Source organism: Ceratotherium simum, chromosome 9 (assembly GCF_057802395.1).
Source record: "Ceratotherium simum simum isolate JZ-2026a chromosome 9, ASM5780239v1, whole genome shotgun sequence".
Taxonomy (NCBI): domain Eukaryota; kingdom Metazoa; phylum Chordata; class Mammalia; order Perissodactyla; family Rhinocerotidae; genus Ceratotherium; species Ceratotherium simum.
Window position 1 is genome coordinate 44282849 of NC_141908.1, and position 72089 is coordinate 44354937.

The following is a 72089-nucleotide window of genomic DNA, read 5'->3' on the forward strand; positions in this document are numbered from 1 at the left end:
TGAAAAGAAGCAATCTGATTAATTCACACATAAATACCAGTGATTCAATGTGTTAATCTTTCCAAGGCTGCTAAGAAGGTAAAAGAAGATTGCTTTATGAAAGGTAATACTCAAAGCAAGAATTAAAAAATATCATTCACTTATTTACTAATTTCTTGAGTGTCAGGAATGCTCCAGGCTCTTGGGATATAAAGATGATTATGACTCAGTCCACACCAGATATTTTGCATGTGGGACAGACATGAATCTTTGGGAGCCAGAGTGTGGACTGTTGTAGGCGGAATAATACTGCCTCTCTCCCACAGATGTCCATGCCTGAATCTCTGTGAGCTGTAAATGTGTTATGTCACATAGCAAAAGGAACTTTGCAGATGGAATTGAGGTTATGGACCTTAAAATAAGGAAATTATCCTGGATTATCTGGATGGATCCAGTGTAATAACATGGGCCTTAAAAGTGGAAGAAGAAGACAGAAGTCAGTGAGAAAGTTTGAACAGAAGAAAAGGCAGGAGAGATCTGAGGCATGAGCAGAACTCAACTCATGTTGCTGGCTTTGCATATGGAAGAAGATGGCCACATGCCAAGGAATATGTGGGCTCTAAAAGCTAGGAACTATCCTTAGCTGAGAGCTGAGGAAATGGGATATCAGTCCTACAACTGCAAGGAACTGATTTCTGCCCACAACATGAATGAGCAAGGAAACAGATTCTCCCCTAGACAATCTGACCTACAAATTGTAAGAGGATAAACTTTTATTGTTTTAAGTGGCGAAGTTTGTGGTAATTTGTTACTACAGTTATAGAAAACTAATACAAATGGAAGTAAAATTAATGCTTACCTTAAAAAGATATAGAGTATTAACTATAATAATGCATTATTGCATCTGATGCATAGAAAACACTAAAAGCAATTAGCTATGACTTTTGTCATTATAGGACTAATTCTAAGTTTAGCCCTTGGCCCACAGAGGGTTTTTCCATTTTACTGAGTGCCCTGGAGCATTCCAGCCCTCCTCTGAGTCCAGGGCCTACTGCCATCAGTTTCAGAAAGAAGACTCTTGAGCCCTAGCCTAATTTAAAGGCAGACTTTCAAGTCCTCATGTTCTTTTTGGGACCCAGCTCCCCATGACTGATAATGGGAATGCAATGAAATCTAACTCCTTAGAGAAAAGATGCAAGTTCTGCTGCATATCACACTTTCCCCCAATAAAATGCAATAGTCTTCAGAGACAGCTCAAACACAATTTACATTGCTAAAGAGAACACTTCACTCTTTAGTCAAAGAACATCTGCACTCAGTTCAATGATTATGTCATGGTTTCCCCCAAGGAACAATGGGATCTGATACCAAATGTCGAATTCAGGTGTGGAGCGTAGAGAGGCAATGCGATTTCTCACTTGTTTTGCTGCCCAGGCTCCGTTCTTCTTACTGAGGCAATTACAGCCCATTTTTGCTTTGAGGGGGCCACCTATAGTAGACGCTATTGGTGCCCAGCACATGTCTCCTTGTCTTTTACCATCTCAGTGCGGGGTGACCCAAGTTCCAAGTGCCAGCATTTACCTCCTTGCCTGAGGGGCTTCCTCTGGTCTCCAGAGTTTCTTCTGTCTGTGTGTTTGGCAGGACAGAGTGCTGGGGAATTAACTCCTTCAAGAGTGTTTCTCAGTCAATGACTGTTGGGAGTCGGGGTATAAGCTTCCCATCTCTCTCTGATGGGGTAACCAGAGTTTCCCACTAGGATTAGGCTCCAGTTACCAATAGTGGTGACTTGCTTAATTAGTTACCACTTATTGGCTGCCTTCCCCTCCTGTCTAACCTCATCACTTCCCCATCACTAACCTCATCACTTCCCCATCAGTGTTTCTTGAGATTGCCTTCCAAATAAACTATTTGCATTTGAAACTTTGTCTCAAGGTTGGCTTCTAGAGGAAACCCAAACAAAATACTAACCTTTCCCTGCTCCCAGTAGATGTGCTTTGGTTGAAGATGATTGACCTAATGGTTCCAAGGATGGAACGTGTGACATAGGTACCTAAACCTGTCAGTACATTCCGTCTTCCATCTCCATCTTGCTCCTGTTCATGACTGGTTTAGAGATAAGAACATGGTGCCATCAGAGCCAGTGATTACAGTCATTATTAATCTATAACCAAGTGAATAAATATTTTGAACACATGCTATGTTCCAGGTATATTCTGGGCATTATTGGAGTAAACACCCCCCCCCCCAAATTTATGTAGCATGCCTTCTGTAATCTTACTGTCTAGGAGAGAGATAATTATTAGACAAATAGTTAATCAAATAAAATATATAATTACAATTGTGATAAGTACTATCTCAGAAGAGTAGAGTGTATTGTTATTTTTAAATGCAAGTGTCTTTCAGCTTTTAGCAGTCCATTAAGGTTTAAAAAAACTCAGAAGTTTCAGGTATGGTAACCTATCTGATTAATATACTATTGCTATAATAATAAAAATAGCATCATTTTACCAACACAACTTTTCACCATAGTTCTTATTTCTAATTGCTTAGACTAAAAAGCGTGGATCATCAAATGAAATGACTATTTCAATATAGTAGTGAGGATGACTTTCAGTTATATGAATATCCATCTGCCTAAGTGCTAAGCATGTGTTATATCTGTCAGGAAACATAGGAAGTGATGGGGAAAAGAATTTTGTTGAATATACTTATCTTAGTTTTTTCTGGCTTCTGTAACAAAATATCATAGACTGGGTGTCTTATAAACAACAGAAATTTATTTCTCACAGTTATGGAGGCTGGAAGTCTGAGATCAGGGTGCCAGCATGATCGGTGAGGGCCCTCTTCCAGATTACAGACTCCTTGCTGTCTCCTCACATGGTGGACGGGGCTAGGGAGCACTGTGGGATCTCTTTTGTAAGAACACTAATCCCATTCATGAGGGCTCCACCCTCATGACCTAATCACCTCTCAAAGGCCCACCTCCTAACACCTCTACATTGGGCATTAGGACGCCAACAGGTGAATTTTGGAAGGGCACACACAGACCATAGCAGTACTTTTGACCAACAGTGAAGAATTGATTAGATAAGTGAAAATTATAAAAACTGAAGGGAAAAGTGACCATGTCATCTGGAAGTCCCTGATTTTCTAAAAGAAAGAAGATGTATACATTGTCAGGTCGGTTAGGCTCTGATAATACCCCCAGCAGGTTAGGCTCTGTTTAACTAGCTTCTTCTGAAGGCAGGTCTTGTTAAGAAGAACAGAGTGCTGTGGCATATTTCAAAATGGTTCCTATTCCTCTCCCGCTGCTCAAAGCATGAGACGGTTTTTCTCCAACATATGCTGTGCGCCCCTGATCTAGTTCCTAGAAGTAAAACTCACAGAAGTGTGAGGTCCCTCCTATGACTGGGTTCCCCTGCAGTTTTTCACTCCCAGACTTGTCTACCTTGAGCCTCCCGTTCAGGTTTTCCTACCTAGGCACTGATTCCCAGGGCAATTTCTGCTCATGAGGGAGTCTCTGTTCAGGTAAGCTGTGATTCCCCGTATTCGCTTATCTGTGTCTCCAGTCTTGGGGGAAGTGGTTTGCCCTGTGTCCTCGCCTCTTATATGGATCCAAGAAGAGTTGTTAGTTTTCCAGGCTGCTCCGCTTTTTACTTGTTAGGACAGAGTGATGACTTCCAAGTCCCTTACTTGAGGAACCAGAAACCAGAAGTAGTTTCCTTAAATTTTGACATTATTTCCTGAACTTTCTTTTCCTTTTAGTGTATTTTCTAATCAGTTCATATTCTATCATTTCATAGAACTAATTCCTTTAGAATGAGAGTAGTTTCTGCCTATAATTGTAAGTTTCACATGATAACACTAAAAATTACCTCAAATTATACTTTTCTATATTTATATTGTTTCAATAAAAAACTTAAAAATAACTTTTATACCTATATTAAAATAGGATATTTTAGCATATTATATTATTATATTATTCTATTTAGCATATTGTATTATTCTATTTACTTGTAGATTTTTTATAAGCCTCAAATTGTTTTCTTTTTTCAATTTTTCTCTATTCCCCTCATTGAATACACATGTATCAATGTAGAATAATTATTTACTAAACAATTTAGAGAGACAATCTTGTGTCCCCTCTGTCTTTAATTAATAGTTTAAAACTCCTTCTCCTTCACCATTCTTGTATTTTAGGTCAAGGACTTATTTATTAATTCAGTAGACTGAGGAAATTTCAAGAATGCTGGGGAAACAAAGTCTGTGAACTTTATTTACTTAGATTATTCATTTAGACAATATATAGTAGGATCTTGATTTCCTTTAAAACCCAATCAGACAATCTATACCTTTTAATTTGAGTGGTTAGACCATTTACAATTAATGTAATTATTGTTATGATTTGGTTTAAATTTATCCTCTAACCATTTGTTTTCCACTTTTCCCATCTGTTTTTTACTCCTTTGTTCTTGCTTTCCTGACTTCTTTTGGATTGAGTACTTTTTATGATTCCCCTTTTTATCTCTAGTATTGGCTTGTTAGCCATTCCAGTTGGATTTTTTTTTTTTTTGTGGTTTCTCTGGAGTTTAACTTATCACAATCTACATTCAAATAATATTATACTACTTTGCATATAGTGTAAGAACCTTACGATGCTGTTATTCAATTTCTGCCTCCCATCTTTTGTCCTATTGTCCTTCATTTTATTCTTCAAACACTATCAACTCAAAGATACGTTGTTATTATCATTGCCTTAAACATCAGGTAACTTTTGAAGAAATTAAAAATTGAGAAAAATTCTTCTATATTTATCTACATATTTATCATTTCCAAGTTTTTGCCTGGTATTATATTTCTGCCTGGAGAATTTCTTTTCACATTTCTTGAAGGACAGTTCTTCTGTCAATGAATCTGTTTGCCTAAAAAAAAAAATCCCAATTTTTCATTCATTTTTGAGATGTATTTTCACTGAACATAGAATTCTAGTTAATAGTTCTTTTTTTCCTTCCAACACTTTAATCATTCTATCAATCATTCTATTCTATCTAGAATTTTATATTTTTCTGTTGTCTTCTTGCTTGTATGTTTTCCATCAAGAAGTATGCTGTAATTTTAATTTTTGTTCTTTGTATAATGTGCATTTTCCTGTGGCTCCTTAAGATTTTCTCTTTATGACTGTTTTTTGTAAATTTGATTATAATGTGCACTGGTGTGGGTCTATCTATCTATCTATCTATCTATCTATCTATCTATCTATCATCTGTTTACTTATTTTGCTTGGGATTGATTGAGAATCTTGGATCTGTAGGCTTATAGTAGTCAACAAATTTGAAAAAAGTTTTACCCATTACATCTTCAAATTTTTTGAGCTCCATCCCTGTGCTCTTTTTTTTTCTACTCCAATTGCACATATGTTATACTAATTGATATTGTCACAAAGCTTACTGACACTTTGTTTATTTTTTTATTCTACTTTTTCTTTGAGCTTCTTTTTGGCTAGTTCTATTTCTATGTCTTCGATTCACTGGCCTTTTCTTCTCCAGTGTCTAAATTACTTTTATTTCCATCCAGTGTATTTGACACTTTAGATATTAAATTTTTTTACATCTAGATGTTCCATATATTTTTCATTCCTCATTTCAGTATGTGTATGTTGTTCTTCACATCCTTGAGAAGATTTATAAAAGCTTTTTTTAAGGTCATGGTCTATTAATCCCATCATGTCTGTTATTTTTTGGTCTGTTTATTATTTTTTCTCTTAGTCATATTTTCCTGCTTCTTTGCATACCTGGTAATTTTGGTTTCCATGCTGGAAATAATGGATTTTACATTGTTGAGTACTGGATTGTGTTGTAGTCTTTTAAAGAGTGTTGGATTTTGTTCTGGCATGCAGGTAAGTACTCCTGGATAAGTATGATCCCTTTGAGACTTACTTTTAAGTTTTGTTATGGCAGGTCCAGAGCAGCTTTTTCTGTGGAGCTAATTTAGCTCTACTATTTAATGTGACCTTTCTAAGAACTCTACCCTTTGTCTTGTGTATTTCAAGGTCTTTCCACTCTGGTTGGTGGAAATAAAACTATTCCTACCTATGTTCGAACTCTGTGAATTGTTCGATCTACTGCTTTCTCATTATTTTCCAGTGGTTATTTTCTCAAACTCAGGGACATTTTTTCCTCACAAATGAACAGATCAACCAAAGCCTTAATGAGATCCTTCTACAGACCCCCAAGCTTTTTTCAGTTTCCACCACTTCACTACTCTCTCTGTACAATCTCACATCCTTGACCTCCTTGAGCTCAGATTACTGTCTTCTCAACTCATTGCTTCCACTGCAGGCTTTGCTTTAGTTTCCTGTACTGTGCCTGAAACCTGGCTCCAAGTAGTAAGCTGGGGCAATCATAAAGCTTACCCTATTTGTTTACCTTCTTTCAGGAATCCAAATCCTGTGCTGTATATCTTCTCCTGTCTGAAAGTTGTTAATATATATATTCTTTAAATTCTAGTTTTCTAGTCATTTATAGTGGGATGGGGAAAGTGGAAATGTGTGCTTATTCTCTATGTTTATTACAACCTCTGTTCTAGTATCCAGCTACTTGTGACAGATTTTCTGTGTATTTTAATCATGTTCCTGATGTGTCACATGCCTCTAACCAATTTCTTTTGTGAAATGTTTGCCCTTTTCTTTTTTCATGGCGTGCTCTGCCCACTGCAAGGAAGTCCCTTCATTTCTAGATGACACTTCTATTTTGGAGTAAACTAGGAAGAGGTACCATTAGAGGGAGGAAAAAGCAAATAAAATTGAAGTTCATAGACATCTGTTTGATGAGACATGATGATAAGACACACATTTTGCTTCATTCTAACTTCCTACAATACACATATACATAGTCACCTTACACACAAACACATACTTGATTCACACATGTGCCACACAGCTAAAGGTCCACAGCTGCAAAAGTAGCTTCCAGAAATGTATCTCTTTCCCACATGTACCCTTACCTCTAAATTCATCCCTCTGAACTCTCATCTGGTCAAAGGAAAAGATCTCTTCCAGTCTACTATTAAACCTATGAATTGCTGTGGCTTTGCAAGTGTCACAGTCCTTGTTTCTCCCAGCAGTAGCCTGTGCCTCCATCCTTCTTCCTGCCAAGAAAACACAGTTGAAGTAACATGCAGAATTTGCCAGAATCTCCTTTAGTAACTTGCATTTAAAGTGCATAACTCTTTTGTGGAACCAAGGTTATGTCTGCTTCTAGTATATTTCTGCAGTTTTGATACAACAGTATTCTTTCTGCCAAAATTTTATGTATTCTTTAAAATGAGTTGGCCCTCTTTACTTATTTCTGGACTCAAAATTAACTCAAATTTTTACTTTTATTTCTGAAAATTTGTTCACTTCCTGGAAGAAATGTTATAGAGTTTCTCTCCAAGATATTGAAACGACTTGCAGACAAGCTTGCTAAACACATACTGCTTAATATTGGTGGAAACTGAAAGATGCCAGAAAATTAGATAAGAGTAAATGTTATTTAAAAAAAATCCTGACAAAATGTTAGGTAAAGAAAAAAAGCACACTGACATTCCTGAGAATACTTCTGCTACAGTTGATCAAATGTATGCTTTATAAATTTTTAGACAGACATAGTAATTATTAGAACAGAGAATGGCTTTCAGAATGTAATTTAAGCTATCTCAAATCACTTTTCTTTTAAAAAAAGTTTATTAAACTGGCAAGCCAAGGAAATATTACAAATGTAACATATCTAGATTTAAATTAGCAAGTGACAAAGTCTTAGGATATTCCTGTGGAAAATAAGAAAAATATGAATTTTAAAATAACATATAAAGACTCATAATGGTTTAAGTGACTGCACTCAGAATTTAATGATTAATGAGTGAGTATCAACATAGATGAAGGTGGAAAATGGCATACTATAGCTTTCTGTACTGGGCTTTGATTTATCAATGAATTAGATAAGAACGTAAGTTGCATACTTGCTAAGTTTTTAGACAAAAACTTGAAGATGGTGGCGAATATTTTTCACGTCAGAATCATGGTTTATGAAGATCTTGGCAAACTGGAACAACTGACTGTGAAATACAACATTTAACAATGAAAGTGGCAGATATAACTACATAGCAATACACCTAGTCAAAAATCTTTTGACTTTGGAGTTTTAGGTGACTGTTAGTTCAATATTAGACAATAATGTATGGAGCATCCAGAAAATTTATTGTATTCATACTCTGCTTTGATAGATGTATTGCACTAACAATGAGCAGTCTTTAAGAGCATGTGAGATGATAGTCCTGCTCCATTTTATGAAGGCATGAAAAGTCTGGAAGTACACTACACACTTGAGGGATTTAGCAACTATATCATGGGCAAGATAGAGTGGCCAAGAAGGTGAGTGGCATGGAAACCATACAAACAACAGATAGAAAAAAAAAGAAACTGACTATTATAAACCTGGTGAAGAGAAAACCTGCATATCTTCAAATTCTCAAAGGACTATTGTGTGAAAGACTGGTACTCTGTGAGGTCAAGAGAATATAACTAGTAACATCAGAGAGAAGTTAGATACCAATTCTTGAGAACTCTTGGGAGCAAATCTACCAACTGAGATGCTCAATAGGAGTGAATCCTGGTTCTCTCTTGTTTATCCTAGTAACCAGCTGAGTACAGTGTAATGGTAAGCTTCTGAAGTGTCACTGTCACTGCAGGTAGATGAAGAATTTCAAAGTTTTATTAGATTAACTGCAAAGTTCTTTCAACCAAGATATTCTTTGACTCAATCTGACACAAAACATTTCTTCCAGCTAGACTCATCTCCTCACAATGGCCTTTACACACTGTGCTCATACTTAAAGTCACAATACTATAGTGTTACCCTTTGAAATCCCTTACATGACTTGTTGCCCCTAGCTCTATTTTGCCCATCTTTCGAATCCAAACTCTAAGTACCCCTTCTTCATGAAGCATTCCTTTAGTATTCAAGCCTATATTGAATTCTCTTCATTTGCAACTTTTATTCCTACTGTCACTCATAATTTCTATTTCCTGTCCCTCTTTTCTGCTATATTTATCTCCATAGCACTTATCACCATTTAACACACTATATTTTACTTCTTTCATTTGTTGTCTGTTTCTCCACGTTAGAATTTAAGCTCTACAAAGGCAGATGAATTAGTTTCCTGGAACTGCTGTAACAAATCACCACAAACTGGGCGGCTTAAACAACAGAATTTACTCTCTCACGATTTTGGAGGTCGGAAGTCCCAAATCAAGGTGTCGGCAGAGGTGGTTCCCACTGGAGGCTCTGAGGAATAATGGGTTCCATGTCTCTCTTGCAGCTTCTGGTGGCTGCCAACAACCTTTGGCATTCCTTGGATTGGGGCTTCATAACTCCAATCTTTGCCTTTGTCTTCACATGGCCTTCTTCTATCTGTGTCGCTGTGTCTTCTCCTTTTCTGTCTCATAAATTATTCAAGTTAGAGCTCACCCTAATCTCATTTTAAGATCCTTACCTTAACTACATCTGCAAAGACCCTTATTCTAAATAAGTCTACATTCTGAGATTCAGAGCGAGTTTATCTTTTGGGGGCCACAGTTCAACTCACTACAGCAGGTACAATTTTCTTGTTGTGTTCAGTGCTGTATCCCCATCACCTGGACCAGAGCCTAGAATGTCATAAGTGCTCAATAAATATTTGTTGGATGAATGCATTGAGGACCTACAACATACCAGACACTGGATTTTTAAAACCAATGCTGCATATGTAGCTGGTGTTGCACAAATAATAGATATGTGAATGGGTAAGAGAGCACTTGAGATCACTGTTGATTTGTTTTGTCTTGCCATGCAAGCATCCTGTTCTTCCTTCCCTGCTTGGTAATATATCCTTTTGGAAGAAGCACTCTTGCCAAAAAAAAGATGGCATTTTTATGTCCAAGAGAACTATTCTTTGCTCAAGAGTGTATAAATGTATGAGAGAAGTACATAAATAAAATCCTATTTGTAAATTCTACTGTCAAGATTTAGTGACAAGATTTGTCATTAAGATAAACCATAAGATATTATACTTGCTTAAACGGCGTACTGTATTTGTGTTTCCTACTTTATATATGCTAAAAACTTACGGTGATTTGAATTTGTAAAATCAAAAATGAGAAAAAAAGAAGAAAATTCAGAGCTTATCACCAATAATTTATCCTTTTCCCCATAAATGTTTGCTAAAAATGCCAAAGACTCTAATTAGTCTATTTTAAATTTAAGTTAAAAAAAAAGCAGTCCCCAACTTGCCTCTTTCCTCTGTAATCTCTATAAATCAGGAAAGCTATCAAGACCTATCATGAATTGATAGAACAACTTCTTTTTTGTTATGTCATATTCATCCACCATTTACTTAATTAGACAGTAAATTTAGAGTCTGAAAATACGGTTAGGACAACAATTCACTCATATATTTTCAGAACAAAATTTAGCATTTCATACTCTCCTGAACAAAATCTCACTAGAAAAAAAAAGTAGGAAATACTTGAGAGCATTTGAAGTCTGCTGCCTGATGTCCTTTATCTGCTTTCTAATTTATTCTATGCCTTAAATATGCAATTAATTATTACTCTCCTTAACCTTTATATACTTTATAAATATAAAATAGATATGTGAAAATGTTATACATCTTATATTCCTTTTCTCTACATCACCAGCAACTGCTCCCACTTAAATATTCACATTAGAAGGAAAGAGCCTTGAATATCATACAGAGCATTTTCAGATGAGAAACTTAGGTCCAGAAGAGTTAACTCTTTTTCCAGTGACTACACATATTCACACATACAGACTGACATACACATGTTAAGTTACTGATTTAATAGCAGGAAAAAAAATGCATGTTTATATAGAAGTAAAATTATGTAAAAAATGTCTATCCAATTCTATAATAGAAAACATTACATATGCAATAGCTCCTTCATATACCAACATTCAGTATTCAAAAGTAAAACTACAAGTAAGAAAAGTACTTCCCCAACAAAAAAATCTGTGGAGAAAAAAAATGAACCTTGTTGTGAACTGACTGACTGGTTACCAAGGTCACAGGCCTGATTTTTAGCAAAGTCTTATAGTTCTGAGAATGGCGTCCAGATGCTTTCTTAGGTATGGGTGTCATTATTTTTAGCAAAAGAAACCTTTCACCCTTAGTCACGTCAAAGCACAAAGAATTCCATAAATCAGTGCCAGGCTTGTTTTTATTCCTAAATACCTGACCACATATATATTTATGTCATGTAAATTTTATTGTCTTGTTTTCAATAAGGATTTAGGGGATTAAAATGGACTTTTAAAATACAAATGTATTTTTTTAACACCCTTTTCTGCTTTTCTCTATATCCCCAAATTTCTTTTAGTTTGGGCAATGAAATTGGACTAGTCAGTTTAATTTTTATTGCTAGTCTGTTTCACCTCTTAGATTCCAGAGAACAAAACCAAGCTACAACATTTCTACTGAAAACGTTGTAGGAAATTCTCAAAACCAGACTTTAAACAAGCACATACAAGAAATATTTTTTTATTTATCACAAGCTTTATACATTAAAAAAAAGACTATTTTTGCCTTAACTCTGAAAGCATGCCCCTGTTGTCATTGAGAAATACAGAAATATTTGAAATTCCCCAGTAATCTTGGGCTCACAAATGGAAACATTTGGTTGTATTTGGTTCACAAGCACACAGGGGCCTGTCTGCTTTTGGTTCTGTGTAATTAGAATGTACAGATTTGACATCAAATGTGCTATAGTGTAGTTACAATGTAAAAAACTCAGAACAAATGTGCAAAAGGTTGAATGCAATTTAGAGTATAAAGTTCTAGAATTGGACAGAGGAAGAATGAATAAGCCAAGTGAAATCCCTTATGTCTATACAACAGATCAACACACCAAACAACGTTTAAGACTTGGTGGTTATCTGACTCTGACCAATATGGAAGGCCTGGCTACGTAAATCAGATCAGAAACTCCACACTAATGGTAGTGGTTTACTCTGTTCCCCGATCAAATTAGCTGGATGACATCCAATTTTGCATTTGACTATGTCCTGTCTATTCATACAAACCCACTATTCAGATTAAATTGACTGGCTATGAATTAATTGGTCAATAGAACTGACTGACCTGACCAGACCATTTAGATACGTATTAGGAGAATTTAAAGAACAAATAAACAAAAATATGAGGAGAAAAGGCTGAAAGCTTTCTAAATAGTTAGCTCATGTTCCAACTCATCTATGACCTCAGAGTTCTTCATTACGTGTACAAATTATAGCTTTCTATATTAGGCTTTAGATTTACAAGACCCAACCTAAAATTCTGTTTAGAAACAGATGAGATAGTGATTAAGAAAGGAAAGGTAGAAAGGAAAAATTATAGTTTAAAAATATTTCTGACCTATAAAATAGCTTAATATCTCACATTGCAGTAAATGCTACCATGTTTGAGACTGTTTTCCAAATCAAGTTTATTAAGCCACATCCTCTTTTCCTACAGGTTTGAGAGTTTAGCTCTGGAATTGGAAGGACATGAAAGACAAATGTTTTCTGGCGATATTTCAGGAGATGATAAGAGTCAGAAAAATGTAGGAACTGATATTAAGAATGAAAATTACGACCTCTTCCAACCAAGCACCACGTGATAGATTATTTATTTTTCTATAATACCCATTTTGTTCCTTAGACAACTTACCATTACATGATCCAAAGTAAGAGTCTTGTTTACATATCAATTTTTTATTCCTGCCCTTATATATCAAATGTATATGCATCTCCTCCTTGGTGTGCCACTGTCATAGTACTTTCTGACTGCCTGTGATAATTCTGAGAATGTCATTCTTATGGAAGCCGCATTGTGGCTATTGATCACTTTCCTGATACAGATGAGCCACACAAGAACAGGAGGGCATCTTCTGAAAATTTTCAATATTAGGTGTTTGTAGACCGAGCAACATAAAGGTAAAGCAAACAAAGTAGATTCTTTTTAGATTCAGGCTGAGGAAGATTGGCCTGAACTAACATCCGTTGCCAATCCCCCTCTATTTTCGCTTGAGGAAGATTAGCCCTGAGCTAACATCTATGCCAATCTTCCCCTGTTTTTTTGTATGTGGGACACCGCTACAGCATGGCTGGTGAGTGGAGTAGGTCCATGCCTGGGATCCGAACCTGGGCTGCTGAAGCAGATCGCATGGAACTTTAACCAATTGGCCATGGGGCCGGGACCTAGATTCTTAATTTTAACTTTAAAACTTAAATATAGTAGGATAGTTATCTTTAGATAACTATATGTACATGGACAGAGAAAGGATTTCAAAAGGGAAAATTGTTGAAAAGTAAATCAATGTGAAATTGCAAACATGGAGGAAGAAAGTCTTGTGGAGAATCAAAGCAATCGTGGGAAGCCACGTGGGCACACACAAAGAGGAATTATGTTTGATACAGTATAAGAAGCTAGACTAAGGTGAAAGTACAAATTTAAACACCATTAACTCAACTGGGATCTTGTCCTCTTTCTGACTTTTCCTTCTCATTTATTGTCTATTTTAGAGAATTTCTTTTTCGAGCTGAGCTGACTCTATACTGTCATCCACAACAAATGTGGTCATGACAAGGTTCTGGGGTCCAGTAATAACATCTAAGGGGTATCAAATAGGAAAATGTCCCAAGCTCTTGAAGCTATCATTCTAGCTGGGGAGGTTTACCTCAAATCCTGCCTGAGATGTATTGAAAACTAATTTCATCGGTAGGAAGCACAAAACTTCATCTGTGTTGGTTAGACCAGGTTGATCTGTGCAAGGTCTTATCAGTCCAGAAGGATCTAAAAATTTTAAACATTAAGGTAGAATCACTTCAGATGTGGGGGAAAAGCCAGAAAGATTAATTTAAAAAAATTTAAGATTTGATCGGGGGCAATCTAATTGTTCTATATTCTTTTTGCTCTATTATTAATATTGTTTTAAAAACAATTACATCTACTGTTTTCGCTAAGATCACAAAAACGGTTAACATTCATTGTATAACCTAACAATGAAAATAGAAAAAGTCGCAGAAAAAAAACTAAAAAAATTAAAATGTGAAACTTCAGTATCTAAAGAAAAACATTGAATTTTCATGTTGAGCCTTCTCTTAAATATAATGCATTTATATACTTTAAAAAATTATTTGGGAAGTTTATAACATGCTTTTTGCTTAATATATTATGAAGATTTTCCCATATCTTTAAATATGCATGTACAATGTGATTTTTTAATTACTACATATATTTAATCCAGTGAACATAACATCATTTATTTAGCCAATCCATTATTGATGGAAGTCTTGGTTGTTCCATTATTTCTTTTTTGCAATTATAAATAGCACCCTTCTTTAAAAGTATTTCTGTATGTGTCGGAGATTTAAAGTGTATGTAATTTTTAAGGCCTTTAAAAGGTTATTAAATATCTTCCAGAAACCTTGTAACCAATTTATATTGATACTAGAAATGGTATTAAGTATTTATTTCTCCACCTTCATGGAAACAATGGATAATACCATAAGAAAAAAAAAGCTTTGCTCATTTGGTAGGAAAATATGGCATTTTATAGGTATTTTAATTTACATTTCTTTAATTAGCAGCACAGTTTGAATATTTATCATTTGCATTTTCCCTTTGCCAGTTAATATTTCTGTCGAGAGTTTAGCTAAGCTAGTCCATGGTGTTGCTGCCTTGGCATCCATTTTGTTTCATCGCAGGGACCTTAAACTGACACTGCTAGCCCTTCATGTAAGCACATGTCCTAGACAGCAGCCTGTAGAGTCACTAGTAAATGTAAGTGTCTGAGTCACTAGTAAATGTACTGTGTGGCTTCCCCAACAGCTCTTGTGATCAACAGCCTCCTCTGCCTCCCAGGGCCTTCCCCTTGTGCATCTCTTTGATAAGATGCTGGAGAGACTTACCAAAACTCTGCTGTTTTGGTTTGAATTGACCAACTCAGCCTTATTCTGGGAACCCCAAAGCCCTCCACCTGTGAATCCTAGTAAAGGCATGTGCCCCAGATCCTGTCTCTCTCTGTCTGTCTGCACCCAGCCTTGACCTCCTTGTGTGGCCCTTTGAGGAGCTTCCTCCAAGACTTGTGAGGAATAGACTTCTCTATTTCAACTTTTCTTGTGGTCTATTGTTCAACTTTGACTCACCATCCATACCCTGTGGTCCTCTTAACAAATGTGAATTTAACAAAATCATATCAATTTCTTTGCTTATTTTCCTAATGGGATTTTTGCTTCTTTATTTATTTAAGTTGTCATATGATTGAAAATACATTTTCCCATTATTTTTATGTTTTTTTTTTTACTTCCATTTATGGTATTTTTTGGTGGTTGCAAGTTTGTGTGTCTATGTGTTAATGTAGTCAAAGGTATCATTTTTTTCCTCCTCATTTATACTTCGTTCTTTTTTACTCAATTTATCAAAAGATAAATAACTGCTTATCTATATTTTACTTTCAAACCTAATGGTTTAATTTTTATTGTTGTTTAATGATGCTATTATCCATCGTGAATTTATTTTGACATGTGGTGGGAAGTACAGATCTAACTTTAATCCCAACATTTTTTTCCAAATAATTAACCTATTCTCCCAGCATAATTTACTGAATAATCAGCCCTTTCCCTTCAGATTTAAATGCCACTTCTTATCATGTACTTTAATACTAATTACACATACATATATATAGTTTTAAAAATTATGTTCTAAGATGCATCTATTCTTTTTCTACTACATTGGCTTAATTGTTATGATGCCATATGTTTTCATATCTAGCAATGAGAGTCTTTTCCTTTTATTATCCTTATAAAATTTCTGAGTTGGTTTTATCTGTTTGAGTTTCCAGTTATACTTTAGAATAACTCTATCAAGTTAAAAAAGAACTGAGTTGTATTGAATGTCTAAACAAATTTGGAGGTTGTGGTAGACAGAATAACGATCACTCAAAGATATCCATATCCTAATCCCTAGAACCTGTGAACTTCCTACCTTACATGGTAAAAGGGACTTTGCAGGTATGATTAAATTAAATATCTTGAGATATTTTCCTGGGTTATCTAGGTGGGTCCAATGTAATAGTAAGGGGTCCCTGTAAGGGAAACAGTGAGGCAGGAGACTTTGAGGCAGAGACGGATATGATAGAAGCAGAGGACAGAGAAGAGAGAGATTTGATGATACTACACTGCTGGCTTTGAAGATGAATGGAGAGGACACAAGCCAAGGAGAGCAGGTGGCCTCTAGAAGCTGGACAAACCAAGGAGATGGATTTTCAACTTGAGCCTCTAGAAGGAAAGCGGCTTATCAACACCTTGATTTTAGCCTATTAAGACCCATTTTGGACTTCTAGCTTCCAGAACTGTAAGAGAATACATTTGCGTTGTTTTCAGCCACTAAATTGGTGGTAGTATGTTACAGCAGCAATAGAAAATGAATATAGAGATAACTGACATTATTACAATACCGAACTTTTCTTTCAAGGATGTAATATGCCACCACTTTGATTCATATGTTCTTTTATGTCCCTCAAGTCAAGTTTTTGTTTTTAACATAAATGTTCTATATCTCTTGTGAAGTTAATTCCTAATAATTTAGATTTTATGGATGCTATTAATATGGATGCTAGGGATATCTTATCACTCTATTTTAAGTAGTTATTTATGGTACATATGAAAGACATTGCTACTTTTGTTAGTCTATTTCTTTGCCCCAATTTTTCGCCTTTTTAAAAATTCCTTCATTTGTATTAATTCCTGCTTTCCTTAGGTTTGTTTCAGATTTATGTTGTGTTTACCCTTGAGTTGAACACCCAATTCATTAATTTTCTTTTTTTTCTAATTTAGCATTGAAAATAGTTGGTGTTATGATTTGCTTCTGATAGCTTTTGCATTGCCTTGTGTTTTGATCTGCAGTGTTATTCTTTTAATTATTTTTAAGTATTCTCTAATAAATATTTTAATTGACACTGACTGAAGATTTATTTACATTAGAATTTTTTTGTGGATGTTGCTTTAAATTTATTTTGCTTTTTTAAAAAATTATATGTGTAAAAGGGACATATATAATTTTAAATTTTTGAAAATGATGGATGATTTTTTACCTGTAAGCTAACATTTTATGCACTTTTCTAAATATGCTATGAGCCCTTGAATAGAAGGTAATATTTTTAGTTTGATCAATATCAACTAAATATGGCATATTAAGAATAGAGTACAGTATCTCTGACTTCTCCTTGTACCCATCTGTTATATATTTGCCCTTTTATTTTTACTTTCAAACGTTGTTTCTTGTATATTGTACAGCATAGCTAGATTTGTTTTTAATCCAATCTAATCATTTTTAAAGGTAATGAGACACAAAATTACAGCAGTAACAGATGAACTTGACGAGATGCATTTGAGAGAGATTTTAGGAGGTAGAATTGACATGACCTGATGACTTTGGATGGAGCGGATAGAGAGTCAAGGATGACTTTCAATTTTCCAGCTTGCACAAAAGAATGAAAAGAACATTATTCTAGGGAGTAGGTAAACAGAGATTTTGTAGGAATTCTTAATGGATCTGTCTGAGGTGCCTGTTTAACATGCAGGTTGAGCATATCTAGTAGGCATTGGATAGAAAGAATTGGAGCTCAGGCATGTGATAAAAGCTAGGGTTTTATTGATAGAAAGGCAGTTTTTCCTTTTAATAGAGATTGGAATAAACATGCTTACAGTTTGAGGAGTACAAGTGATAGATTGAAGATAAAAGGCGAAGAGGGATTCGTTAGTGTAGGATAATCCTGGATCATGAGAGGGATAGTGAATCTAAAGCAGAGGTAGAAGTATTTGTCTCACAAACAAGAAAGGATATTTTTGAGGAAGGAAGAAGATTAGCATGAAAGTAAATAATTTTTTTTGGCTGGGAGAGCAAAAGAGGAAGGGGAGAGGTTGTTTATTCCTGATTTGCCCAAGTTCTTTAAATTATGGTGGAATCCCTGACGAATCTTGCTGCTCACGTATCGTCACAGAAAGACTCATACACTATTCGATAAATTGAGGAATTTGAGGTGTGCACTGGGGTTTGCTCTCCACAGCCTAGTGTCTCTTGCTATCACACATGAGATTTCTGTGCTTAATTTCCTTGTTTTGGGTGTGGTGTGGGGAGGTCTCTATGGTAATTCTGTTTTATGAAAGCAAAGGAAGCAATGTCAGCTGATGAGAGAAGAAGACAGAGGTAGAGAGGTGGATTTGTTAAGATAGTGATAATTTGAAGTAAAAAAAGAGAGCCAGTTTGGAGAAAGGACAGGATTTTGTGAGCATCCTTGAAAGCCCAGCTGAGGCTAAAATGGCTTGGAGAGCAAAGATTGTAATATGAATCCCAAAAGTACTCAGAGGACTGGGGACAAGCACACACATTGGACCAGTGGCTTTGTTTGTTGATGGTCACCTGCAGAGAAGGTATGGCAGTAAATGAAAGGACAAGGGATCAGGGACTTAAGAGTGCTAAGGAGAGTTACGTACTTTATGGGTCAACTTTGTAAAGGAATAGACATAACAGAAATGTGCACAAATACTAATGGTACAGCTTAGTCAATTTTCATACGTGAACACACTATGTATCCATCACCCAGATAAAGAAATAGAAAATTTTCTACACAACAGAAACACAACCCCACCCATCTACCCGCAGAGTACTACCTTCTCCAAAAGTAGTCACTATTCTGACATCTGCCATCATAAAAGATTAGTGTGTATCTGACTTAATTTTTAATATTAGGTTGTGGAATTCATTTTTGTTGTTGTATATAGCAATAGTCCACACTTGCTTATTGCTGTAGATGTCTGAAGGTTCTTTAATGATGTTTTCCTCTTTCATGGTTGATATGAATAAATGTGTATACTTTTCTTCGTCATTTTTGCTAAAGTTTACCAATTTTTTAAGATTCTTTTCTTTTGATTTTCTTGATTTTTCTGTTGTTTTTTGTTGTTTTATTTGATGTCGGCTTCTATCTCTATTACCTCTTTTTCTCTGCTTGCTTTGGGTTTAATTTGCTCCTCTTCTTCTAGTTTCTTAAGGTGAAAGCTTAGATAATTGATTTGAGATGTTTCTTCTTTTCTAATATATGAATTTATTAATATAAAATTTTCTCTAAGCTCTGTTTTAGCTGCATGCCACAATTTTGATATATTGTGTTTCATTTTCATTGAATCAAATTATTTTGTAATTTCCTCTTTGACCCATGGGTTATTTAGAATTGTGTTATTTATTTTCAGGTATTTTCTAGATATCTTTCAGTTATTGATTTCTAGTTTAATTCTCTTAGAGTAAAAAAGTATTTTGTATGGTTATAATTATTTTAATATTGCTAAGGTTGGTTTTATGGCCCAGAAAATGGTCCATCTTAGGAATGCTCCAATTATATTTAAAAAGATGCTTAAAATCTGCTGTTTTCAGGTGGAATATCCTATAAATATCAGTCGGAGCAAATTGGTTAATGGTATCATTTAGGTCTTCTGAATTCTTACTGATTTTATGTCTACTTGTTTAATTGAGAGATGTTGAAGTCTCCAGCTACAAATATGAATTATGTATTTCTGCTTATGTTCACTGTTTTGTCTCATATTTTTTGAAGCTATTTGGTTAGGTGCATGCACAATTAGTATTAACAAGATTCTTGGTGAATTGAACATTTTATCATTATGTACTGTCCTTCTTTATCCCTAATAATATTCCTTGATGTAAAAACTGTGGCCTTGTTACTGCTGAGCAGTGCTAAAAGTTCTGAATCTCACTCTGCCTCCTCTGATGTTGCCTCAGCTGGGGTGCCAACAGACACCAACAAGGAGATGACATAGATGTTAGGATTTAAAGCAGCCAGGATAAAATTTCTTCAATGAACAATTACAAATGCACTTGAAACGAAAGAAAAAAAGGAAAGTCTCAGCAAATAAATAAAAGAGTATAAAGAAGGCCCAAACAGAAATTTTTGAACTAAAAATATACAAGTTCCAAAATAAAAAACTTATTGGATGAGTTCAACATCAAAATGGAGAGAACAGAAGAAAGAATTAGTTAACTTGAAGATAGAACAATCAAAATTACCTGAACAGCAAAGAGAAAATAGAATGGAAAAGAATGGACAGAGTCTTAGTGACCTGTGGGACTATAATAAATGATCTAACATTTGTGTCTTCAAAGTCTCCAAAGGAGAGGAGAAAGAAAGTGGAGCTATAAAAGAATTCGAAGAGATAATATCAGAAATTTCCCAAATTTGGCAAAAAAACATAAACCAACAGAGTCAAGAAGCTGAATGAAACCCAGACAGGATGAACCCAAAGCTGTCCACATTGAAATACATCATAGTCTTTTGAAAACTAAAGACAAGGACAAAATATTTAAAGGAGCCAGAGAGCAATGAAACATTATCTACGTGGAAAAAGCAATTTGAATGATAATGGATTTCTCATCAGAAACCATGGAAGCCAGAAGGAAATGGCACAGCATTTTTCAGGCAGTAAAAGAAAAGAATCGTCAAATTAGAATTCTGTATCTATCAAAAATATCCTTCAGTAATAAAAAGGAAACCAAGACATTCTCTGATGAAAGAAAACTAGGAGAATTTGTCACCAGCAGACCTACTCTAAAAGAATGGCTAAAAGAAATGATCTAAACAGGAAGCAAATGTTAAAAGAAGTAGTCTTACAACAGCAGCAAGGAAAAAAGAACATGATAAAAGTGAATATATGGGTAAATGCAATAACTTCCCTTTTCTTTCTGATTTTTCTGAGCTATGTTTGATCACTGAAGAAAAAAATTGACACTGTCTAATGTATTTTTCAATATGTGTACAGAAAATATTTAAGATAATTATAAATGGGGGAGGATTAAGAGACATGAAGGGAGGCAGTTTTCTAAACTTCACTCTAATTATAATGTGTGGATACCAGTAGACTTTGATATGTAATCTATGTGTAATGTAATGCCTAAAGAAATTACTAAAAAAGTATACAAAGAAATACACTAAAAAGCACTCTAGATAAATCAAAATAGGATTCTAAAAAATATTCAAGTAACCTATAGAAAGGCAGGAATAAGAAAACAGAAATCAAAAGCAGAGAACAAGCAGAAAACAAAAAGTAAATGACACAATTAAACCTCTACATATCAAAAATTTTATTAATTGTAAATGGTCTAAATACACCAATTTAAGAGCAGATTAAAAAACATGGCACAACTATATGCTGTCTCTAATAAACTCACTTCAAATATATATATATATGTTGAAAGTAAAAGGATGGACAAAAATAACTAAGAAAGCAAGGATGGCTACATTAATAACAGATAAAGTAGAATTCAGAACAAAGAAAATTATCAGGGTCAGAGAGGAATATTACACAAAGTTAAAAGTGTTGATCTGGCAAGAAGACATAGTAATCCTAAATGAGTATGCACCTAATAACAGCAGCTTCAAAATGCATGAAGCAAAAACTGATAGAACTTAAAGGAGAAATACGTAGATTCACAATTATAGTTGGAAACTTTAATGCCCCTCTTTTAACACTTGCTATAAAAACTAGACAGAAAATCAGCAAGGATATTTAAAAAAACCCTCAATGATTCCATGAACCAACAGGAACTAATCAAAATTTACTCAATCGTCCTCCCCAAAGTAGTAGAATATACATTATATTCAAGCTCTCACAGAACATACACCAAGATAGACAATACCCTGGCCATAACACAAATCTCAGCAAATTTAAAAGAACTGAAATCCTACTATATTCTCTGACCATAATGGAATCAAATGAGAAATCAATAACAAAGAAAACAGGAAAATTTCCAAACTCTTAGAAAATAGAAGATATGTTCTTAAATAATTTATGAATCAAAGAAGAAGTCTCAAAGGAAATAACAAATACACTGGACTGAATGAAAATGAAAACACACAGTGCAAAATTTGTGGAATGCAGCTAAATAGTGCTGAGAGGAAAATTTATAGCATTAAATGCTTACATTAGAAAAGAAGAAAAGTATCAAATGACTAATATAAGCTACCATCACAAGAACTGAGACAGAGAAAAGGAACATAAATGCAATGTAAGTAAAGGAAGGAAATAATAAAGAGCAGAAGTTAATAAAATTGAAAATAGAGAAAGGTAGAGAAAGTAAATGAAAACAGAAAGCTGATTCTTTGAAAAGATCGATAAAATTGACAGATCTCTAGCAAGACTGACAATGAAAAACAGAGAAGACACAAATTACCAATATCAGAAAAGAAACAGAGGATATCACTATTAACCCTGCAGACACCAAAATGTTAATAAGAGAACACCACAAATAATTTTATACACATAAATTTGACCTTAGATGAAATGGACCTATTCCTCAAAAAGTACACATTATCACAACTAACTCAATATGAAATAGATAATTTGAGTAACCCTATATCTATTAAGGAAATTAAAATTGTAATTAATTTTTTTCTAAAAAAGTTATTTCCAAGCCCACATACCTTCACTAGAGAATTATACCAAACATTTAAAAAAGAATTAACACCAATTCTACACAATCTCTTCCAGAAAATAGAAGAGGAGAGAACACATCCCAACTCATTTTATGAAGCCAGTATTCCAAACCAGACAAAGCCAGCACAAGAAAACTACAGACCGGAATCCCTCACGTATACAGATGCAAAAATTATTTATTAAAAGTTAGTAAATAGAATTAAGCAATATGCAAAAAGAATTATACACCATGACTAAGTGGGTTTTATTCCAGGGATTCAAGGATAGTTCAATATTAGAAAATTAAACAATGTAATCCACTATATTAATAAACTAAAGAAGAAAAGTCATATAATCGTATCAATTGATACAGAAAAATCATTTGACAAAATTCAACACCCATTTATAATAAAAATTTGAAGAAAACTAGGTATTGAGGGGAATATCCTCAACTTGGTTAAAAGTATCTACAAAAACTTACTGCTAGCATTATTTTTAAAGATTTTATTTATTTATTTATTTTCCCCCCAAAGACCCAGTAGATAGTTGTGTGTCATAGCTGCACATCCTTCTAGTTGCTGTATGTGGGACGTGGCCTCAGCATGGCCGGAGAAGCGGTGTGTTGGTGCACGCCCGGGATCCGAACCCAGGCTGCCAGCAGCGGAGCGTGCGCACTTAACCGCTAAACCACGGGGCCGGCCCTAGCATTATTTTTAATTGTGAAAGACAGAATTCTTTCCTGCAAAGATTGACAGTAAGACAAGGATGTCCAATCTTACCATTGCTATTCAACATAGTACTGGAAGATCTAGCCAGAAAGGTAAGTCAAGAAAAGAAATAAAAGACTAGAAAGGAAGAAATAAAACTGTCCCTATTTGAAAATGACATAATGGTTTATGTAGACCAAGGAATCTATTAAAGAAAAAAACTCTTCCAGAGCAAATAAGTGAGTTCAGCAAGGTTGCAGGATACAAGATCAACATAGAAAAGTTAACTATATTTTAAATACTGGCAGTAGACATGTAGAAACTTAAATTAAAAATACAATACCATATATACTTTCTCGGAAAAGTAAGTACTTAGGTATAAATCTAACAAAACATGTAAAGGATTCGTACATTGAAAATACTGATGAAAGAAATCAAAGGAGATCTAAATTTATAGAGAGATGTTTCATATCCATGTATTGGAAGACTCACCATTTTACCATTTCAACTCAACATTCGATTTAACATATCAATTCTTCCCAAGTTGTTATACAGATTTAATACAGTTCCAATTAAAATCCCAGCAAGATTGTAGATATTGACAAGAGTATTTTAAAATTTATATGGAAAGGCAAAAGAACTAGAATAGCAAAACACTTCTAAAGAAGCAAAGTAAAGTAGGAGAAATCACTCAGCTCAATTTCAAGATATTATATAACTACAGTAATCAGGGCTGTGTGATATTGGAGGTATAAATATGGAAAATAATGGAACAGAATAGAGAATCTGGAAATAGCACTATACAAGTTTGGCCAACTTGATTTTTAACAAAAGTGCAGAAGCAATTTAATGGAAAAACAATAGCATTTGCAACACATAGTATTGGAGCAATTGGATATCCATTAGCAAAAAAAAAAAGGGGGGGGGAGGAACCTCAACCTCATGTCTTATGCAAAAATTAACTCAAAGTGGATCATATATTTAAATGTAAAATGTAGAAGTATAAAACTTTTAGAAGTTTATAGTTTATTTCACCTTTTATTTTGAGAGAAATATTAGCTGGGTATAGAATTACAGGTTTGTAGTTCTTTTCTTTCAGTACTTTAAAGGTATTATTCAATTATGTTCCATGTTCAATTGTCTCACTTGAGACGCCAAGGGAACAATGCTCTGTAGAAGGTAAATATGCCTCTTCCTCTCACTAACTACTTTTAAGATTTTGTTATTGTGTTTGTTTAGGTAGTTTTACTATATTTTTGCTAGGTGTGATTTACTTCTTGATTAGTCTGCTTGAGATTTGTCATTCTTCCTGAATCTGTGACTTGTTATTTTTCATCACTTTTGGAAAATTCTTGACCATTGTTTAAAAATATTACTTTTGGCACAATCTCTCTTTTCTCCTTTTCCAGAACACCAGTTACATATATGTAACTGGTTTTTTACCGTGTCTCATATGTCCCTTATGCTTTTTTCCACACATTTAGTTTACCTTTGTATCCATGATTTAGTCCTTGTATTTTCTACAGAGCTATTTCCCATTTGACTAATCATCTTTTTTATCTGTGTCCAATCTAGTTTTAAACCCATCTATTGAGTTTTTCATTTCAGTTCTTCTCTTTTTTAGTTCTAGAATTTTACTTGGTACTTTGTTATATATTCTATTTCTCAGATGAAATTCTCTATTTAGCCATTTAAAAAATACAGCAATGACAGTTATTTAAAAATTCACTTCTTATAACTGCTGTATCTGGGTCACCTGTGAGCATGTTTTTGTCATTTTTATTATTGTGTTTATGTTTCTGTTTTTGCTTTTTCAGATCTGCTCCTTTTTCTTGGTGTGGCAGGTAATTTTTGATTGAATGCTTGAGATTGTGTATGAAACATTGGAGAGATTTTGGATGATGTTATTTTCCTTCAGAGACTCAACCAGGGTAGGATAGATCTTCTGATGGGAAACTAGAATAGAATGGATTGCCACAATCCAGTCAGGTACTGAGCTGACTTAAGGTAGGATTTCGGTCTTCATATGGCTTGGTCTGCCTCTGGATTATCCACACTCCTAGGGCTTGCCATTTAGGGTTTCTGAGAGCTTTGATTACTTCCTAGGACTCCTCCCAACTGGCATATCCTGAACTTAAATTTTTCTCTTTTGAGCACTGTTAGAGTGTAAAAATTCTACATTTTAAGGGATGTTCTCTACTTTGCTTCTTGGCTTGTTGACCCTGGGAACTTTAGAAAATTTCTTATTGGGAAAATAATTACCAAAAGTTAGGTTCATGCTTTGAACTTCACTTTTCTCACAGATCTTGGTTTGTATTGTCTTGACTGCTTTAGGTGGTGTGAACTCTAATTTTTTTCTTTCTAGCTCCATAGCGTTACTTACAACTCCAATGGCTTCTTTGCCTCTTAGCAGCCACATTTTTTTGTGGATTCTCAGCCTCTCTCCCTACTCCTTCCAAGAACCAGCATGTGCCCCAAGAGGAAAACAGGCATATCGAATGTTGGACTCACCTTAATTAATATTACTTGTTTATGATATTTTGGCCTTTAAAGTCTTGCCTGCCTTGGATGCTCTGAAATACCTATTTTCTTTTGTTTGATTCTCTTAGTGGGAGCATTAATCTTCTAGAAACTCTTTCATCAAAACTAGAAGCAGAAGTTAGGTCTGCATTTTCTTATGGTCTTTCTTTCTTTTTTTTTTTTTTTTAAATTTTTTGTTTATTGCAGTAACATTGGTTTATAACATTGTAAAAATTTCAGGTGTACATCATTGTACTTCTATTTCTGCATAGATTACATCATGTTCACCACCAAAATACCAATTACAACCCATCACCACACACATGTACCCAATTATCCCCTTCACCCTCCTCCCTCCCCCCTTCACCTCTGGTAACCACCAATCCAATCTCTGTCCCTATGTGTTTGTTTATTGTTGTTATTATCTACTACTTAATGAAGGAAATCATACGGTATTTGACCTTCTCCCTCTGACTTATTTCACTTTGCATCATGCCCTCAATGTCCATCCATGTTGTCACAAATGGCTGGGTTTCATCGTTTCTTATGGCTGAGTAGTATTCCATTGTGTATATATACCACAGCTTTTTTATCCATTCGTCCCTTGATGGGCACTTAGGTTGCTTCCAAGTCTTGGCTATCGTGAATAAGGCTGCAATGAACACAGGGGTGCATGTACCTTTGCAAATTGGTGTTTTCAAGTTCTTTGGATAAATACCCAACAGTGGAATAGCTGGATCATATGGTAGTTCTATCGTTGAATTTTTGAGGAATCTCCATACTGTTTTCCATAGTGGCTGCACCAGTTTGCACTCCCACCAGCAGTGTATGAGAGTTCCCTTCTCTCCACAACCTCTCCAACACATGTTGTTTCCTGTCTTGTTAATTATAGCCATTCTGACGGGCGTGAGGTGATATCTCATTGTAGTTTTGATTTGCATTTCCCTGATAGTGATTTTGAACATCTTTTCATGTGTCTGTTGGCCATCTGTATATCTTCTTTGGAGAAATGTCTGTTCAGGTCTTTTGCCCATTTTTTAATTGGGTTGGTAGTTTTTTGTTGTTGAGATGCATGAGTTCTTTATATATTTTGGAGATTAAGCCCTTATCAGATGTATGGTTTGCAAATATCTTCTCCCAATTGTTAGGTTGTCTTTTCGTTTTGTTGATGGTTTCCTTTGCTGTGCAGAAGCTTTTTAGTTTGATGTAGTCCCATTTGTTTATTTTTTCTATTGTTTCTCTTGCCTGGTCAGATGTGGTGTTTGAAAAGATGTTGCTAAGACTGATGTCGAAGAGCGTACTGCCTATGTTTTCTTCTAGAACTTTCACAGTTTCAGGTCTTACATTCAAGTCTTTAATCCATTTGGAGTTAATTTTTGTGTATGGTGTAAGGTAAGAGTCTACTTTCATTTTTGCATATGGCTATCCAGTTTTCCCAACACCATTTGTTGAAGAGACTTTCTTTTCCCCATTGTATGTTCTTGGCTCCTTTGTCAAAGATTAGCTGTCCATAGATGTGTGGGTTTATTTCTGGGCTTTCGATTCTATTCCATTGATCTGTGTGTCTGTTTTTGTGCCAGTACCATGCTGTTTTGGTTACTATAGCTTTGTAGTATATTTTGAAATCAGGGAGTGTGATACCTCCAGCTTTGTTCTTTTTTCTCAGGATTCCTTTAGCTATTCGGGGTCTTTTGTTGTTCCATATAAATTTTAGGATTCTTTGTTCTATTTCTGTGAAAAATGTTGTTGGAACTTTGATAGGGATTGCATTGAATCTATAGATGGCTTTAGGAAGTATGGACATCTTAACTATGTTAATTCTTCCAATCCAAGATCACGGAATATCTTTCCATTTCTTTGTGTCTTCTTCAATTTCTTTCAGCAATGTTTTATAGTTTTCGGTGTACAGATCTTTCACCTCTTTGGTTAAGTTTATTCCTAGGTATTTTATTCTTTTTGTTGCAATTGTAAATGGGATGGTATTCTTAATTTCTCTTTCTGCTACTTCGTTGTTAGTGTACAGAAATGCAACTGATTTTTGTATGTTGATTTTGTATCCTGCAACTTTCCCATATTCGTTTATTACTTCTAAAAGTTTTCTGGTGGATTCTTTAGGGTTTTCTATATATAAAATCATGTCATCTGCAAATAGTGACAGTTTCACTTCTTCCTTTCCAATTTGGATCCCTTTTATTTCTTTCTCTTGCCTGATTGCTCTGGCTAGGACTTCCAATACTATGTTAAATAGGAGTGGTGACAGTGGGCATCCTTGTCTGGTTCCTGTTCTTAGAGGGATAGCTTTCAGTTTTTCACCATTGAGGATGATATTAGCTGTGGGTTTCTCATATATGGTCTTTATTATGTTGAGGTACTTTCCTTCTATACCCATTTTATTCAGAGTTTTTATCATAAATGGATGCTGTATCTTGTCAAATGCTTTCTCTGCATCTATTGAGATGATCATGTGATTTTTGTTCTTCATTTTATTAATGTGGTGTATTACGTTGATTGATTTGCGAATGTTAAACCATCCCTGCATACCTGGAATAAATCCCACTTGATCATGGTGTATAATCTTTTTAACGTATTGTTGTATGCGATTTGCTAGTATTTTGTTGAGGATTTTCGCATCGATGTTCATCAGTGATATTGGCCTGTAATTTTCTTTTTTTGTGTTGTCCTTGTCTGGTTTTGGTATCAGGGTAATGTCAGCTTCGTAGAATGAGTTAGGGAGCTTCCCCCCCTCCTCAATTTTTGGAAGAGTTTGAGAAGGATAGGTATTAAGTCTTCTTTGAATGTTTGGTAGAATTCACCAGGGAAGCCGTCTGGTCCTGGACTTTTATTTTTGGGGAGGTTTTTGATTACTGTTTCGATCTCCTTACTGGTGATTGGTCTATTCAAATTCTCACTTCTTCTTGATCCAGTTTTGGAAGGTTGTATGATTCTAAGAATTTATCCATTTCTTCCAGATTGTCGAATTGGTTGGCATATAGTTTTTCATAGTATTCTCTTATAATCTTTTGTATTTCTGAGGTGTCTGTTGTAACCTCTCCTCTTTCATTTCTGATTTTACTTATTTGTGCCTTCTCTCTTTTTTTCTTGGTGAGTCTAGCTAAAGGTTTGTCTATTTTGTTGATCTTTTCAAAGAACCAGCTCTTGGTTTTATTAATTTTTCTATTGTTTTTTGGTCTCTATTTCATTTATTTCTGCTCTGATTTTTATTATTTCCCTTCTTCTACTGATTTTGGGCTTTGTTTGTTCTTCTTTTTCCAGTTCCTTTAGGTGCATTGTTAGATTGTTTATTTGAGATTTTTCTTGTTTGTTGAGATAGGCCTGTATTGCTATAAACTTCCCTCTTAGAACCGCTTTTGCTGTATCCCATAAATTCTGGCATGTCGTATTTTCATTTTCATTTGTCTCCAGGTATTTTTGATTTCTTCTTTGATTTCTTCATTAACCCAGTCGTTGTTCAGTAGCATTTTGTTTAATCTCCATGTATTTGTGGCTTTTCTGATTTTCTTCCTATAGTTGATTTCTAGTTTCATACCTTTGTGGTCAGAAAAAGATGCTTGGTATTATTTCAATCTTCTTAAATTTATGGAGACTTGTTTTGTGGCCTAATATGTGATCAATCCTGGAGAACGTTCCATGTGCATTTGAAAAGAACGTGTATTCTTCGGTTTTTGGATGGAATGCTCTGTATATATCTACTAGGTCCATCTGTTCTAGTGTGTCGTTTAAGGCCAATGTTTCCTTATTGATCTTCTGTTTGGATGATCTATCCGTTGGTGTAAGTGGAGTGTTAAAGTCCCCTACTATTATTGTGTTACTGTCTATTTCTGTTTTTATGTCTGTTAATAATTGCTTTATATATTTAGGTGCACCTACATTGGAGTGCGTAGATATTTACAAGTGTTATATCCTCTTGTTGGATTGTTCCCTTGATCATTATGTAATGCCCTTCTTTGTCTCTTTTACAGTTTTTGTTTGAAAGTCTATTTTGTCTGATATGAGTACTGCTACCCCAGCTTTCTTTTCATTGCCATTTGCGTGGAGTATCTTTTTCCATCCCTTCACTTTCAGTTTGTGAGTGTCTTTAGGTCTGAAGTGTGTCTCTTGTATGCAGCATATATATGGGTCTTGTTTTTATCCATTCAGCCACCCTATTCCTTTTCATTGGAGCATTTAGTCCATTGACGTTTAAAGTAGCTATTGATAAGTATGTACTTACTGCCATTTTTTAACTTTTTTTTTTCCTCAGTGTTTTAGTAGTCCTTCTCTGTTCCTTACTTCTTCTATACAGAATTGATGGTCACTTTAGTTCGACCTCTGTCTGAAAGCTGTACTCTTTATCTACCCTCCTCCCTCCTTTTATGATTTTGATATCATATCCAACCTCTTTTGTGCATTTGTATCCATTACGTTCTAATCGTGGAAATAGATAATTTTTCCTATTTGTGGTCTTCTCTTTTCCCCTTAAATCAGTCCCTTTAACATTTCTTGTAACACTGGTTTCTTGGTGACAAACTCCTTTAATTTTTGCTTATCTGGGAAAATTTTGATCTCTCCTTCCATTTTGAATGATAACCTTGCTGGGTAGAGTATTCTTGGCTGTAAGTTTTTTCCTTTTAGCACTTTAAATATATCGTGCCATTCTCTTCTAGCCTGTAAGGTTTCTGCTGAGAAGTCAGCTGATAGCCTTATGGGGTTTCCTTTGTATGTAACTTGACATTCTCTTGCGGCTTTTAGGATTCTCTCTTTATCTTTAATTCTGGACATTTTGATTATGATGTGTCTTGGTGTGGGCCTCTTTGGGTTTATCTTGTTTGGGGCTCTCTGTGCCTCCTGTACCTGGATGTCTGTTTCCTTCCTTAGGTTAGGGAAGTTTTCATCTATTATTTCTTGAAATAGATTCTCTTCCCCCTTGTCTCGCTCTTCTCCTTCCGGGACACCTATAACACGGATGTTAGTGCACTTGATGTTGTCCCAGAGGTCCCTTAGACTGTCCTCACTCTTTTTAATTCTTTTCTCTTTTACCTGTTCAGCTTGGGTAATTTCTTCTAGTCTTTCTTCCAGCTCACAGATCCGTTCTTCTGTATCCTCTACTCTGCTTTTGAGTCCCTCTAATGAGTTTTTCATTTCCAGTATTGTATTCTTCATTTCTGATTGGTTCTTTTTTATATCTTCCATTTCTTTGTTGACATTCTCACTGAGTCCATCTATTCTTCTCCCCAGATCAGTGAGCATCCTTAACACTCTTAGTTTGAACTCTCTGTCAGGTAGGTTGCTCATTTCTGTTTCACTAAGTTCCTTTTCTGGGGTTTTGTCCTGTTCCCTTACTTGGAATGTATTCTTTTGCCTCTTCATTTTGCCTCTTTCCCTGTGCTTGTGTCTACGTATTAGGTAGGTCAGCCACGTCTCCTGCTCTTGGATAGGTGACCTTATGTAAGTGATGGCTTAGGAGGCTTCCAGTGTGCTTCCCTCAGTTCTCAATGTTCCAGCGGTGACCCCTATGTGGGCTACGTGTATCCTTCTGCTGTGGCCTGTTTGCTCTCCCTGTAGGCGCCCAGGGAGGCTGAGTTATGCTCCTGGCCAGCTGTTGTAATGCTCAGCTGCTTGTAGTTGTTGTGGGCCCTTCAGTCTCTTTATCAGCTGTGGGGAGCCCCAGCCCAGTTGGCTGCAAGTTCTAATACCACATTTGTGTTGCAGTATTTCTTTTAAGTGAGTAGGCCCCCAGTGTGGCAGGTTGTTAGGCTCAGGGCCTTACAATTGCTGTAAGCCTCTAGCCTATTAGGTCTCTTGTCAGCTCTCTGAGGATTGCAGCTAGGTGGGGCTGGCCTCAGGCACAGGAGCACCCAATTGTTTCAGGTTTTGGAAGGTGGAGCAAACCTCCTATGTGGGTCTTTGAGAAGTACAAGTCTTCTGTGGCTGAGAAGCCCTGCCGCCCACAGGTCCACACACACAGTCAACACAGTCCTGCCCCGTGTGAGCGCCCCGACCTCCCCAAGTGGACCCAGTCTCTCCACGGCGGGAGCCCCACACACTCTGCCACCACCCCACCCTCTCCACCCGCTCCTTGTGCACTCCCTGCCCTGCTCAAGTCAGCTCAGTTGCCAGACTGCAGAGAATCCAGTCACCAATCTATGCAGGCCCACACGTTGCCTGAGGGCTTGTTGTTGGGTGGGGCTAGTCTCTAGGGTGGGCTGCCCGCCCTGGCTGAGCTGGATTAAATCGGTGCTCTAGCGGGTGGAGCAGACCCTGGGCTAGCAGGTCTCAGGGAGAACTCCAATGGCGTCTGTGTCAGCACGCTCACACCAGGCCACAACAATGGCCGCCGCCAATGTCCCAGTCCCCGGAGAGGTCTCACCCCTCACCGAGATGCACTCAGGGCCTATTAGGTGAGTCTCTTGTCACCGAAGCACTGTGCACCTTTCTTTCTGGTGATTTTAGGATGCTTTCTGGAACGGGTGAGTTTGTGCGCGGGCCCTTTAAGAGCCAGTTTTAGTTTCTTTGTGAACCGGGTTTTCTGGGGGTGCTACTCAATGCTTTAGTAGCAGCAAAGTCAGATATTATGCCACTGGTCTCAATTGTGCTGGGTCCACAAAATGCCCACAGCGGGGGCGCTCCCCGGCTCAGGGCCCCGCGCCTCCAGGGAGGGTGCGTACCTGTGAGCTGCTCCCGGCGGCCGTGAAGCTGGCGGCTTGTGAAGGCGGCGTTTTTCCTCTCCAGAAGGGAGTCTCTGCCTCTTCTACCCCAGTTAGGATTGTCCGTTGTTGCAGGAGTTCCTCTTATCCAGTTTTCAGTTCTGTCTCAGGGGTAATTTTTCCACGAGTAGTTGTAAATTGGCTGTGTCCACGGGAGGAGGTGAGTTCAGAGTCTGCCTACGCCGCCATCTTGACTCCACCCCTGGTCTTTCTTTCTGACTGCAGCAGAAAATGGAAGCCTTAAGAACTAGAATGTGTCTGATTTTATATGTTGCAAATTCCTTCCTTAATAAATATTCATCAGAAACCTACTGAATGCTTATCATTGTGATTATGGGTTCTGTAGCTAATAAAATATAATGTCAAATGTAGTTCCCAATTTCTAGAATGCTACATGTTGTTAGAAGTCTAGAACAGGAAAGAAACTGGAGATTAAATATTAGAACTATGAAACATTACCTACTAATTAGAAGGGAAAATGGAGCCTTTGCATAGAACAAAGTTCTATAGTTCTCTCAGCTATCACCTTAAACATGATCAAATTTAGCATCATTAATAGTCAAACAATATGAAGTTATGTGGCTTCTGATGTGATGTATATGTGACAGTATCACCTATGAGATATATTTGCCAAAAATATGTAAAAAGAATCTAATCAATCCTTTTAACCTATTTTCCTTTTATAGAAAATTCAAGAGGTAGATGAACATTTTAAATTACAGCATGGGGTACTAATCAGATGAATCTAGGTTATTGGGCATTATTAAACATCCTTGATTGAGTATCTTCAAAAAGATTCTTTAAAGTGAGTGGACATGTCTTGACCAAAAAAAAAAAAAAAAAAATCTAAAGATACGTAACAACCAAATGCCTAATGCAAAGCACAAACTTTGATTAGATTCTCCAGTTCAACAAAACCAGCTATATTGTTTGGGAAAATTGCACAAATTTTAATGTAGATTTGATTTTAGATTATAGAATCATTTTTAATTTTCATAGGTATGGAAAAGATGCTGTGACTGTGTTAGGGAATATCTTTATTTTATTTTATTTTTTGCTGAGGAATATTTGCCCTGAGCTAACATCTGTGCCAGTCTTCCTCTATTTTGTATGTGGGTCCCTGCCACAGCATGGATGCTGATGATTGGTATAGGTCCACGCCCAGGAACTAAACCCAGGCCACTGAAGTGGAGTGCATCAAACTTAACCACTAGGCAATGGGGCTGGCCCCAGGAATATCTTTATTTTTAGGAGATGTATACTGATGTACTTAGGGATAAAGTGTCATTGTGTCTACAAATTATTTTGAAAAAGTTTACCAAAAATAAAACATAAAGAAAATATGTCACTTGGTGAATTTCGGTGGTGAATGTATGGGTAGTTATTGAAATATTCATTTGCTTTTTCTGCATGTTTAAAAATTATAAGAAAAAGCTGAAAAATATTTTAATGTTGGGCACTGGCTACTACCGGTTAATCAGAGAACCATCAGTGTGAGCTGAACTGATCACAGAAGACTTTATTGAGGATTTGGGGATTTTGGTTGGGCTTTGAATACTGGGGCAAAGTTAGGTAGATGGAATAAGAGATGGAGGTCATGCCTGAAAGGGAAGTAATGTAAACAAAATTCCAGAGACTAAGATGAAAGTGACATGTCACTTTCGAGTTGCCTCACTTTATGGTCATTCCTGGGACTCTTTGCTAAGGGTGATAAAGTTGGCTCTCTGAAACTTTATTTATGATTACGCTATAGTAGTATCAAGTCTCCCTAAATAAGAGATTCCATGTTCATTGAGAGAATTTTGGAGGAGTTTGTTTAAATATCTCACTCTAAGTACTATGAGTCATTACACTACTTGCTAGTTCCTTCACCAAAGTTTCTATTTTAAGGATTACTGCATTTCTCTGCTCAGAAGTGTGTTTCCTATTTGTAGAGTGACATGGGAAAAATGCACTTTCTATATGTTCATCATTGCTGTTATTCCCTGCAAATAATTAAGAATCAGAATGCTACTAATCTGTTAATATAATCAAAGCTTCCAGTTATTATTGCAAGACCTCATGCCTCACAAAATATGTTGCGTTTTCTTAGTGAAACTTCTTCGTGGTGCTCAATCCTGTTACCTACAGTCCCTCCTGCTTTCTCAAATTCTTCTGTATCCCAGTTACAAATAATCATAATATTAGTTCTGCACACAATCTCTTACCTTCTGAATAATAGCAACACCAAGCGCTTACACTGTATTTGGTTTTCCATTTTTTGTAATCAGTGACTAGCTGAGCTCCCTTACCCGTGAAATTTATTTCTTGATGACAGAAGGAACAAATTCTCGGTATCTGGTTATGCCCACTGTTGCCACCATGGAGCAGGGAGAAAATCAGTGCTCTGGATGGAGGAAGAGGTTAGGGGTCAGGAGATTGGTGTCCTATTTTTGACTCTGCACTTGACGTGTGCACATCCTGGTTTAAGGCAGGCAATTACTCGCTGTAAATTTTACCACCTGTAGGAGAAGGAGAATGAAATCCACATTGAAAATATGAGAAGCTCATCTGCCACATATAGGATGCCTTGAATGTGTAGTGGGACTCTGGTACTTAAATTATTAACAGAGGAATATATAGACACTACCCCTTCTTGGCATGGTATTTCCTATTAAAAGACTATCTAAGTTTCTGAAGTTACATGGTGAGTAAAAACATCCTCGCTATACTTACTTCCTACTTTCTTCCCCTCCTTATAAGTCAAAAGGTCCAGAAAAAGATAGAAAGAACACGAGGCTAGACCCTGTTAGTGACATTCAGTAAACTATGGACTCTTTCTATATGTCACTGTCATTGTGGTAACATTTAATGATTATAAAAGATAATTAATGAGAATTTCTAGTGACATACATGATAAGACTTGGTGATCAAACTGACAGTCTCCTCTCATCTAATTTTGAGTATTTTTTTTTCTGTTTTCTGTGCAAGTGACAGGTTAAATTGTAAGATATCTATTAATACAGAAGAAATGAAGACAATGCAGAAGAACAATAGATAATGGCAGTAACAGTGATAATAATTCAGAAAAAGACACGTGTTTATCTGGATATATGTTTTGATGTGCAAATTAATACCTATTTCTTTTTTTATGACAGATGTTATTAGAGTTAGAACATTTGTCTTCGATGGAATTCATGTATTTGAGTCTCTTTCTCTCTCATGCAGGAAAATGTCTCATGCAGGTATTTGGGTTGGACATGTTCTGTTACAGAAGGGTAGATGGCTAATATTAAGCATGGTGATGTTTACTTGATTTCTCATAAAAATGGAAATGATACTTTTTCTAAAGTAGGTAAAGAAAGTAAAATCCTGATTTAAGAAATTCTAAAAAGAAAATGTAGGATGACTTTGGAACAGGGGAAAAAGTCATTCATTGATTTCATGTTGGTCAGAAATACAATTACATAAACCCACAGAAGGTGGCTTCTGCCCCTTTTCTCTCCCCCTTCCACAGGGAGAGGCTATTTCTATCAGAACAAGGGACACTGAATATACATGTTCTACTCACACAGAAGTCCCATCTGGGAGAGAGGGGGGCTTAGAAGGTCAATTAGTGAAATTATTAGTTTTCCAGAGTGGTAGCTTCCATATCCCTGTTTTGCCATATTTATATCTCCTCTGAGGTGACAGCTAATGTAAAATAGAATATTCTGATAAAATCTGGAAAATTAAGAAATTGAACCAAATGTTTTCATTTATTTAAATATTTTATATATTTATAACCAAATACCTGGCTGTTTTTACAGTTTCTCATTTCAAAACAGCACAAGTATTGAACTGGTGTTTAGGCCAGAAGACGGAAAGAAGAGATCAGTTCCTTCACTTATTTACTTTTGTGGTTTTGTGGTTATTCATATACGGTGATTTTGTTCAAATCAGTGGTCACATTTGAGAGAATTATCATGATTATTTTTTGCCCATTTTATTATCTCAAACATTTGGGCCCAATAAGGAGTGTGCTAACCATCTTTCTCCTTGAACACGAAATGATAGGTTTGTTTCTCATATCCCTTATGTTATAATATTGGAAAAAATTAGCAAATTGTACCTACTTTACAATTTAGGGATATAAAGTAGACTGCTGACTTGATCGTCCTCATGATTCAGTGGTGGAACAGAATTTAGGCCGAGGCCTCTAACTTTTCCTACCGCTATCTGCTGATTTTCTTGGGAAAGTGTACACTCCAGAAAAATATTATATAGTTGTACTCACTTTGTGACTAGTGTTTGTGTCAGAATTGCTTTGATTTCATTGGGTAGGATAGAGAAAACTCTACTTTCAATGGAAAGAAATCTAATACAATATAAGGAGACTTCATTTGGTACAATAACACTTTCCAGTCCAGTTTTTCTTCTTGTTTTTTCTTTTCTTTTCTTTTTTTTTTTTGTGAGGAAGATCAGCCCTGAGCTAACATCGGTGCTAATCCTCCTCTTTTTGTTGAGGGAGATAGGCTCTGAGCTAACATCTATTGCCAATCCTCCTCCTTTTTTTCCCCCGAAGCCCCAGTAGATAGTTGTATGTCATAGTTGCACATCCTTCTAGTTGCTGGATGTGGGACATGGCCCCAGCATGGCCGGAGAAGCAGTGCCTCGGTGCGCGCCCAGGATCCGAACCCAGGCCGCCAGTAGCGGAGCGTGTGCACTTAACCACTAAGCCATGGGGCCGGCCCCAGTCCAGTTTTTCTTGAATGCTGTTCATGCTATAAAGTTTTGGGTACTTCTTTAAGCAGAAAATTCAAGTGTTAAGCCAAAATAAACCTACATATCTTTATTCAGTATAAATGGTTGGTATGGCTGCTCTCCCATAAAATAATTTCACAAGCATCAGTATTATACTGCTGAAACTTGTTTTGAAAGCAAAAAATGTTCTTTATTCAGAACACGTAAGTACACCCACCAACTCAACCTACTCATGGCCTTTCTCTGTATTTAGCAGCAACCAGATGCTGAGTGATTCTGGCAACAGCTCCAGCCAGGCTTCAACTGGACTTCTGTGGACCATGGCCAATAATCAGTGTACTACCTTAACCATCACACTAAACTTGAACAGTTCAAGGTCATTAACAATGTGTAGCAGAGGCCTGGAGAAATTATGAAACATTTTAAGCATAAAGAGTTTAATATTTTGGCCCAGAAATTAGTTGTTTATTCTTTGGAACATCCAAGAAGCAAAATTTAATGTATATTAAAACCCCAACATTCTTCCCAGGGTTAGTGAAGAGTATGAACTCAGGGCCTATTGTGGCCAATGTCTGGGAGAGGCAGAACATGCTTACGGCCGAGGAGATCAAACCTGATGACTCAGAGTTAGGTACTATACCTGAACTGTCTATATTCAAACTGGTAAGAACATCACTTATGGGCACAGGTCCATAAAATGGACCAAAAAAGAAACCAGCCTGTTTTAAGACAACAGGTCTTGTGCTCATTACTGTATCCATGAAAACATAAGGGAAAAAAGTAGCAATCTCATTTCCTCCAACAGAGTTTGTGTTCCTGAAGGAGAGTAGAGCCTTTTCAATCAGAAATTGGAATATCTTGGTTTGATGAAGTTTTTCAAAATAACACCTTCCGGTAGATATTTGATAAATGGGAATAGGAGGAAGTCATAAGAAAATCTATTTTTACGTAAAAAGAATATAAATACTGTTTACCCCTACAGAATTTAGAGAGATTTTATATGTGGGTCTGGCTGCATGTGTATCTATAGCAGAATATTAGTATTTTAAGTGATTATTATTTTCTTTTTTCCCTACTCTTTAGTAGGGTTTGGATTACTGAGACAAGGAGACCTGGAATCGAATCCCAGCTCTGCCACCTGCTAGCTGTGTGAATTGGCTAAAAGTCAACCTTTGTGAAAACCAGTTTCCTCAACTTTACAGTGTTAAATAATTATCATAGCCACCTCATAAGGTGTTTGTGGGAATTAATGCAGTGACATAAAGCACCCAGGGTATACAGGTCATTTAATATATGTTACTTAGCATTACTGTAGCTTTATCTGCATTTTCCATAGTAAGTTTGCACTCATTTTATGAAACAGAAACCTCAATAAGAATTACTCACTTAAAAAGTCACATGAAAATTCAGTTTTCCTTCATCTTGTTTTCTTAACTGAAAATGTCAACCTTGGTTGTGGTATGGTCATTCCAGTAATGAGTGATCAGTTACTACAAATGCATACTCAATTCTTATTATGTCTCCTTTATTTTGACTCTCTTCTAGTTAGATTTTACATTCTTATTCTGTACATATTTACTAATATTTAAAAGATTTTAACCTACTTTAAATTAAAACATATTCTTTTGAGTATATGTAAATATATGTATGTGTTTGTGTATGTATATATCTCTAATCTCAAATCTTTACCAATTAGACAGTGAAAAAAATGCCTTAATACAGTTGAAGAAAATTAAGAATTATTCCATGATTCAAATACAATTTAGTGATTATTTTCATTTGATCAGCTCCCCAGGTTTGTATATAAAACTTTCCCACAAAACAGGCTGCTGTATATGTGTTTAAACAAGATCACCATTTGGCTGAGGTTTGCTGCCCAAGAAAAGCCCATTTCACAGTCTATTCATACCTGACTTTAAGGCACTTCACCAAGGAAGGGCAAAACAGTTTAGACATTCACAATAAGAACCAACTTGAACCTTATTTAACTTCCAAACCTTCTCAATTTCTTTAGGGCTCAGATAATTCCCACAAAGTCTTGCCTCACTTCCTTCCTGCACTCCCCACCTGCCCTCTGGGAAATCAAACCACCTACTTACTGGAAGAAACAAACACTGCTTATTTATTTCTATACAATTTAGAGTTTCCCACATTTTGGGAAAACTTAAAGAGAGGATTGAGATTTTCTCTTAAAAATAGTAACTCTACCAACAATACCTAAATGAGATAAATTAGGGTGTATATTTAATATTCATTTTCCATATACTAACACCTGAATTCCAACAAAAAAAGCATGAAGCATAATGACACAGTTATAAGGTTGATTTTCAGGAATGGCTTGGGATATTGTATTTTACTTACCACTCTTAGGAAAAATATATAGCTTCTCATATAATTAACAAAATCCATATTAACTAAAAGCCATTAACAAAAGCTAAATGGAAGTATATGTTTTGCCTTCAGTACTCGGTGGAAAAGAGAATGTTAAATAGGTACCTTCTAAATAATAATGCTATAATTACACCTTGTAATTGTTGAGTACTTTCATTTTGTCTTATGCCCACATCTGCAGGATTCTGTGCTTATTGCTAAGTAAAGCAGATTTACACAGAAGGAAGACATATTTCAATGTAAACCCTAAAAAAGTTTTGAAGGCAGGGGGCTGGCCCAGTGGTGTAGTGGTTGAGTTCACACACTCTGCTTCAGCGGCCTGGGGTTCACAGGTTTGGATCCCAGGCACGGACATATGCCCCACTGATCAAGCCATGCTGTGGCAGGCGTCCCACATATAAAGTGGAGGAAAATGGGCACGAATGTTAGCCCAGGGCCAATCTTCCTCAGCAAAAAGAGGAGGATTGGCAACAGATGTTAGCTCAGGGCTAATCTTTCCCTCTCACACACACACACAAAATTTTGAAGTCAGAAAATGGTGAAATAATTGATTATATAATATCCAGAAAACTTAGGCTGAAAATGGGAAAATAAGTAATGGTTAGAGAGTTGGAATCAGTACTCCTCCCTGGTCTAAATCCCTGTGCTTGTTCTCTGGGCAGAAGTGAAGTTGATTTAGGACAGGACAAACCGCAGCAGAGCAGCTGTTTGTTAAGGGAATTCACAGCTATATAAATGCAGGGCTTAACCTCAAGCATCACGAGAAGATCAACCACTAATGAGTGCAGCATTGTCTGCACAAGGATTGGTCCAGGCACAAAAATGTATTCTTGCTTTTGGAAATATTTTTGCCTCATATGGATGCATTCCCAAAAGTTTCTGTCTGTTTGGAAAGATGGGTATAGTCAGTGTTTTAGAGGACGGACATAATCACAGAAAGAAAATGAAATATACAAGCATAAATTTGGTAGAGTAAATAAAGAAAAATGATGTAAAAAGAAAATTTTTTTCTTCATTAATATTTCTAATCTGAAAAATAAATAGGTAATGCGCATACCTAAATTGGAAAAAATATCATAGGTAACTCCTGGTATCATAGATAATATCAGTTAGCCACTTCTGACAGTATCGGTATATTGCTTTTAGTGAAATTATGGAGGATTGTTTTCAGATATTTCATGGAACTAGCTGCAGAACTTTGTAACTTAAAATGATCCAGTATTCCTCCAACTATATAGTTGTTTTATCATACCTCAAATGTTCAAGTTTAATATTTGAAGATTTAGTAATGACTGCTACTACAGGGTGACATGTAGTGATCTTTTGCAAAAATATTATTCCCATTTTTAAAAATTAAACCTTTTATTCAAGTATAATATACATAGCAGAAATGCATACAAATGATGTGTACTATTGGATGGATTTTTTTCTTAATAAAGGTAAATGCACAATTAAGATTCAATCAAGAGAAAATCATTACCTGTACCCAAAGGCACCAGTCACTACCACACTCCAATGTAAATACTATCCTGGCTTCTAACACCATATATCAGTTATGCCTGATTTTGAAATTTACATAGATGGAATCGTATTGTATATACATTTTTGTGTGGGGGCTTTTTCTCTTCAGCATTAAGTGTGTGAGGTTCATTCATGTTCATTGTTATGTGGTGTTCCATTGTTTGAACATACCACCATTTTATTTACCCATTCTACTTTTGTACCTTTTGATTGTTGCCCCTTTCGTCCTATTATGAATAGTGCCACTATGAACATTCTTGACATATTTTTGGTGTACATATCCGTGGAGAGAAAGTGCTAGGTCATAGAGGAAGTATATGTTCAGCATTAGTAGATACTTCCAAACTGCTTTCCAAAAGGGTTGTACCAATTTACGCTCCCAACAGCAGTGTAGTAGAATTCTACTTGCTCCATATCCTCATCATCCCCTGATATTACGGTTATTCTGGTGGGTGTGTTGTGGTAACTCATTTTAGTTATAATTGCATTTCCTTGTTGACTAATGTGATTGAACACTTTTTAAAATGTTTAGTAGCCTTTTGGTTATTCTCTTTTGAGCAGTGCCTAATCAACATGGTTTTCCATTTTTTAGCTGGGTTTCTACTTTTTTTTTTTTTTAAAGATTTTATTTATTCATTTTTTTCCCCCCAAAGCCCCAGTAGATAGTTGTATGTCATAGGTTCACATCCTTCTAGTTGCTGTACGTGGGACTCGGCCTCGGGTTGGACTGAGAAGTGGTGCCTTGGGGCGTGCCCGGGATCCGAACCCGGGCCGCCAGCATCAGAGTGCGCGCACTTAACCGCCAAGCCACGGAGCCGGCCCTCTGCTTTTTTTTAATTGACTTGTAGAAGTTCTTTACATATTCAGGATAAAAACGCACTGTCAGATATCTGTATCTATCTCACTCTTTTTCTCTCTAACATAATTTTCTGCTCTTTAGATTGCCTTTTTACTATTTTAATTGTTTCTATTGATGAAAAATGAAGTGTTAATTGTAATATAGTTCAATTTATCATTTTTTCTTTATGGTTTATGCTTTTCTGTCCTGTTTCCCAGAGATCACAAAGATAGTCTCCGTAATTTCTCCTAAGGACTTTATTTTTTTATGTTCACATTGGATCTACAAAATATTTGGAATTGATTTTTGAGTATCATATGAAGTAGGGGGCCAAGATTCACTCTTCTTTATATGCCTATCTAATTGACCCAGCACCATTTATTAAAAAAATGTAATCTTTTACTTGCTGCATTACAATGCCACTTTTGTCATAAATCAGCTCAGCATATACGTAAGTCTGTTTCTGGACTTTCTATTTTATTTCATTGGTCTTTTAACCAATATCAACTGTGTTAATCACTGTAGCTTATAAAATGTCTTTATATCTGGTTGTCAATGTCCTCCAACATTGTACTTCTTCAAGATTGTCTTGGATACCCTTGTTCCTTTACATTTTCATATGCATTTCAAAATTGACTTTTTAATTAGAATAGAACCCTTCTGAGATTTTGATTGGTATTTATTTTAAGTAAATAGAACAATTTGGGGAAAATTGACATTTTAACAATATTGAATCAGTACTCTAATACATGACCTTGGTATTTCCTGTTATTATTTCTAAATCTTCTTTAATTGTACTCAATAGTGTTTTCTATGTTTCAATGTAGCATTAGTGTATAGCTTTCCCTAAATTTAGTCCTAGAGTTTTTATGTTTTTGATGCTATTTTAAATGTTATCATTTTCTAAATTTTATTTTCTAATTGTTTGTTGCTAGTATGTTTAAATACAATTGCTTTTGTATATTGACTTTGTATACAGTGATCTTATACATTTACTTATGAATACTAATAGTTTATTTTGGATTTTATCCATAAGCAAATGTGTTGTTTGTAGTTAATAAAAATTTTATTTTTTCCTTTTCAATCCTTATGTTTTTAAATTTCTTTTTCTTGCTTTATTAGGATTTCCAGCACACTGCTGAACTGAAGTGGTGACAGCAGGTGACCTATTTTTGTTTTCATCTCAGGGGAAGACTTTTCAGTCTTTCATATTTCAGTGTGATGTTTGCTACAGGTTTATTAATCATTCCCATTCTTAACATAAACTACCTTGTATAACTCGCACTTAGGTCATATATTTTGCTCATCTTCCTTTCTCTTTGCTTCATCTCTATGAGCCTATGGTCAGCATCAGTGCCTTTTAACATCTGTTTCTTTAATGTAGATCTAATTTGGCCAAGCAAACTATTATAAGGAAACCTGTTGTCGAAATTAGATAGTTCACTTCCCGTAGAGAAACAAATTCTCAGCTTAGCTGTTGATCACTACAAAATAGTATGAACACTCAAAGACGCACACATACACAAAGACACACACGCTTGCCTTCATCACCATTATTTATTTATGGAAAATTTTTATTATGGAAAATTTTAAACATACCGCAAATAGAATGATGTAATGAACACATATTACTTATAATATCAATAATTGGTCAATTTTATTTCACCTATATACACCAATGAGTTATTTTAAAGCAAATCTCAGATCATATTTTTAAATCCAGGAACATCAGCATAGATCTCTAAGAAATTAGGATTTAAAAAAATAATGACAGTAGCACTCTCATACCTTAAAATTTTAAAATTATTATTATCATCATCTAATACACATTCAGTATTTAATTTTCCCTTATTGCCCACAAGTATGTTTTAAAATTTGTTTATTAAATCAAGATAAAAGCAAATGGCATTTGATTTATATATCTCTTGTTTGTTTTAATCTAGAATTGTTCTTTTTCCCTCTTTATTTTTTTCTTTTGATTTTTGTGTCTTATATAATTTACATTCTGTATTTGGTGGGCTGCATCCCTGTGATATAATTTAACATGCTTTTCTATATTTTGATTTACTGTAAACTGGTAGTTATATCTATATGATCAATCTGATTCAGGTTGGAGTTCTTTTGCTATCATTTTTAAGTTGAAGGATTTGTTCTGATGTAGAAATAAACAGGTCAATGATAAGCAGGCTTCCTTAATGGTTGCTTTTATTGTTGATGGGCAGATTGGGAATCAGCTTCATCCTCACTGAAATCAATGATAGTATCCGAAACACTAAGATTGAATTCTACCCATGACATCTATGTATGTCTCCATACATTTCCATTTCTGAGATAGATATCACTCTTTCCTGAGTATTGATGGGTAATGGAGCCTCGGATATTTGATCCCGGGCTGAATCTAAACAAAATGGGGGAGAAAGGAATAATGAATTGAGATTAGGCCTTTTTTGGTATTATTTGACCCAATATTGAGTCTAGTCCACCTTTGAATAGTTTGGACTTTTTAGAAGAGAAATTAGGAACCTCTTTGCTGTCACTAGCATTTTACCAGTGTCTCGGGCTAACTCAAGGCCTAGTTCGCTTTTCTGATGCTGTTGTCAGAGGAAGAGAATCAGCCAATATTCTCCTCTTTACTCCCTATACTTTTTCAGCTTCCTCCTAACCCCTTCCACCAACCATAGATCATACCTGGATCAGATTCAATCTAAGATTTAGGCAGAGAGGTACTAAACTCGAGCCAGGCATGTTGAGACAGTGGCTGCTCCAAATGGTTTAGGGCTAAGTCTATACTACATTCTTCTCTTGCTGCACCTGTTTCTCTATAGATCTGTGGATAGCACTGACATGTCAGGGCAAAAGAAGTTCTGGAGCAAGTATGAACAAATCATCATATATTTTGCAATGTATATGTAATCATTTGAATAATGTTCTCAAATATCAATAAGATCAGCAAATCTTTGTATTGTTCCACTCTTAAGTGCATCTTAAATTCAACTTTGTCTAAATGTTCATGAATTGAAGAAAATCTGTAAGTTTTTAAAAACACTTTGAGTATCTCAAGTTTAAATTTGTCATTACTATTTGGAAGCATAATACTTTATTCTTTCAAACAAGGCTATTTGGATAGAAATGCTGACAAAACGTTAACCATAAATGCATTAATATTGTATATAAATAACCATTTCAATTAAGGTTCTAAATTCCTTGTTTGGTTGGGGTGAGGAAGAAACTATATTTCAAAAATACCTTTAACCTAATTTCTAATCTTTTACAGCGACTCGGAGACTATAAATTGCACTAATAGCATTCTGTCAACAACTTTATTAAAGCAAAAGCAAAAAAAAATCCTCACATCGCCAAGCCACATATTGCTTATTTAAAAGTATTAAATGGAGTTGATAATTTGGGAGTGGCTCCTCAATACTTAGGTTGAGTGCTGAGTATACTGAAATTTGTGTAATTGCTAAGTGTTCCATTGCTAGAGCTGTGATGTGGCCTGATCACCCAGTGTAAATACCATGTTACAAACAAGAGGCAAATATTAGGGAAAAGAAAGCTTATTTATAATGGATTTTTACCCACTTGTTTTGTATTGTTTTTATGTAGACTTTTGGTTCTTAAATATAAATAACCTTTACCTTCTGCTTATATAGCATCTGCACTTAATTTACTCATTATCATTATCATTATCATCATTGTATTTATTATTTCTAATACACATATTTTTACAAAGTAATGATGACATGATTGCACATTCTATATTTACTCCCAGGTACTTCAAAATGTACATTTATCATTTACAACTCATTTTTGGGACTCTGTCTTTCATCAAATGAATTAGGTTGTATCTTACTTAGCATTTTCTCAAGATTGGATTGTGGTAAGGTCTTGCGACACAGAAACACCTTAGAATGTGTTGTCTAATACTTTTGCTTTATTTTTCATATTCCCACTTATTAGTTAGAGCATTATTATTTGGTTTTTCTATTTTTATTAGCAGTTTGACATTAAAAATAACTTTTATTTGAAGTAATATTCATTTTAAAGGTTTTAATAAGTTTACATACTTCATTTGTAACCTATGTAGAGAAACTTTGCAGTGAGATTTATTTGTCTTGGTTTTTTAAAATTGTAACGTATAAGGAAGTGTTTCAATAATATGTATTATTGAAATAAATTATATATATATAAAACTTTTACTGTCAATATACTTATTATAATTAAAAATAAGATATTTTTGTCATCAAATTTAAGGTTACAAATGGGTCAAATAACCATGATTAGTTTAATAGAAGATACTTAAATGGATATATTCTGGAGTTAGATTATAAAGCAGATATTTTAACAAATTATTCAGCACAATGGTGCAATAGCCCAAATATATGTGTGTTTTGCAGATAAAATAGCATAAAAGTAAACTGACTCTATCATGACAAGTAAACACAATTTTGTTGAGTGATTTTGAAAGACAATATTTACAGATGTTGGGTGTTTATTTTAAGCTGTCAAGTCATTTCTGTTTTCAAATAAAATCTTAGGCAGATCTCCAATACTTAAAAGAAATAAAATTTAGAATGGCTTGATTTGAAATGGGATGGATGGTTCAGAGATACAGCTGCTTAAATCCACCTTGCCTTCTGGGCTTTAAGGAGCGGGCTTTAAGGAGCAGACTTTAATAACAGAATTTTGGAAAGTGGCTTAGAGTTCTTCAACTTCAGTATTAGCCAAAGGATGTTCCTTGGAACGCTGCTCTCAATGAGATTCTCTCTAAAAACTGGATTCCATGGTCAACACATCTGGGAAACTCTTCATACATAGTATATTCTCCTTTAGGAGCTATCTAATGCATATTAACATATTAGTGGCTCTGAGGCATCCCATAGAGAAAAAAACAAAACAAAAAATCATTTGATTGGATTCTCAAAAATAATATTCCCCAAATTATTTAATAATGGAAATTTTTTATTTTTTGTAATATATTTTTTTCATATTAAATTCTTTTTTTTTAATTTTTTGTTCATTGCAGTAACATTGGTTTATAACATTGTATAAATTTCAGGTGTACATCATTATACTTCTATTTCTGCATAGCATACATCATGTTCTCCACCCAAATACTAATTACAACCCATCACTACACACGTGCCGAATTTCATATTAAATTCTTAATTCAAATAATTAAATGAGCATTCATGCTCTCAATCTCATAAGCAAAACAAATCTAAAAGAAAATTGATTAATATTAAAAATTCAATTAAAACACTGTAATCATTGTTCACTAGACTAATATGACCAAAAACCATGACCAATCCTCAAATTAAAAATGTACTTTAGGGGCCAGCCCCATGGCCAAGTGGTTCAAGTTCCACACGCACCGCTTGGCAGCCTGGGGTCCGTGGGTTCAGATCCCAGGGTCAGACCTACTCCACTTATCAGCCATGCTGTGGAGGCATCCCACATACAAAATAGAGGGATATTGGCATGGATGTTGGCTCAGGGCTAATCTTCCTCCAGCAAAAAAAAAAAAAAGGAAGATTGGCAACAGATGTTAGCTCAGGGTGACTCTTCGTCACCAAAAAAAAAAAAAAAAAAAAAATTACTAATTTGCCTCTTCTGTTCTCTTCAGTTAAGATTTGGAGACTTTTTTTATATGCCAACTTACATTTATACATCCAGATCAACATAAAGAGCAGCAGCACAGTCTTGGGTCCTCAAACCCTGAAAAAAAATTTTTTGTAATATTAATATCATAAAGAATTAGTCTACCACAGGACATAATTTTTTGATAAAATAGTCATCTTTTGATTAATTCAACTATTAGATTCAACAATTGCATTTACGATGTCTCAAAAGATAATGATTCAAATTATGATTATATAATATGCAAAAAGGAAACTGACTATCACTCTGGGAAAGCTATTTCACATTGGATATTTCTAATGGTTAAAAATATTTTTACTATAAGAATTATTTGTTTCAATGAGATATTTCAAAGAGTTAGCCAGCTATACTATATTTTCACATAAAAGTCATTTCTGTGACTCATGTGAATGCTCCTCATCCTGCTTCAAATCTTAGATCCATGAATATTCACAGAGATTTTTGGATGAGATATATGCAACCATGTTAATTATGGAAAAGATTCACTGACGACTATTAACTTGAAGACAATTGAAGACAATGATCTGAACCAGCATCACATATAATTTATTCTTGCCTGGGAATATATCTTTCACATTTGAGGTTTCAGACCTGGCATTGGTTGATTTGGAGATACCAATTTCAGTTGACTTTTTGGTGCTTGTGCTGAACTGGGAATCATGTGACAGCAAGCAGGCGGTATAAGGTCTACCTGAATCTACTGTACATAATCTGTGCTTTTATGCGTTTAAGACCTACGGTAGAACATTGAAAAAGTTAATTGCATGAAGTCCATGTATTCTATATCAGTAACACTTTCTAAAACTTCTTTGAAATGCATTCATTTCATTTCTCTACCGTTAATTCATCCATTGAACTAAAACTAGTAAGTGTCTAAGATGTGCTAGGCACTACCGTTCTTGGAATCGGGGATGTAGCAGTATGTAAAACTGAAACCCTTCCCTGCCTACTCATCCCTTGCCCCACTTTTTCATAGCTTACATTCTCATTGGGGATAGACAATAATAATATAATATTAGGTAGTGGTCTGTGAAGGCATCTCGGAGGAGGTGACATTTGAAATGTGACTCTAAGTAAAAAGTGTTGCAGATAGGGGAAGCAGCAAGAGCAAAGACTTGAAGATCTTCTGTAATGTGTGAATAGTTTATAGGCATGCATTCACTACTACTTGCATAGCAAAATGCAGAAAAATCTATGCATCTTGTTGAAAAGCTATACATCATTATACTGTCTAGACATTTGATATGAAATGAAGGGGTACTGAAACTGGATAAAAAGCAAAAGTTTTTAGGTGTTCAATATGGAAGTATTTGAAATGTTTAAAAAGAAACAAAATACGTTTGTCCTTCTTCAATTAGTAATACCAATGGGAGAGTTTAATCTTACTGATTTTAATCCTTAGTCAAATAGTTTTGTATTAACAATATATTATATACAGTATCTGGATTTTAAAAACAAATATCAAGTGTACTGTATGTATTGCCCATTAAGAGAAATACAAAAGCAAATAAAAGTAAAAACACCCCGTCCAACATATTGGCAGAGGCATATCTTAAGCAATATGATGCAAATGGGGGATAATGACAAGACGAAAGATGATAAATTAGTAAGGTCAAGTAGATACCTATCAAATCAATGTCTGACTATAGCCGTATAAATATGTGCATAAAGACTGTTTAAGTTTATACCACTTTAAGAAAGTATGGTAAGCATATACACAGAATATCAACTATTGCACAAGGGAATTTCCTTATTTTTCCAAAGGATTATTTATTTTTAAGAAAGATTCAACATAGATTTCCTTGAAATACCAGCTCATTTATGTCATTAAGGTCATTCAGGAAAGATTTTTGATTCACAGAATTCAGTCATTAACAAAATTTTCAGGATTACACCTGTTGCATAAGGTTAAGCAAATACATAAGAATGGATATGTTTTGTGTATAATACTATCCTTTTGGAATTTAATTGTGACATGTTTAACTGGTGACCTATGGGATATTGGCTATGGAACTCAAACATTAACATACAGGGGAAAAAATCCTATACTGTACTAATATAGATGATATAATTTTTAAAAAGGATATATATATCTCTGTACATAAATGAAAAAAAATGAATCCTTAAGCATTCTTTCTAGATAAACACAATACCTGTGCTATGTACAATTCACCTGATTAAATTATGTAGGAAAATATTGATCCTCCTTGTACAACTCTGTTTGCTTTTACAACTATAAGAACTCAAACATCCTCTTGGCCTCTCTGCATCTGTCTTTGATATACACAGCTGCCTTTGAAATTGGTGGGATATGAGGGAGTGCAGTGGGGAATGAAAATCTGTGAATTCAGTGGCTGTTTTTCAGGTGGAAGATTGGGGGACCTGCCATCTTAATGATGCTTCTCAGTGGGAGACCCAGTTTGATGAGGCTGAATAGGCCTGAAAGAATCGACTTCATGCTATAAAGAAACGGGGAATCAGAGAGCCTCACTGTTTCCATGAGGAATCTTGAAATACTGAGTGGTATAGACTCCCCTTCAAATTGAATTAATTGTATTTGTGTAATTTCCTTTTCCCTTCTTAAGAACTCCCACTTTTTTTTTTAATCGCCACCCAATATCTGTCATTTCTTAATATTGTAACTCATTCCTTCAATTACTTCATCTTTTGAGACTGTCAATAACTACTAGTCTCATAATTATTCTTTTTTTATTATATTTAAGAGCCCAATGCCTAGGTGCTCACATATATCTTCCACTGAAATCAGTGGTCCTTTAAGCTGTTTTTGGTGATTTTCTCATCTTAGTAATTCAACATCATGGTTGGAATAGCTTTTATATTACGTGGAGTTTAAACTTGACTATAGTATGAGGGGTTTTCTTTAAAAAAAACTAGGAATAAATATGAACTTTTGAGTATAAGAGATGCAAATTTATCAGAATGATTATCTCTTTTTTCCTGGGTGTTGCTTGAAATCTACATGATCTGAACATTACGTGTTACCATACAGTGTCAGAAGAAATACATTCTGTATTTTTAACATCTTAAACATATTGTTGATACCTGTGTTATATATATAATATCTACTATTTAAAGCACAGACTAAGAAATAATAGTTAATAAAAAAGGCCCCTATCAACACAAGATCCATTGAATAAATGTTTTACCTATACATTTTGGACAAATAAATTGATGTAATCTGTCCACATACTGGAGCCAGGAGTAGGCACTCAATACTGTGAAGTGAATTAAGAAATGAATTGGTCATTTGGTTGAATCCTTTTGGAGAGGCTGTGTGAGACAATACCAACAACTAGGGCAGGAAGAGTTTTGGACACATTTAGTAATCCTGCCTAAAACCAGCTCTCTCCTTCTAGATGGGACCTTACTCAAACCCCAGCAGCCAATGGTAATGCTTATCATAATCATAACGTTAAAGATTTTCAAAGCAGACATTTCCCTCAGCTGTCCTTAGGAGCCTATTTTAAGTTATTAAAATTCAATGCTGTCAAGAAGTTCTCACATTATGTCAACTTAAATTTGTCTTGCAAGTTAAGCCATTTCCTGCAATAGCCTTGAAGAACAGCTGGTCACCATCTTCTTTATGATCATCCTCCTTAAGCTTGAAGATAACAATAAAATCATCCAATGCTCTTTTTTCTTTTTTAGCTGAAGTCATCACAATGTATTCATATATTTTTTTCATAGATTCTTATTTTTTCTAATAATACAATTTATTTTCAAGGCCACTAAGCTTTGTGATATCCCTGGGAAATTAGTAGATGGCAGCCACTGTTCCTTTCCGTTACAGAGAGTAACTTGCCAAAATGATTTCAAATTATGGCTGCCTATCTTTTAATACACTGCCAATGACATAGTGTTCCGTAAACAACACAAATATAATTGACATCTGTAATTAACATTAGGTCACAGTTTTCTCTCCCACATTAAAAATGTCATCTTTGAAACATTATTTCACTGGTTATGTTTGTGCCAATATAGATATATCCCAGATATACTAGCAGTGAACCATGCAGCGGGGAAAGCTTAAATCTCCAAATGCCCTTCACACACCAACTATTTTTAAAATTCTTCGAAACATGGTGTGAATCACTGCCTATAATAGGAAAGGTTTATTTTTTTTTTTGTAAGACATGGTAGGTCTCGGTGTTCACAATGCAAATCATGTGAATGAGTGGGTCAGTTATCTGCGTATGTCGAAATTGATGCCCCATCCCCAATTTTTCTACAATTCTTTGATGTTTGTAGTTAGAATCTATGTAGAGTTTGGTGGCTTATTGAATGAATCTGGTGCATTTGATCAGTGTAATTAAATAATTGAGATAATATAGGGCCTCAGGCTTCAGGTCTTTCTTCAATTATACATTTAGCTTTCAAAAACTATAAACTTTCTTGATAATTACCCAAAATATTCTCTCAGCTCTGCCTAGGGAGCTTGAGTAAGTTTGTCAAATTTATTAGAGTCAAGATTCCCTCTAAATCAGAAGGAAGCAAATATGATATGTATCATGCTGTTGTGGATCCTCTCCTAAGGCCAGATAAAGTCAATGAATTCTTAGTCTCTTTACCATGGTTTGTCTACTAAATTCATCATTATATCCCAAATTAGTGCTACACCAAATATTGCTGAATAAAGCAGGCAGTGCGATTAGCCAAACAGGATGTAGACTAAAAATCCATATTTGTTTTTTAAAAAAAAATTGCATGGATGTGTTCATGCACAAGAGAAGTCTGGAAGAACACCCACCATATAATTAAAGTGATTATCTCTGAGTGTTGCGATCGTGGGTTATTTTTATTTTCTTCTTTTTGTTTGCATGATTTTCTAATTTTTCTGCAGTGAACATGTATTACTTATGTAATGAGAAAAAAGCTGATTTTAAACATTTTAAAGACTAAATCAGCTAAAAATGTATATTTAAACCTGGAATAATCGTTCAAATGGTGGTCTAAAAATTCCAGGGTATTTGATTTAGTAACTATACATATGAAATAGGCAGAGACTTTGTTTCAAGCATTGTTTCTTCAAAGCCTAGCATGCTGAGAGTACTCAAATACATTACCCTAAAACAAGTATTAATATGGCAACTAGAGAAATTAATTGAAGTTCTGAACCATTCTTTTTTTCCACAAGCAAAATACATTCTACTTTACATCATCATGGTTGGATAATGGACATTAAGAATTGCCAACCAGGGGAAATGAGCAAAAGGGAGATTTCAAGTCCCATGAGAATATACTGGGGCATTAGTTTCTACAAATAAACATTGAGTTATGTCAGGAATGTTATGCAGCCATAATGCTGTCCATCCTGTATTCCCGGCTTTGTGGCTGAGAGCACCAGTTCAACGTTCTGAAATTTCACAGTTGTGAAAAATTTCCTTCTCAAAACAACTTAATTGGAGTTAGTTCTAAATTTTCTTTGGGTAAAGAAATATGAAGGAACTACATTAAAATAGAGCATTGCAAACACTAAGATTACACTTAAGCTCGTGTTGTACTAGGTGGAATGTTTCACTGAAAGTAAAGAATCTAATCACAATTTTTTTTTTCCTTTATTCCTCATTAGGCTGAAACTTTGATTGCTTTGCTCCATGGTTTTGATCTGGCAAAGAGAGTTTTGTGAAGAGGATTAAAATATGTTTTTCAACAGTGGTATGCTGGAAAAACACTGAAGAGAGTAAGATGATCAGAGTTCTAAATATGATTCTTATTTATTCTTTCCTTCTTATGGAGACAGCATAATGTAATGGCTAAGAGCATACACCATAAAGACAGACTACCTGGGTTCATATTCCAGCTCTCACGTTGGTTAGATGTGTGCAACATGAAGTTGTTTCACCGCTCCAAATATCAATTTCTTCATATATAAGATAGTGAATAATAATAGTTAATAATAATTATACATGCACACATAATCATTAAATAAGATAAAATTTGTAAGGATCTTATCACAATGTCTGACATATAGAAAGTACTTTACAAATGTTAGCTATAATTAATTCAACAGATATTTATGAAGCATCCACTATGTGCTAAGATGTATATTAAATACCAGAAAAACAATTATGAGCATTAAAGGCATGGTGTGTAGACTCATAGAGCTTTTAATCTCATATGGGATAGGAAGAAACAAGCAATTATGAATCATTGAGATCAAGGTGATTCAGAGTGCTGTGAAGGTACACAGACTACTCTGGGAAAGATTAACGCAGATATTGGTGTCTACACTGAGACCAGAGTAGAATGAGCAGGAGTAAAGAAATGAGAGAAGCATAGTCCAGGTAGAGGAGCCATCAAGCGAAAGTCCCTATTTCAATCAGGCTTTGCAGGTAACCCAACTCAGACAGACTAACAATAATAGGAGTTTATTAGCTCATGTAACTAACAAGTCCAGAGGTAGGGATGGTTTCAGATGTAACTTTATCAGAGTTCTATTGGATTTCCTTCTAATTCTACTTTCCTCTGCTTTGATTTTGTCCTGATTTTGAATTTCCTCAGGGTAGCAAAATGACTGTGTCAGTTTAGGCCTCACACCAAATTAGAAAAGAAAGGTTTTTTTTTTTTTCCTCCAGTCATCAAACAAAAAACCTGGGATTCATTATGATTGATCAACTTTGGTCATGTGCTTATCCCTGAACCAAAAACTGGGACATGGGAGATGGGGTCACATTGAATGGCTTGGCCATTCAGAATGTTCTTCTGGACCTGGGATCGATAGTACCGAAAAATCAAGCTGCTGCAAGATAGATGAGAGGAAGAAGATCCTGGGGAGGAAAACAATAGTGCCCACTAGTGGCTAAAGGATGAGAGAGAGCACGGTATGTTCAAGGAGCTGAAAGAAGCTGAGTCTGAAGGATGGCAGCTGAGGAGGCTGGGAATGGGGAGTGGCGGGTTTGGAATTAGAGAGGCAAGCAAATACCAGATGACGCAGGGATTTTCAAAATATCTTAAGGAATTTGGGTTTCCTCCTGAGATGGTGAGGAAAGAGGTTTTCAAGCAGGGGAGTAAACAATCATGCTTGTGAAATCTAGTTTGGAGGATGGATCAAAGAAAATTGGGACTGGAGATTGGCACAGTACAGGAGACTATTAATTCAAACACAAAATGACGAACGCGTGATGGGGATGGAGAAAAGTGAGTGTGAACCTTTATTTCAGGAGTAGAGTTAGGAAGACTTGGTAATTAGTTGGTGAGATTGAGGGAGAGAGAGGAGTTAAGGATAACGCCCACATTCTTGGCTTGGTGGACACTAATCGGACAGATGTTCACGCCATTCACTGAGATAGGAATTTCAGAAGGAAAAATAGGTTTGGAAGTTAGTATAATGAGGTCTCTGTGGAAATATAAGTGGAAATATCAATATAGACGTAGAGCACAGGAATGTTATATGGGCTTGAGATACTGTGAGCACCATGGGGATGATGCTCTAATCCAGGGAGCACATAGAGAAAGAGAACAAAAGTCCAAGATGGAAATTGAGGTATATGAGGCTGAGAAAGAGGAGCCCACAGAGATGACTGAGAAAAGATGGCCAAAAAGGGAAAAGAAAAAACCCAATGAGCCAACAAAATAGAGGATTTCAAAATGGGGAATAGTTAATTAATACAATAGAGACAAGAGTCATTCCAGTGGAGATATAGCAATGGAAGCTGGATTGCAGTGGATTGAAGTCTCCGTGGTAGGTGAGTAAGTGGAGATGTAGATTTAAACAATTCTTAATTTGGCCATGAAAGAGTAGCTGACATGCTGTTGAAGAATTTGTTATTAGTACTATTCTTTAAGATAAAAAGGTCTTAAATATTTGTGTTGTAAGGAGGATTTGTATATGAGGATTTATCTAAGTAACATTAATTTGGCATTTACATTACCAGGCACTGTTCTCAGTATTTTATATGTATTAGCTTTTTCTAATCCTCATAATGACCCTATGAGATAAGTGCTGTTATTGTTCACGTTTTACAGATGAGCAAACTGAGTCACAGAAGTCAAGTATCTCACCCAAGGTCACTGGTTAGTATGCTGTAGAGCTGTAATGAAAGTGATGGCAGCCTCCATGCAACATTGCTGTGCCTGGGCTAGTTTCCCTTTACTTCTCTCTACTGCATCAAATGAATAGTAGCAGAGAAAGGAAATACATTCCTGATGAAGCAGAAGGGGATGAGGTTCAGTTGCAAGTGACAGAAAAACCAGGATAATTTTGGCCTAAGATTAAAATTTATTTTTCTACCATCCCAAAGTCCAGGTAAGTAGTCTGGCACTGGAATGGTGCTGTTTTGTGAGGGACCTGATTTATTTCCATATTGTTGCTTCATTGCACAAGGTGAACACCCTCTAGGTGGAACTCTATCCTGGTGCTAGCCAATATGGTAGCCACCAGCCACATGTACTGTTGAACACTTGAAATGCGGCTAGTCCAGGGGCTGGCCCGGTGGTGCAGTGGTTAAGTGCGCGCTCCGCTTTGGCGGGCCGGGATTTGCAGGTTACGATTCCGGGCACACACCGACGCACCGCTTGTCAAGCCATGCTGTGGCGGCGTCCCACATAAAGTAGAGGAAGATAGTCATGGATGTTAGACCAGGGCCGATCTTCCTCAGCAAAAAAGAGGAGGATTGTCATTGGATGTTAGCTCAGGGCTGATCTTCCTCACAAAAGAAAAAAAAAAGAAATGTGGCTAGTCCAAATTGAGGTATGCTGTAACTGTAAAATACACACTGAAATTTGAAGACATAGTATAAGAAAATGTAAAATACTTCATTAATAATTTTTATATTAATTACAGGTTAAAGTTCTGATAATTTAGACATACTGGATTAACTCAGATGTATTATTAAAAGTAACTTCACGTGTTTCTTTTTACTTTTTAATGTGGCTAGTAGAAAATTGGAAGTTACTTATGTGGCTTGCGTTTGTGGCTTGCATTATGTTTCTACTGGACATTGCTGCTCTAGACTTTACATCTATGTTCCATACAGCTGTATGAAGGGAGAGGGAGAAAGTTACATCCACTCCTTTTAAGGATGCTTTCCAGAAGTTACATCCATTTTTGCTTTCATTCCATGGCCACATTTAACTGAAGTATAGAGGAAAATTGTAGTCTTGATTCTGGATGGTCAAATGACTAGCTGCAATTTAGCAATTGTGTTAGTTTAGAAGAAGGGGAAAATGGATATTGGAGGAAAATTAGCAGACTCTGACACAACTCCAAAGCATGGACAGCAGAATTAACCTTAGTCTCAGGTGACAGGGGAGACATCTCCTCCATTTGACAGAAGAACAGGATGGATGGCATTACAGCTATTTTTGCAGGTTTGGTGTTAAGAAGTTGAGAGAATTTATATCCAGTGGCTTCTACTTTTTTTTTTCAATGCAGAAGAAATGATGTCATTTGTTGCAAATGTGGGTCAGAGAGAGCCAGATTTAAGAAGTGCGATGGAGCTAAAAAATGGTGTGTTGAGAGCCCAGTTGAGATTAGAGACTATGAATTTATATTGAAACCAATCTGCACAGTTGTGCAATTTTCACTAGCAGTGCTCAGCAGCCCAGGAGTACCTAAAAGAATAACTGGTAGTAGAAGTTATTTGAAACTGGTTTTTTTTTGTTGTTGTTGTTGAGAAAGATTAGCCCTGAGCTAACAACTGTTGCCAATCCTTCTCTTTTTGCTGAGGAAGATTGGCCCTGGGCTAACACCCATGCCCATCTTCCTCTACTTTATATGTGGGACTCCTGCCATAACGTGGCTTGATAAGTGGTGCGTCGGTCAACGCCCAGGATATGAACCTGCGAACCCTGGGCTGCTGGATCAGAGCACGTGAACTTAACCTCTAGGCTACTGGGCTGGCCCCTGAAACTGAATTTTTACTGGGAAATGCCAAGGGAGAAAAATGGGATAAGGAAGTTAAAGATGTTGACATGAGAGCAGTTGAAGGGATGGACAATGGAGTCTAAGCTGGAAAGGGACGTGTGTGAAGACTAATGGCTGTTGATAGATTGGGATGAAGTTAGGGGTGGAAGGAGTGGAGGTCCTGAAGAATAAGTGCAGTCACCAAGTGAGAGGGCTGAAACGGGGGACACTGGGTGATGCTTAATTTCAGTTTCCAGTGATAGACTAGGTCGGGGTGATGACAAGGTCCACAGTGAGCCATGAGGATGAGTGGCTGAATTGGAGTGGAAGAGAAGGTCATTGGAGGAGAAGAGGTTAGAAACTGAGGAGGTGGGGATTTAGTGGGGGAATGTGATTCTTCAGATCTCAGCCTATCCTAGTTTCAATAACTGCAAAAGGAGAGGTTCACATCAGATAATTGCTGGGAGCTAATCCTCCGTGAGTCCCTCCTGTTTCTGCAGGTTTTGCCAGCAAAAACACTAACGCCTTGAGCTCCGGATTATCGTTTAACGATGTTTGTAGAGCAAAGCCTTGCAAGACAGAGATAGTGTCTCCCTCTGGAGGAAAGGACAGGCGTACTTACTGCTCACTATAAAAGGTTAAGGTACTCAAGTTTACGGTTCCTCTTCTGTACACAACACCCTGTGTGTTACCGGGCTCTCTTCACGTTGCTCTGGGGAATTAGGGCTTGGGGAACAGCACAAATGCTGATCATCTGGCTACTGCCATTGCTGTGAGACATAAGGTGCTTTATCTTCTGTTTGTGTCTTCTGCCAGCATCCATGAAACTGTGGCAAGTTAATTTCTTAGCTTATATGGACATTAAAATCTCAGACCCTCGCAATTCTTAACACTTATTTCTAAATTTCATTGAGCTGTAACACATTCCACGACCCTTCTTTCTCCACTGAGGCATTTGGCCGCCTTTTCTTCATTATCCTTCTATTCTTAAAACCAGAGCCATATTCTCCTATTTCCATTTTTTTTCCCCTCAATATAACAATATCCTCTTTAATACTTATAGATCCTTTGCTATATGAATCATTGTTAGAAAATGGAATATCCCATTTTTTATTGTTCGGTCCCGTGATTGATTATTCTGGGTTATTTTATCCCAAGTATATTTGATATGAAAATGCTTGCTACATATTTCAGTACTTTGGCAGTTCCAAAGCTTTACCACAATCAGGTGAAATCTTTTGCATCCTATGTACCAACTATAGCAGGTGGACAAAATCAATTGGATGTGTAAATTCCTCAAATAACAGCAAATGGAGCAAATTGAATTTCAAAGTGGAAAAAAAGGTGAACCTGAGAAGCAGTGGTAAGAAGGTCATCAGCAGAATTAGCAAAAAAGTCTGGCAAAGTTACAGTTAGGCAGCCAGTAATACTCTATTGATCAGGCTTTCTCAATCAATGAGGCTGTGCCTAGATTATTGATGCAAAGGTATTAAGCAAAATTTTATTTCAGCTAACTTGTTGGCTCAGATGTCAACTGAAAGTCATTTCCCCAGTCAATCAAATATACTATAAATCTGAGCACATTTAGCTCTTAAACATTCTTGTGTCCACTCTGCTTTCCAATCGTACAATTGCTTTTGAGAGGGTTACAATTAAATTAATATATAAACTAACACATGGGGGAAAGCATTGCATTTGTACAAAGAAAACAGAACAGTATATTCTTAGAAGAAAAAGATAGGTGTGCAATATTATTTTCCTTTATTGAAAATAATGTAATTGAAACTATTTGAAATTACGTGTGTTTAATTCCCAGTTTAGTTCACAATTTTGGTAGTCTTAGTTCCTAGCATCAATCTGTGTATTTCATAACACCTGCTGTGGTATCTGGTACATCTAAAAGTTAGAATAAAGACAAAGTGTGCTGATAAGACAAGGCATTTTTTTTCTTTTTTGGGGGGTAAGTGGTGGTGGGGTGGGCATTAAGGTAGAGTGCTGACTGACACATTGTGGAAAAATAAATTTCCCCTTCCTCAGGGTACCTATTTGGCTGGAAACATAATCTTCTTTTATTTCATTCATGTCTGAGTTCATTCATTCACCTGCTCACTATTTCCAATATCATCGGGCTTCAGATAATATGTCTTTATAATTTTAGCCATTTGATGATATTAACCCTTCTACTATACAACTCTAATTTTGTGATTTTGCTTTTTTTTTTACCCCCAACCCTCACTGCCACCCTAGAATGGTGCCTATTCATCTCTCTCTTCCAATCTAACACCTATCCCTGTCTTCAGTGTTAATTTCAGAGGAATATTCAAAGGAATACCCATACATCACACCTGCCCCCACTCCACAACTCAGGCCCCCAGGTGACTCTATCCTACAAATATCTCTTCTTTAAAAGAAATCTAGAGTGCAAAAATGCATGACCCAAGCTGATGTTGGTTTTACATCTGTAAAATTCCAGGCTTTATAATATCTATATAAATTTTAGGCTGACCGGTATTTAATTGCCATTGAAACTGTGAATGTGGAAAGCTGTCATTTCCACACACAGTTTGAGGTTCAACCTAAGTTTTACTGTATTATTTTCTAGTTGTTTAATGGATCTACCATACATTCTTTCTTCTCAAACAGGTTGTAAATTTCTTCTTAGAGACAAGAAATTCTCATTTTTTATATTATCTGTAGCACTCCAAGCACAGATGGAGACAGTAAGGGTGCTTGTAAACACTTGTTGATATGGCTTTTTCATCATGTAGATGAAAAACCAAGACTGAAATTTCTTTTAAAAACAGTTAATAGCTGGTCATTTTGATATCCCTATAAGCCATTGCCCAAACACCTAGAAAGCTTCTGCATTTTGCCTAATTGACTTTGATCACCTCTTAACTAAATCAAGGCATGGCTACAATCACAAAAAATTCACTTTTACAGTTGATTATGTCTCCTTCAATTTTTTAGATAAATAAACATGTAATAAGGAAAGCATTTAACTCAGATTGAAGAACAATTCTTTTCAAAGCTTCATTAAAATAAAAACATGCTTGCAAGATCAAGGGGTCGTTTTTCTCTTTCTCTTTTTAAACGAGAACTGATCAAGAATCAGAAAAGAGAAAAGCAGATGCCCTAACCAGCTACTATCAAGTGCTTTCTTCCACCAAAGATGAACCATTTCTAAATTTGCAAAATGAACTTTCTCTGTGTGAATTCTTAATGAGCCTTTTAGGAAGAAAACACATTTCCATAAATTAAAAATAAGATATCATACCCCAAGCTGATGCTGGTTTTATATCTTTAGAATGCCATGCCTTACAACCTCTAAATCTCAGACTGTCTTCAGTCATACACTGCAAGTGAAAGCTGTCACTGGTGAGTGCGGAGTGGCTGATAAGATACCGTCATATCAAGCTTTATTTAATAATCTTCACATTTTCCTGTACAACCAACGTAATATGAAGAATGCTGGTTAGGGATTGTATTCGTTTCCTAGGGCAGCTATAATAAAGTACCACAAACTGGGTGGTTTAAAACAACAGAAATTTATTTTCTCACCGTCTTGAGGCTAGAAGTCTGAAAACAAGGTACCAGTGGAATCATATTCCCTCTGAGTCTCCGGGTAGAATCTTTCTTTGCCTCTCCTCAGCTTCTGATAGTGGCTGCTGATCCTTGGTGTTCCTTATCTTGTAGCTAGATCACTCCAATCTCTGCCTCTGTTTGTCACAAGGCCCTTTCCCCATTTGTCCTGTCTTCATATGGCATTTTCCTCTTATAAAGACACCCATTGTATGGTATTAGGGTCTATCCTAATGACCTCACTTTAACTTGATTACATCTACAAAGACCCTATTTCCAAATAGAGTCACATTCACAGGTATTTGGGGTTGGGACTTTCTGGGGGACACAATTCAGCCCATAACAGGGATGTAGATGATAAAGGGTTGAACCCTGAGAACTAAGTATGTAAATTTTTCATTTTAAAAGCGTCTTGAAGGAAAAAAATACATTATTGCTCAGCAATCATAAAGTTTTAGCCAGAAATACAATGGGCTTTTTCACTTGTATTGCTGACAACAATACAAACTTCCTATTATTTTTTCTTTTGTTCTTAATTTATTAAACTAATTCTTTGGAAAATAGATCTGGGGGCACCAGGGTTTCTATTTTGAAAACCATTTTGCTTCTGTACCATCCCTTTAGAAGTTTTCTTCTGTACAACAGACTTATTTTTCTATACCATCCATTTAAATGTCCTATATTTTTACAGCATTTATATTTAGTAGCTACTCAGTAGCTACATTTTAGAAGTAACTATAGTACCTCATATATTAAGAATCTCAAAATATTCAAATTTTGACTTCCTGATGAGGAAACACTTAAATGATTCATAAATTTTTCACATTTCAGCCAAAGTTGGAGGAATATAGTCTTTGCTTACTTACACTAAAAAAATTTTAGCATAGTGGTAATTCTACTTGGTCTCTTCAATACTAACTTTATTTTGCTTTCAGAAATTGACCCACATTTTAGTGACTGAAGACAAAGTTTGTGGTAAATATAAATATAAATAAATTAATGAGAATTTATAGCTTCTCTTTCCCTGAAACTTGACTTTTTGAGATAAATACTCTATAGTAATTATAGTATCTCCAATTTAAAAAGGATTAAAAGAATTATCATACAAATTATGTCTACATTAGCCAACAGACTGAATTTTTTTTTCTGTTGTGGTTTTGTGAGGTTATTTTTAAACTGAGTTGATTGGTTATTTTAGCTCCTCCTGGTCCAGGTCAGTATGATCAACTTGAGTTTCAGTATCAAACAAATAGGTATACTATTATTACAATGAAATATTTTAATTTAAAAGTCTTCATAAAACTACACGGCAAATTTGAGAGTAATGTTCTAAAATTTACGCCCCCTTCCTAATTTCAAATTTAATTAGAACACCATATATATATTAACATATGTTTATGTTTAGTCTTTTTGTTATACTTATTGTAAAAAGTGGATATCACCTTAAGCGTACAATGTATGGTAAGAAAAATCTAGTTGTATCTGTTTGTGATTAACCATAACACTTCCATATGTGGTATCTCTCTTTGGATTCAAGCTGTCTACAGTAACTTGAGCAGGGGTATAATTACACCCTACTTGAATCAAGAAAGTCAAATAATGTCAAAAGCAATCATTTTACTTTTAGATGTTTTGAGAATTAAAAGCTGAAAAAATGCAGATAGCATGATGTTAACATCTCACTGAATCAAGCTGATCTCTTAGCAGAACTTGGAAACTGAAAGGGTTGCAAACTGTGTGATAAAATAATACTATAGGGAAATAAAGAGAAGCTTATGCATATATATATATATATATATATATATTTGTTCACTTTTAGTTAGTGTCTAAACCATCAAGTTCCTAAATTTTCTTAAAATATTGACTGTCATTGGTGCTACATCTTCTGATATACTTTCAAATAGTTCATTACCCTCAGGACTAATAAAATAATGGCATTAACCCAAGTAATATCAAACTGAAATCATAATTTCTATAAGAGGTTTTAATAGTCATATAATCCAGCCATCACATTTCAAAACAAATAATCCAAGGAATAGAAAAGTCAGATAATATACCATGGTCACACCTCTAGTTTTTTGGCAGAACCAAGAACAGAATTTCTAAACTCTAGGATAGAACTCATTTTTTATATACTTTTACAGCTTTTGAAAGTCAATTGTCCCACAAAGAGAACCAGAATGCTGGGAACTACAGTGGTTGATTGGTCTACACTATAGGATTAACCTGGAGGAGGAGCCAAGTCAGGACCAAGATTGAATTGAGTAGAGCTACTACCAGAAACCCCAAATTAATGGTCTCAGCCAGGAAAAAGTAGAGTTAAGTCAAAGCCAACTGGACTGATATGGAACCAAGGAGTGAAGTAAGCATGGGTCATAGAATTCATAGGGCAGATTTTTAAAAATCGATTAAGATCCTTCTGCCTAAACTTTCTGCTTTTTAATGTGAATGCTTTACATCTCTTGAATGTGTACATTGGCCATTTTCAAGCTGCCGTCTGACATAAACTTTGATCTCTTCAACCAGACTGGCTACTAGTTTATAGTAGGAGCTGTACTGCTGTAGCTATGTAGAGTGTATGTAACTGATTACCGCTGTGAAATTCCTGAAACTAAGAATTAGGGAAACCTCTCATAGTTCAAGTACAGATTTTCTGACACACATTGCATATCACATTGTAAGCACTTACTGTTTCATATTTTCCCAAATTAGGTTTTATTCATCTTCTATGAAATAAATAGAGAATAATGTATTTTTTTACCTGTACATTTAAATAATTCCTATACTGTGCATGCAGTACATTGAAATTTCATTTCCTTTAAAAACAAAATATAAAAAGTGTATCTTGCTTGGGTTATTTCTATATAACAATCAATAACAAAAATATTTAAATTTTAACAATTTTAATTAAACTAGTTTAATTAAAACTGGTTAGTTTTGCATAGTTACACATAATAAATTTTGATAAAATCTAATAATTTTCTTTGGTTTTACTTACTAGCCACAGAATTTCAGGCCATTTTGGCCATATCTATCTCCCCAACGCTCACCTCTCTCTCTCTTTCTCTTTCCTGAGTACCAAGGATCAGCTAGAGTTTCAGAAATAAAGAATTCAGTTTTGGATACTTGACAGAAAATATCCTCCCAACAATTCTTACCAGGTTAAACTCAGGACAATTTATGACTGAGTGCTGTCTGAGCAGGTTGTTCGTGGATCAACCTAGGTTGTAAGTTGATTCCTCAGTTATAGAGGTCCTGCCCCATTATTTGACATTCTTGATTCAAGCAGTGTGTAATTATAGGCCTAATCAAGTTTCAATAGTCAGCCTTAATAAGAATCAGAAGCCTGAATTTCATTGTCAACCATCATTTAGCTTCATAAGGAACGGAGTGCTGAGAATGGTTTGGCCTTTGTGTCTACCTCCCATGAGGAGTGGGTTTGCTGCATTCTATGTCAGCTGAGGTCTCCATTGTACGCTGTCTTTACAGTAGTTGTAAGTAAAATGCAGAGGAGCAAAGTTTGTCTTGTTAAAAGACTGCAGAGATGAAATGATGTGGGGGGAGCTGAAAACATTCACTCTAAGATACCTCCCCAGCCCAATTGGCTAATGACTACATTTGCTGTTATGATCTAAATACAATGGGGTAGAGTGATGCCCAGATGCTCTGGGTTATTTGCAGCTCAGTATCAATGAGTTTATCCACTTGTTTCCTAAGATGAGTTTTGATAGACGATTTGGAAAAGAAGTAGAAAGGGGAGGCCAAGGACGAGACAATTTTTGCCTTCAGCCAACTTAGATGTAGTCATTTTATCAAGAAAAATTCTATGATGGGCTCTGGGTACCCAAATATGTGAGCTTTTCTGATTGGGCATACTTGTAAGGAAAACAACTTAGCTGAGCATTTACCTCTAGGGATAAAAATGTAAGTGTCTTCTAAGGAAGGAATATCTGCTGGCAGAAATCTCCGATTATTACAAGTGTTTACTGACCCTCTGCTGTGCACATAGCACAGTACTTGGTGTTCCAGAGTTGAAAGGACTGAAAATCTGTTACTCTTTCTAAGACTATTCATCTGTGGTGATAACACTGCTTTTGGAAAGGTGATTGTTTTTGTTTTATGTTTTGTCCTCTGACATTCTAAATGATTTTCTTGCTAGGAAAGAATGTTACTATTCTAATTTGGATTTTTTTCTTCCAAATTTAAAGCTATTCATCATTATAAAATTTTATGAAAATTTTATCTTTTGCACAACAAAAATATAAGTATAAAGTTGTGGTAAAATTTGTTCATGGTATTAGAATTATGTTTTGCATAGTATAAACTTTTAGCAATTGTAATGTGAATGAGAGATTTATAAACTGCTATAAACCTTCCATTCTTATTTGATAGAATTGAATAACGCTTAAAAGCACAGAACTTGGAGCCAGACTATATGGGTTCAAATCCCAGTTCTGTCATTTATTAGTAACATGACCGTGGACAAGTTATTTAATCTCTTAGTCCCTCAATTTCTTCATCTGTAAAACGAGAATGATAATGACAATACATCAATCATAGGGTTGCTGTGAGGATTAAATAAGTTAACCTTTGTAACACTTAGAACAGTGCCTGGCACACTGAAAGCACTTACATATGTGTTTGTTAAGTAAATAAACCTGAAGTATTCAATAGTCCAAATTATATTCATTATCTCTTCATATTTGTTCTATTAATTTACAGCATGCCAACTCTGTAACACTTAGCCTTCAAAATAATACTGAATATAACAAATGCTTGGAAACTAATGTTTAACTTAAATATTTGAGAATTAAAAAAATGAGCAGTCAGCCATCTTGCTACCTTTTTTAAATTAGGCTCAACAGTTTGAGAGTTTCCATTTAGAAGCTCCTTTACACCATGCTTAGAAGTGGATGAATGTGATTTCTCCACTGCCATATTTAATGACACTCAACTGGCACACCATGGTGACTTTGCATGAGATCCTGACAATTCTCCAAATGTTTGTCTGGAGTCTTAATGATTGAAGCGTTAAAAAAAAAGTGATATATAGAATGTATGGTGGTTGAATTGATATTGCTTCTATTAAAATTCATGTGATATAGCTTCTAATGTAGTATCATAAAAGAATAAACTCTGAAGATGTTCTCTTGCTTGGTAACTCAAAAATATTCATAGGCTCTTGTTTAAATATCAGCTTTGTAGCTGTATCAAGGAACTTTGTTACTCAACAGAGTTGTGCAGTATCTTTCCATTCTGAATGTCAACTACAAGGCAAACATAGAGAAATACATTCAATGCTTTCTGAATTGAATAAGAATTGTGAATACATACACCTTAAGTTTATTAAATTTACTGACATTTAAATTTCTGCCTTATCAAATCACATCCAGCATTAGAGAGATCTCTCACATGACTTTTCCTGCAAATTGTTTCATATGGCCATGGTGAACCTCAAAAGTACAGCTAAAATAAGTTCTCCATTAATTTATTAGGAAGTTTTGTGTAATCCAAAGGCAAACCCACAAACTTTAGATGGGACACTTTTTTTTTTTTAATTTAATTAATTTATTTATTTTTCCCCCCAAAACCCCAGTAGATAGTTGTATGTCATAGCTGTACATCCTTTCAGTTGCTGTATGTGGGACGCGGCCTCAACATGGCCGGAGAAGCGGTGTGTCACTGCGCGCCAGGGATCCAAACCGGGCCGCCAGCAGCGGAGTGCATGCACTTAACCGCTAAGCCACGGGGCCAGCCCAGATGGGACACTTTTTTAAGACCCCAGCTTAACCATAATTTGTTGCGTGTCCAATGGAGAATTACTTGACTAACTTCTGAGCTCTCATCTGTCAAATGAACATGATGCAACCTGGTACCTTCAGGTTGCATAGTTATCAAATAAGAACATTTATCTGGTCAATTCTATATTATATTATATGTCTTAAGAATGATCTTGGTTCCTCAAGACATTCTAGATCTCTATGTTTACATGAGGAATGGATGATATTATTTGAACAGCATTCATAAACCTAATGGCTTCCACACAAGTCAAAGACTGGGGAACATCAGGAAGGAGAAGTAAAACGATTGAATTTATACTATAAACCATTGTCAGGCTGAACTGCCCATCAATGATAATTCCTCAAAGGGAAAAATGTTGCACTCACTTGAGAAGCAGAAGAAAGGAAGATAAGGCATATAGCAGGATGTTCCTTTGGGATCAGGTTGATTCCAGTAATGTTTATCAATGTTCTGAATGATGGAAGAGAAAGCATCCTTATTAGATTTTCCAATAACCCAGTTAGGCAAGAAAAAAGAGGAAATTAATTCAAAGGGACTTTGACAAATAAGAAATGGCCTGTCAACACAAGTTCAGAAAAGGGCACGTACAAAACAAGTATTAGGCTCAGACTATCACTAATCTGATAAAAGATGGGAATGGCCAGAATGAGTGGCCAGAACTAGACCTGAGGCTCTTAGTAAGGTGAATAAGAGTCAGTAATGTAGTACTGCCACTGTGAAATATGTGCTTATTGAATATTAGGGCATATGCAATAGTAATGACAGACATTATCTAATGGATGAAAAATAGACCCAATCAGAAAAGGTTGAAGAAGATCATATAGCCCAAAGACAGAAGGTTAAAGAGAGATTTTGCCATCTAATATCTGTGCACTACTGGGTTATTCTGTTTTTGCATAAACTATACCATAGGAAATCAACAAATTGTACTGTTAACACCAAAGTCTTTCTATACAGACTTATCCACAGGTAGAACTGATTCAGAAACAATGGCACTGCCCCCAAGACCACCATCACTACAAATGGTTATTATCCAGTTTTCAAAATGGCTGGCCTTTTAACTGAAAATGATCAGTGTTTTTTTTTTTCTCTTTCCAACTGGAAGCTCTTTGGTCCAGTCCAATATTCAGATTCTAACAATGCCCATAAGAATATCCCACTGAACAATTGCTCTCTTTGATATTAACTTCAAACACTGTATTTCTAGTGTGTGCTATTGTTTGCCATAATGGCTTTCATTTATTTAGCACCTAATGTGCCAGAGTATTACTTTACTTTTCTTTTATTTGTCCTGAACTTACTGCTTTAAATGTCTAAGTTCTGGTTCTAAGATTCTGGTAATTGATCAACAAGTTTTTTATCCTTTAAAATATTTATCACAAATATTTTTGACATTTCTTTTTCTAGGTGTCAGAAGCCTATTTTTTCAGTCAATCCCTTCATATCTCAACCTCTTGGTTATTTTTTCTCATTTCCTTAAGCTTCTTGGCATATGGCAACTGTTGGCTCAAATAGCTTGTTTCCTCTTGGGTTTGCTTCCATTCAGAAATTATACCAAACAGGACAGGTGCAGCAATGTGGTAGCACAATGCATTTAATTCATTATATACATGGAAACATCCCAGTGGATATATCACAGGCTTGCAGTACCTGAAAAGTACAAGAATACACATACTCAGTACAATCTCTTACCTATAACACAATACCACCACTATGAGGTTTCTTCGTTTGCTCACTGTATAAACTCTTTCCTAACTTCTTCCTAGATCTTCCTTTAAGGAAGATCTAGCTATCATTTGAACACATCTTACCCCATCTCGGATTGCTATTTTCCTGATTTGCATGTGTTTTTTCTTCATTATAATATCATTAACATAAGAAAAGAGGCATATAGCTAGTGCTGCAAGAGTGGGGCCCTCATAGCTGATCTCTCAATAGCATGTGCTCTACTAGTCCATTTTGATAAACTCCAACTATGTTCTTATTTGTTCTCATTTATGCAGTACCAAGAATGTACACATTGCTCAGTCTCCAGATCGTGTCTGTTCTCCACATTGTCTTAAAAATCTTTATACAATTCCCAGATTCACTGACCTAATGAATTCCAATTCTAGTAACTAATTCTAAAATATCTATCTTCTTCAATAAAATACATTACATAATGCTCACACCCTCCCCATGTTTCTTTTTAAATTTCTTAACTTTAAAAAGAAGCATATATGATAGCACATTTTCCTTTTCTGATTAATATCACATGCAATATTCCTGGGATGAATATACCATTGTTACCTGCATCTTGTAATATTTTTTAAGGCACAAACCCCTTTTTTGCATGTAATCTAGTTCTATTGAAGATTAGCTTAACATTTTATATTTAGTTTCCATTATCTTTCATAATGTTTAACATTTTTGCATAGGAGAAAAACTGCATTATTTTTAGAGAAATGCTTACAATGACTTCAAAGTCCTTTTACTGGGGGCTAGCTGAGAGATCAGAAAGAATTTTTCTAGAAGTATTTTTTAATTAATATTTTCCTAGGTGCTCTGGTGAACATTTCAAGTCATCTACCTATTTTGTTTCAGCTCCTTGATCTGTCTATCCATCTGTCAGAGTATCACTTTGTCTTTCATTTAGAGTGCTTCAGGCACTGTGTGTTTGGTGCTGGTGATACAGCAATAAAAGATGGCATTTTTGTCCTCAAGGAATTTATAATCCGATGGAAAAGTTTATTCAAATTCTGAAACTCTTCTAGTTTTTCTCCATTGGCTTGGTATTATTATTTTTTTTTGTGAGGAAGATCAGCCCTGAGCTAACATCCATGCCAATCCTCTTCTTTTTGCTGAGGAAGACCATCCCTGAGCTAACATCTGTTGCCAATCCTCCTCCTTTTTCTCCCCAAAGCCCCAGTAGATAGTTGTATGTCATAGTTGCACATCCTTCTAGTTGCTGTGTGTGGGACGAGGCCTCAGCATGGCCAGAGAAGCAGTGTGTCGGTGCGCACTGGGATCGGAACCGGGGCCACCAGTAGTGGAGCATGCGCACTTAACTGCTAAGCCACGGGCCGGCCCCTGGTATTTTACTACTCAGCAAAGCTTGGGGTTAAATGCAGTCTCAGAGATATAATTATGTACTATGCCATTTAGATCATTTATTTAAAAAAGTCAAATAGATCCAGTCTCAGCACATATTCCTAGTTGAAAGTATTTTATCTATAAAAACTACCATTTATCCATAATCTTTGTGCTTCATTTCTAAACTAGTGATTTATCCATGATAAAATAGTCCTTTGATTCTATAGTGAGTCCATTTTCTAGAATATGAGCATTGAATAGGAAACTTCCTTCTTTCCTTTTTTCCTTTCTTCCTTCCTATTTTCCTCCTTTCTCTCTCTCACTAACTCTTTTTTTTTTTTGTCTGAGGAAGATTAGCCCTGAGCTAACATCTGTGCCAGTCTTCCTCTATTTTGTATGTGGGTTGCCGCCACAGAATGGCTGACGAGTGGTATAGCTCCACGACCGGAATCCGAACCTGAGAACCCAGGGCCAGCATAGCGGAGCATGCCAAACTTAACCACTACGCCACGGGCCCGCCCCCTCTCAATAACTCATTTATTTATGCAGCCCACAGGTTTCAATCACATATTCATCACTGAATTTTAAATACGTATTTTTTAAATGGAGAAACATTAGGAATGTCTAAATTGATGAGATGCAGTTATTTCTCATTTATGCATAGTTATTTATCCATCTTCATCCCTCACCCAAAATGCAAAAAACCTCTCACAGATTTTAAAGATGTGATTTTTCTTCACAGAAATCATGCAGCTTTTCCCAAGGGATCAGTCTTTAACCGACCACTGTTCTCTTTCTTGTAGACGTGTAACTCAGTGGCACGCAGCTTCCATAGAACACTGAATTCCTGTAGAAGGAATCACTGATAATTATTCAAGGGGTCAATTATCCTCTGACCCCTTGGCTCTTTTTATTCCATGTTATATACTTTGAACAACAATGCAAAATTTGACTCTTAGTTCCTTTGTAGCTATTGCATGCACGCTCTTTATCCCCCTGTAATTTATATGCATTTTATGGCAATTGGATCTAGAGGAAGATTCAGCAACTTTGCTAAAGTGGCATCCAAAGTTTCTTTCTCTCTTTCTCTCTCACACACACCCATACACATCTACAAGATCCAGTGGTGATAATATTGAAGCCAATAGCAATTGTGTGGAGTTTTTTTGAATGTTTTGGGGAAGATGTTCCTGAGTCTCTGGTTTCCAGGAGACTAGAGGTAGACAATCACAGATAATATGTAAATATACATAAGCTCTGTCTTCTCTTACTCCCCAGTGCCAAAGCCCTTAATAAATCTAAATGATATTTGACAAGTTAATCCCTTGAGCCCATAGCAACGAATACTCTAGTTATCACTTTATTTGTTATTAAGATTTGGTAGAAGTAGAACACCAGGTTGAGAGAAAGGAGCATAAGAAGAGGAAAGAATTTCTAAAATGATAGGGGGTAGGTGACTTTCAAAATTTCACTTACTCCAACACCAAATTTGGGGAATAATTATCCAAAATTTATCAACATGAAGAAATGTTGCATGTATCTCTATTTAATTTAATAAATACTGCTTGTCTGTTTCAAAAAGTAATTTTATGGTGAGAATTTCCTTAATCTTCTTTCCTATGAAATTCTCCGCTAGTCACATTTTAGCCATTCAACAGCCAAGTGTTAATGACTAAAGCAGTCCATATTTCTACATACAGATGCATTTCTGAGAATTCTAGGGCTTCTTGGTAAGGAAGCTGAGGGTTCCAGATACCAAGAAGGCCAAGTGTAGAATGGTGAGTAACTGTACTTCTCAGCCAAGAAGGCCTGATCCTAGAGTCATGTCTGTGCAACAGAGACATCCCTAGCCCAACCCAGAGAATGCTTGGAGATATTGAACATGGTGCATAAGACTCTTGGAGGAGCCCATAGCAGAACCAATACAGCCTGCTCTTGGGTCAGGGACCATCCCAGCTAGCCCAGGGGAATAATTGCACTACTTACAAATGTTCAAACACTCTTTAGGCATAATTTTTTTTTCTTCCATCTTATCTTTACTTCCACTAACATGACACTCTTTAGGAGATGGTGGAGTCCTCACCATGATGATTCACTTCATTTCTGCAATGGCATCCTTCTTGTCAGGTTGTGGTGCCCCTTTGAAGGCTTCCAGCTTTCCACATGTTGTTG

At 35.7% G+C, this 72089-nt stretch overlaps 1 long non-coding RNA gene across 1 annotated transcript; it reads right to left on the reverse strand.

Annotated features, from left to right (window-relative positions):
- Nucleotides 1-1293: 1293 nt before the first annotated feature.
- On the reverse strand, nucleotides 1294-9779 carry LOC147916287 (uncharacterized). Its single transcript, XR_015553103.1, has 3 exons — nucleotides 7978-9779; nucleotides 6982-7125; nucleotides 1294-2082 (listed from the first exon to the last, which is right to left on the reverse strand). It is a non-coding gene; the product is annotated as an uncharacterized LOC147916287 (long non-coding RNA).
- Between the last annotated feature and the right edge of the window lie 62310 nt (nucleotides 9780-72089).